Source organism: Dipodomys spectabilis, unplaced genomic scaffold (genome assembly GCF_019054845.1).
Source record: "Dipodomys spectabilis isolate Male_0828 unplaced genomic scaffold, ASM1905484v1 ptg000702l, whole genome shotgun sequence".
NCBI lineage: Eukaryota > Metazoa > Chordata > Mammalia > Rodentia > Heteromyidae > Dipodomys > Dipodomys spectabilis.
Genome location: NW_024871379.1, coordinates 563,522 through 633,272, shown reverse-complemented (window position 1 = coordinate 633,272; position 69,751 = coordinate 563,522). Strand labels below are relative to the sequence as shown.

General features: G+C 53.9%; 1 protein-coding gene across 1 annotated transcript; it reads right to left on the bottom strand.

The window, feature by feature from the left end:
* Positions 1-36,518: 36,518 nt before the first annotated feature.
* LOC122101897 (proline-rich protein 2-like) lies at positions 36,519-37,469 on the bottom strand. Its single transcript, XM_042672374.1, has one exon. It carries the CDS (start codon positions 37,467-37,469, stop codon positions 36,519-36,521), a length of 951 nt encoding a protein of 316 aa, XP_042528308.1.
* Between the last annotated feature and the right edge of the window lie 32,282 nt (positions 37,470-69,751).

The following is a 69,751-nucleotide window of genomic DNA, read 5'->3' as shown; positions in this document are numbered from 1 at the left end:
AGTGCTACGCAGTCACTACTCACCTCCGCACTGATTGCAGACACACTAGGATCAACCACTTTCACCATTTTTTCATATTCAAAATTCAGGAAACAAACTGTTATTACAGGTGGCAAATAACGGATCTCGCTGGGCCTGCGAAGGTGGCGCTGAGGGGCAGTGGCCAGACTCGGGGCTGTGGTGTGAGCCCGGGTCACCCGCCCACATCCCACCTCACCTGGCTGCGTCTCAACGCTCATCACTCAGGACGTTCAAACTGCTGTGTGTGCTCCATGGGATTGACTGTGAGCAGTTACAAGAAGAGAGGGGCCTGTGCACGTCCCACGCTCCGTATGGAGGAAAGGTGGATGTTTCTTAGTTTGGGGCGGTTTCATTTTGTGATGTGAGAATTGCTAACCCTAGGACGGGGGGTTGGCGGAGGCTGCCTGTGTGCTGTGTGCTGTGTGGCTCTCGTTCTATCCTGAGATACCAGCCGCCGTCAGCTGTAGGTGCACTGATGTGGAGATCCATGGAGCCGATTTCTCTCAGTAGAGATCCATCAGGAGACACTCAGCACACACTGGGCAGTTGTCTTCTGGGATTCATTTATTTCTCTAACTGCTACACAGCTGTGTCTGATGCTTCCCATTTATATTCTAATTTTCTTGTATCATTTATTCTCATATTTATTTTTTGGTCAATTGTGGGGCTTGAACTCTGGGCCTGGGCGCTGTCCCTCAGCTCTTCAGCTCAAGGCTAGTGCTCTACCACGTGAGCCACAGCGCCACTTCCAGCCTTTTCTGCTTATGTGGTGCTGAGGAATCAAACCCAGGGTTTCAGGCATGCGAGGCAAGCGCTCTACCACTGAGCCACCTTCCCAGCCCCTATTTATTCTCACTTAGAAAAAAAACACAAAAAGAATTCTCCAATTTAAAAATAACATCTGATTTGATTTCTATTGAATTGTTATTCATTAAATGCACACAATTAAGAATGCTTAAAAATCCATGCCAGTTTATAAGAAGACAAAATTACCACAGAAATTACTCAAGAGAATATTGTTCTGTTATATTTTTTATTGTCTGTTTCATATTGTTCATGGAAAAATAAAGCCAAGGAAAGCCTCCCTGCCGAAGCCTGGAGAACCAGACATGCCTGCGGCACTTGTAACGTCTGCCCGGTGCTTCCAGTAATCCAGTTGGTGTGGGCACAAAATCAAGAGATTCCCCCCAGGGCCTCAATATTCCTGCTGACTCAGGCTGCAGTCAGCGTGGAGCGGAGGGAGGAATCAAACTGCGGAAGGTGAGCTTCTCCAGATGCAAAGACTGCGGTGCCGATTTCCTTCTGTAAGCTCGCTTTGCCTGAGGAGCCCGGGTCTGTATGCACAGCCCGGCCACTGGATCCAGAATGACAGCGGACATTTGCACAGGATACAGTTCCCCCATTTTAATGTTCCCTCTGGGAACCTGGCCCATCACAGGTCAAATCGTGATCTGTGAGATGACATCTCGCGCAAATGGTAAGGTCATGAGGGTTACTGAGAACCTGCAGCTCCTTAGTTGGAAAACCATCCATGGACATCGTTGATCATGCGAGTAACTGGCAGATTCAGACAAGAATGTTGGATGGGACCTCTTGACCCGCAGCAGTGGTTCGCGCAGCTCTGCCCTTTGACCCGCAGCAGTGGTTCGCACAGCTCTGCCCTCTGCCCTTTGACCCGCAGCAGTGGTTCGCGCAGCTCTGCCCTTTGACCCGCAGCAGTGGTTCGCGGAGCTCTGCCCTTTGACCCACAGCAGTGGTTTGCGCAGCTCTGCCCTCTGCCCTTTGACCCACAGCAGTGGTTTGTGCAGCTCTACCCTTTGCCATCTTTGGGACTTCCTTGGGTCTGTGGTTCTACCACAGCACACTCTCGTAGGACGTATGCCATTGCCTGATGCACAATCCCACGATGGCCTGTCATCTACAACACCACCTCCTCTGTGCTGCTCCCAGTCACACACTCCCGGGTCCCCAACCCCGAGCTCACCCATGTCCTCCCTCCCCAGCCCCCCCCCCCCGTGTCCTCCCTCCCCAGCCCCCCCCGTGTCCTCCCTCCCCAGGACCCCATGTCCTCCCTCCCCAGGCCCCCATGTCCTCCCTCCCCACCCTCCGTGTCCTCCCTCCCCACCCCCCGTGTCCTCCCTCCCCAGCCCACCCCCCGTGTCCTCCCTCCCCAGCCCCCTGTGTCCTCCCTCCCCAGCCCCACCGTGTCCTCCCTCCCCAGCCCCCCCGTGTCCTCCCTCCCCAGCCCACCCCCCATGTCCTCCCTCTCCAGCCCCCCCGTGTCCTCCCTCCCCAGCCCACCCCCCATGTCCTCCCTCTCCAGCCCCCCCATGTCCTCCCTCCCCAGGCCCCTGTGTCCTCCCTCCCCACCCCCTGTGTCTTCCCTCTCCAGCCCCCCCGTGTCCTCCCTCCCCAGTCCCCCGTGTCCTCCCTCCCCACCCCCCCGTGTCCTCCCTCCCCAGTCCCCCGTGTCCTCCCTCCCCAGGCCCCCATGTCCTCCCTCCCCACCCTCCGTGTCCTCCCTCCCCACCCCCTGTGTCCTCCCTCCCCAGCCCACCCCCATGTCCTCCCTCCCCAGCCCCCCCCATGTCCTCCCTCCCCAGCCCACCCCCATGTCCTCCCTCCCCAGCACCCGTGTCCTCCCTCCCCAGGCCCCCGTGTCCTCCCTCCCCAGCCCCCCTGTGTCCTCCCTCCCCAGCCCCCCTGTGTCCTCCCTCCCCAGCCCACCCCTCATGTCCTCCCTCTCCAGCCCCCTGTGTCCTCCCTCCCCAGCCCCCCCGTGTCCTCCCTCCCCAGCCCACCCCCGTGTCCTCCCTCCCCAGTCCACCCCCCATGTCCTCCCTCCCCAGCCCACCCCCCGTGTCCTCCCTCCCCAGCCCACCCCCCGTGTCCTCCCTCCCCAGCCCCCCCGTGTCCTCCCTCCCCACCCCCCCGTGTCCTCCCTCCCCACCCCCTGTGTCTTCCCTCCCCAGTCCCCCGTGTCCTCCCTCCCCACCCCCCCGTGTCCTCCCTCCCCAGTCCCCCGTGTCCTCCCTCCCCAGGCCCCCATGTCCTCCCTCCCCACCCTCCGTGTCCTCCCTCCCCACCCCCTGTGTCCTCCCTCCCCAGCCCGCCCCCATGTCCTCCCTCCCCAGCCCCCCCATGTCCTCCCTCCCCAGCCCACCCCCATGTCCTCCCTCCCCAGCACCCGTGTCCTCCCTCCCCAGGCCCCCGTGTCCTCCCTCCCCAGCCCCCCCGTGTCCTCCCTCCCCAGCCCCCCCGTGTCCTCCCTTCCCAGCCCCCCCATGTCCTCCCTCCCCAGCCCACCCCCCCATGTCCTCCCTCCCCAGCCCCCCCGTGTCCTCCCTCCCCAGCCCCCCCGTGTCCTCCCTCTCCAGCCCCCCCGTGTCCTCCCTCCCCATCCCCCCGTGTCCACTCGCTCCTGCTGTCCCCCCGTGTCCACTCGCTCCTGCTGTCCCCCCGTGTCCACTCCCTCCTGCTGTCCCCGTGTCCACTCCCTCCTGCTGTCCACCCACACCCACAGTCGCTCGCTCTCGTCTTCTGTTCTCTCCCACGACTTCCCACCCTTGTGTTCTTTGAACCTTGCTTTCTCCGTTCTCCCCTTTGGGAGAAAGCAGTTGAGTCTTATCTGTTCTGTTGGGTTTTTAGCTGTGCGTCTTCCTATGAGCCATTCACTCAAATCTGTTTTGAAGCCGTGTGCAGCTGTGTGTGATGTAGAATCGCTCGGCAGTGAGCCCCGCTCAGACCTCACCGTCTTTCGGCCACTGGAGGTTATTTTTAACCAATTGACACCACAGGTCCTACAAGAGTTCTTATGTCACTTTAAAGAACCAGTTAATGGTTAGATATTTGGTTTAAAAAGTATTTTATGCTTATCCACATATTCATGATCTCCAGCACTCTTGTTGGCCTAGGTTTCATTCTTCCCTAGTCTGGACATCTTTAACTCTGCTTGGTTATCTCCCAGTCTAAAAACCTTTAGGAAGGGAAGACTCGTTGCCTAGGGGAGGCTGTGGCCCAGGTGTGAGGAGCCGGCAGCCCAGCACAGCCCTGCTTCGGGCATGGAGGACACACCCGTGTCAGCACGGGACACCCACGCTTCGGGCATGGAGGACACACCCGCGTCAGCACTGGACACCCACGCTTCAGACATGGAGGACACACCCGCTCAGCACTGGACACCCACGCTTCAGACATGGAGGACACACCCGTGTCAGCACTGGACACCCACGCTTCGGGCATGGAGGACACACCCACGTCAGCACTGGACATCCACGCTTCAGGCATGGAGGACACACCCGTGTCAGCACTGGACACCCATGCTTCAGGCATGGAGGACACACCTGCTCAGCACTGGACACCCACGCTTCGGGCATGGAGGACACACCCACGTCAGCACTGGACACCCACGCTTCAGACATGGAGGACACACCCGTGTCAGCACTGGACACCCACGCTTCAGACATGGAGGACAGACCCGTGTCAGCACTGGACACCCACGCTTCAGACATGGAGGACACACCTGCTCAGCACTGGACACCCACGCTTCAGACATGGAGGACAGACCCGCTCAGCACTGGACACCCACGCTTCGGGCATGGAGGACACACCCACGTCAGCACTGGACACCCACGCTTCAGACATGGAGGACACACCCACGTCAGCACTGGACACCCACGCTTCAGACATGGAGGACACACCCGTGTCAGCACTGGACACCCACGCTTCAGACATGGAGGACAGACCCGCTCAGCACTGGACACCCACGCTTCGGGCATGGAGGACACACCCACGTCAGCACTGGACACCCACGCTTCGGGCATGGAGGACACACCCACGTCAGCACTGGACACCCACGCTTCAGACATGGAGGACACACCCGTGTCAGCACTGGACACCCACGCTTCAGACATGGAGGACAGACCCGCTCAGCACTGGACACCCACGCTTCGGGCATGGAAGACACACCTGCTCAGCACTGGACACCCACGCTTCAGGCATGGAGGACAGACCTGCTCGGCACTGGACACCCACGCTTCGGGCATGGAGGACACACTCGCATCAGCCAGCACCAGCCTTTCTCTTTGTTCGCACTCTTACCTTGCCTTGATTTTGCACAAAGCTGTCATGTGCAGAGATGAAATCCCAGCAGGAAGCATTGGTTCTCTCAGAAGACATCTTTGCCCATTGGCACGGCTCCATTGCTGATCTGTTCTGTTTTTTTAGTAAATATGATTCTGTTCATAAACTTGGACATGAGTGGAACTCTCTGCTCCTCATAGGGGTGTCCTTGGAAGAGCACCTGCAAAATCCCGTCACCGCCTTCCTGATCCTGTCAGTCTCATGTTTATTATTGCTGTTTTTATTTATATATATTGTTATTGCTTGTTTTCGAGCTCCTCTGTGTTCATAAATACATTTTTGTGGAGTTTTTAGAAGCTCCTAAGCTCACTTCCAGGTTATCTTTCCTATGAGCATACTGTTAACGCTTATTGAGGTGCTTAGTCCTTTTTCTCTTGCTATAGACAAAGACCTGAAGTAAGGCAGCATCTAAACAAAAGTGGTCAATGAAGCTTCAGTTTTGAAGATTGATGCACATAATTAGGAGGTCCTGTTGGTTCAGACTCTGGAAAGCATGCTATAGGTAAGTCACTACACAATGTTGATATAATGGAGGAACCATGTGTAAGACACAGAAATCACACCATGAGAGGAAAAGTAGAAAAGAGAGCTCACACCACGAGATGAACAGTGTGTGAAAGATCACACCACGAGATGAACAGTGTGAGAGATCACACTGGGAGATGTACAAGAGGTGCGAGAGTGTTCACACCGGGGGAGGGGTTCACACTGGGGGAGGGGCTCCGGCCAGGCTGGGTCTCACCGGGTCCTGGGGAAGGGGGTCAGCATTCCTGACTCCGTCTCTCCAGGGATCTCGCCCCGCAGAGTCCCCGCGCCTCCACACAGCAGAGCCAGGAGGCCCGCACCCGCCCCTGCGCCCGCACCCGCACCCACAGGCAGCAGAGGTGAGGCTGCATTTCACTGTCCAGGCAGAAACTTCCATTTTGAATGCCAAGCCAATGGCAGCGTTTGTTTTCCCCACACATTCTCAGAGGGAAGGGGGAGCAAACGCCTTTTGTTGAGTCGGGTGCCAGGGACTCACCCAGCAGCCTGTGACTTGTGGACAGGCTCCTCTCATCAAAGCAGAAGTCCTGCACATTGCCTTTGGTGTCCAGACTCAGTGTCCATCACCGTTGGCCGGGGGTGGGGGAGGGGGGAGTCCCATCCGACAGTTCCAGGGTTGTTACGAACTGCTAGCCGGGCTCTGTCGGTCCCCAGAAAGATGCAATGGGTAGGTGAGAAATAGCTCTCCTAGAGCTTGCTGGCCCTGAGTCCCAGAGGCTCATGTGGCTCCTTCCAAACCCACATGCTCATAGCTCTAAACCTCGAGAACTGGAGGCTTATGCCTCTAAGCTCCTGAGCTCAAGGTGTGTTGCTTTGGTGCTCGGGGACTGAAGTGTCAGCACTCAGGGGCTAATGAAGCCTTGGCAGCTCTCCTGAGCTCTTCTAGGCACCGAGTCCTACAGAATTCAGTCTTGGCCCTCACATTCTGCTCTTCACGGTCTCACCCTCTGAGGCCGCTTCCTCTGCCTTTATAGCTGGCTTCTTGCAGGTTCTGCTTGCCTCTGTTCTCAGGAACTCGACATCCACCACCTGGAATTACAGCCAGGGTTCTGTAACAGAGGACGGAGCTTCCAGCCACTGCCGGAGCTCATCAGCCTCCTCTCCTCACCGTCTGGTCTGCTCATTATGCCACCGTTCCAGCTTGCTTTATGTGTAAGAGAAAAACAGCAAGCAAAGAAATGCTTTTGGAATGCTGGGCCTGGGCTGCAATATGGTAAGGCAGCACATAGAGGAGATCGGGTTAACAGGGAACAGCGGGAAGCAAGCTGACAGAGGGCCGTGTGAGATGCTGTGGCCATCTTGAGATGTCCTAGTTCCCTCAGCTCCTGGTCTCATATGAGGACCAGTCACAGCTTCACTTTGCACCAATCACAAAGTTTCTGCTGGCTCACTGAAGAACGTCTCCCTGGTCTGAGTGAGAATAGCTGTGGGGTGAGCCACACCAGTGAGGTGTCCTGGAGCTTGTGGGTCACGTGGCAGGTGTGGCACTGAGACATTTGTGGCTGTGGCTAGAATGAGCGGCTTGCATGCTTTCTGCAGATGAAGGATGTCTCCTCAGGGATCCGAGATGGGTTCAAAGTATCTGGGCCTGGCAGACAGCCAGCTAAGAGTCACTGGACCTGGACACGAACAGCTCAGCTTATTTGAAAGAAAGTAAACATAGAGGAGCCTATCAAAGTAAACATGGGGCCTATCATTCATATCAACTTTCTTGAATGCATTAAACTGTGCCTAACGCCTAACTGTGCACCTTGAAGGAGAGTTGAGTTGTTCTTTCCATCTCAGGATCACCAAATTTCAGGTCAGACACAGAAGAGACTCCAATCTGTCTAAGCCAACCGATAGAGACAGCTACCACTGCCCTACTCCGTCACAACTGCTCACCCAGCCCAGTACCCACACATCCCCACCCACAGCCTTTCCAGAGAAAGAAGAGAGAAGTCTGAGGCCAGAGATAAGATTTGTACGTTGTGGAAGGCAGCCTAGTCACAACACGGAGTATGTCAAGTCCAAACTCCCGGGAAAGGTGAGGTGCTGCCTAGTTGTTTCTGTGTACCTCTCTTCCTTGGTTTCTTGTTTGTCACATTCTGTGTGGAGAGGTGGTAATGGGAGAATTCTCGTCTTCTGCCTCCATCCTGTAGGCCCCAGAAACCTCTGTGTATTCATCACTTTGGATCCTCCCCCACTGGATGACCACAGCAGTGGGACAGGTGGTAAACAGTGTTTTAAAAGCATGACCATGTTAAACACACACACCTTAAAGCCACCTTGTGAAATACAGTGGTTCTCTCCCATTAGAGTTGTGTTTATTCTTACAGATCAACCAAAATGGCATTAAAATATGTCTTCCGTTGTTTTGTTTCCCAAAGGGAAAATATGTCCTTTCTCCCATTATTTTCATCTTCCCTGAGCTGAACGCTGAGAGGGTCTGCTGAGTCTTCCATTTCAGCAGATGAATTACTGACAGAGCTGACACCGCCACCGCCACAGCCCCGTAGCTCTGCTTACTCAGCCCAGCATGTCACATTGTCTTCCCACCACGACCTCAGACTGGGTAGAACAGATAAGAACAGCACAGCCATGATCCAACACCGCAAAACAGGAAAATGCATAAATGAGGAACAGATCTAAAGATGAATACGGCAGCAACTTTAAGTCCAAGTACCAATCTGGCTGGGATCCCGTCCATGCAGTCAGCAACCTCAGCGTCCCCAGCCGGTGAGCCCTGCCCCTCGGTGCAGCCTTACATAACTGCTCCCCAGGATCCCTGCACCCGCCACCTCCCCAGACCCCACGCCTGGCACACCACACAGGGCGCCATTTGATGGCAAGATGGAACACACACCTTTACTTTCAGCCAGTCTCCCAGGCCCATGCCTCCCTGCAGGCTGATGCACACGTGTCATCTGAGGATCATGACCTCTTGAGTCCTCTGAGATTGGGCTTGTTTGCGTTTGTTCTCTCCCCCCCTCTGCCCCCCTCTCCCTCCCTTCTCTCTCCCTCCCTCCCTTCTCTCTCTCCCTCCCTTCTCTCTCTCTCCCTCCCTTCTCTCTCTCCCCCTCTCCCTCCCTACTCTCCTCCCCTCTCTCTCCCTCTCTCTACCCCCCTCCCTCCCCTCTCTCTCCCCATCTCTCTGCCCCCCTCCCTCCCTTCTCTCTCTCCCTCTCCCTCCCTTCTTTCTCTCCCCCTCTCCCTCACCACTCTCCTCTCTCTCATAAACTCCTCCATGATTATCAGTCCACTCAGGTCACACTACGTGTGGGGGTCCCTGGGCCACACCCCTTGGGAATCCCGCAGCCGGCAAGGCTCCCTCTCCCCAGGCAGAGTTGTAGTCAGGTTTTCCACACCCATCCACTCCTTCCTTCTGCTTCCTCGCAGCCATGGCGATCTTACCATACATGGAAATTATCTGACCCAAACCATTCCTGACAGGATCTCAACTTATTTTCTAGCCACAAAATCTAGCTGCTCCAGTTCAGCCCTTGTTATAACCTTCCTTCAGTTTTCTTTTGGTCCCTGAAAACAAACAATAAACAAGTAGAAAACATTATGTGCCAACTTCTGCACCTATTTACCAACCAGAACACAAACAAGTCAGATGGAAACCTGGCTTCACAAAGCCCTGCTGGATTTTAAGAAGGACAATGCAGGGCATGTCGGTGGATATAAGATGCCAAGGAGTACAGACAGACAATATGGAGGAATCAATGGTGGAAAGATAGGGAGAATTAAACGATTTGCCTGGAGAATTCCATTTGTGTAAGGGCCTAAAGAAAACATGCCAAGTTGAACCCTGAATTTGTGTGGTATGAAAGTTATGCCTTAATAACATGGCTTGCATTTGGTTGTCAGCAAGGAAATAAAGGAAAGAGACTGGTTTGTATACAGGGGCAATATTACATTCATTGGAAAAATGGTTAATTTTGGTTTATAGGAAGAAATAAAGGTACAGGTGTCTTTGAGGTGGTAGTATGTATGGTAGTATGTATGACCAGGATCCAGACACACAGACAGGCACAAACACAAAGGATGAGTGGGAAGAGCTTGGGATGATGAGTCTCCTCTCTCTCAATTTCATTTAACCAGGACACAAACAGGATACAAATTGAAAAGCTCTATCCATCCTTTCAAACCACCAAGTTTAGGTTATTCTATTCATACTTTATAATCTAAAGACTTATCAGAGACAAGTGTGTACTTGTGATTTATGACTAAATTTGAATTTATGACATGTACAGTTACTGACCCACTTAAATAAATATTATTCAGTAAGTTTTAGTGGTAGAGATGGCTATTTTAAAGAAGTACAAATATATGAAAAATATAATACATTCTTCTCTCTATTTATATCTTGTTTATTGAGTTTTAATTTTTTCCAAATATGGAATGTTGATTTGAGAATCAAATTTAAGGCACTGGTTTAAAGTTTCATTTCATTTTAACAAAATGGGAAGATTTGGTTCAAAGAAAAATATTTCCAAGGATTTCTGGTCATTACATATTTCTTTTAAAGAGTTTTTTTCAGTTTAATGGAAACTTAATCAAACACACATGGTTTAACATTTCTCTACAAACCCAGTGACTGAGGGGAAAAACAATTTTGAGCAAAACACATTTGCCAGAGCCTTTCAAAAATAGGTTAAGATGTATTTTGTTGAAAATGAAAGGCCGCTGGTTCCACCCACGCCTCTCTGCAGATAGTGTGTCGCTGCAAATCGGAGCTCCCAAGGCCGGCTCCGATCACACGAGAACCAGATGTGACTTCTCACAGGGCAGTTTCCACAGAGTTCAGAAAACTCACGCTGCAGTTTTGAAACCCACCGGACAGAAGCTGTTGGCCCGCTGTGCCTGTGGGGGACACGGTCTGAGGCTCTGGCAGGCCTCACTCCACTGCCTCCATAGCCCAAATGCCTCTCTCCTGGACAACACCCTTGGGGAAGGCTCCGTCCCCATCCACAGACGTCCAGATGGTTCTGGGGTGTGACTTGCCTTCCTCAGGCACAGAAGGCGCGTGGCAGGGCACAAAGGGAGACCGGGGTGGCTTCGGGTCCGCGAGGCTGGCATGTCAGGTGCAGCATGGCCAGTGACACCGTGGTTTGGACGCAGAGGGCTTACCAAGGGTGGTACCTGTGTATTCACGCCAGGGCCTGGTGTGGCGGCAGTGCCTGGGGCTGTGGACATGGTCTTCATGAGAGCAACCCTCTGTGTCAGCATGCCCACAGCGTGTTTCCAGTGGGAAGTGAGCAGAGCATGGCCCTCCCAGGTGCTGGCACCTGCCCAGGCCGTGGCTGGGGGAGCAGTAGGAGCCTGCCCACACCGTCCAGGGCTCCCGGACCCCAGCATGAGACCTGGCTCCACAAGCCCCTTCTCTGCCTCAGTGAGAGGAGGCAGACCGACCTCTGTACCTTTACAAACAAGAGTCAGAAGACCAGGACTCAGGGCAGAGTGGCAAGGGAGAGGAACAATTCTGCAGCAAATCCACATGGTCGGGCTCTGCTGGCACCTCTGCAGCGCCTTCCCTCCCAAGCCAGTCGCTCTTGGATCCTCCTGTCCCTCTTCTCCTTCCTCCTTCTCTTCCCCAGTCTTGTCCCCTCTCTTTCCATATATTTCCCTTCCTTTCTACCTTCCTTATCCCCTCTTCTTCACTCTTTCTTCTTTTTTCCTCCCCTCTTCATAATGCTATTTTTTTCACTCAGTTAAGTGTAGTTTCGATCAGGTGTGTGGGTATGTCAGTTAGGTTGCTTGTGATGAATACATGTGACAAATCATCTTCAAATTGTAGCACAATTTTTAACTGCCACTTACACCTAAAACGGTTGGGAATTCATTTCGCTAAATATTATTTTATATGATGAGATGCATGCTTTTGTGTTCCTTTCTACAGAATATCCTCTCTTGAATGCCTAGAGCCTTGTATAATTTATCAAGTCCCAGTGTATTTTAGATCTAGCTTCCTCGTGGGAGAGAAAACATGTGCTGCTGGTCTCTTGGAGTTTGGCGCACCTCACTTCACATGATTCGTCTTAGGTCCATCATTTCCCACTGAAATGAATTCCAGAAAATCTTTTTGTCTTATTTGTTCCTTTTTCTGTCTTCAGGAAGGAAGGGGGCACAGACATGGAGGGACTCAGGGTGAACAAATGCAGCAGTATCCTCACTGGACACTCTGCTGAAACCTACTATACAAGTTGTGGGTGGGGACGGGAGGGGAAAACGGGGATACAGCGAGGGAAGGAGCGATACTGTCCAAAAAAGTATGCACTTGCCTGACTTATGCCACGGTAACCCCTCTGTACATAGCCTGCATGATAACAACTGAAAATAATAAAGAAAAACAAAAATTTAAAGGTTACACAGCACACTTACTCATCAAGTCCCAGATGAAGAAATCAGTGATGAGTCATAGTTATCAACAGTTCTGAAAAACACATGCTTCATTCAGAAGGCATTGGCATGTGAGTGCACAGACATGCACACACAAACTTGTATGCACATGGTCTGTGCACATGCACACTTGCAAGCACACACACACCTTGAATCCAGCACCTTCACGGTGGATTTGCAGCAGTTTCACACTGTCAGAGCGTGCTCTGCTCCCACGGGAGTCAGAGCAGCCGGCACCACAGGCACTGCTGGGCCAGGTGGGTCCCTTGTCCGCTCACTAGACCTCCGTGACTGCAGACTCTGCAGAGTATAGTGGCAAGTCCATGTGTGCTGGAGCAAATTGGAGGTGCAGCACTGCGGACCAGGGCCAGCCTGTCCTGCGACTCCTCTCCTTATCACTGAGCACTGAGGGAGGCAGCGAGGACCTGGCAGGGTCCTGCCAGATGCCTGGTTGCTGCTTCGGGCGCAGCCACCTGAAATCCACGCCAATGCAAATACTGTGCTTCTTGACTAGAGAACCGAGGTTCCCGGAGAATCAACAGCCCAGTGCAGGCCACACTGCGCGTGGCTGGGCCCCCGTGGCCCTGGGCCTGGGCTCTGGACAGTCCAGGGCATCCACTGTGAGAAGCAGCCTGGGCTCCGGGTGGCTCCATGTCCAGTGCAGGCCACCAACCTGGATGGCCCTCCTAGACTGCTTCAGCCCCTGGCAGCCCCTGGGGTCTCTGGGGCCCTGGTGGTCCATATTTTCATCTGGGTGGCGGCTGTACAAAGGCCTCTGAGATTTGTGTATACTTTTCTATAATTTTACTGCATCTCAGTTTACAAACAAAATAAAGGCCATTTCTTGCTAGCATTACTGTTGGGGAGCAGAGAAAGTCAGCCTATGTTGCAATGAGCTCCTGACCGCCGCTGAGGTTTGGAACAGAAGGGACATTCACACATCCCAGAAGCTGATTTAGTCCCGAAAGCCCGCGTGACTCCACCCCTGCTCTGGCTGGGACCATGCTCAGGGTGGACTCGACATTTGGATACTTTTGGAGGTGCCATTAAAATAACACTGCAAGTTGATGGAGACAATTTTATACAAAGTTAAATGAGAAACAGGCCTACAGTACTTCCAAAAAGAAACTGGAAACGAGAAGAGAACTGATTCAGAAATGAACAGGTAGGATTTTTGGAAGTCGTTAAAACTTAGAGCACCAAACTTTACTCAAAATGCTTCAAACCATAACCTAACCGAAGACAGTTCCGTGGCAGTTACCTAGCCGGCCCCACGGGGCTGCACTCACCTGCTTGAGACAGGCCCAAGGTGGGTTCTTCATGGGGAAAACACCACCTTCCTGCTGCCAGGGCCTGGCAGAGCGATGTGAGAGGTGATTCCGTTGTCATGAAGGAATCCCAGTGATGGTGGCCGCAGAGGGTTTTTGAGGACAGCTTGCGTTAGTCTCTTCCCTCAGGAGCTCTGGCTGCACCCTCATTCTGCTCACTCTAAAGCTTTGATGGTAGTTCAAGAATACGTGTGCAATCCTGGATGAACTCTCAGGGTGGATAAGGAGGATTTTCTCTGCTCAGATATGAGGAAAAATACAGATGAAATTGCCCCTGAAAGCAAGTCTCTCTCTAGTGCTGTTCACAAGAGTGAGGCCTATTTCTGGGAAAGCGTGGCTCACAGTGAGTTCCACGGTATTTAAGTCTTCATGGCATTCCCTCTGCAGTCTCCTCTTGTTCCTAGGGAAGCAAGAGGCCAGTGGCCTGTCCCTGTGCCTGGAGTTCCACAATCCAACTTAGCGTGTAAGCAAGCAGAAACCTAACTTCGTGATACATCCATTGTAACAGCCACATTTTAGCTACCATAAGCAACCAATCACAGGCAGCCAATGATTAGACCATGTCCAAAAAGGTATTCCACGATGGCCTGTAGCCAATCAGATAATTTCTCTCTTTGCTTCAGCCTATTAAAGCTGCTCTTTCTTCTTGGGAAGGAGCTCTTAGGACCTCCTCTGGTTTTAGGTGCTGTCTGGTTCATGATTCACTCTTGTTCAAGTAAACTGTCAAATTTACTTTGCTTACGAGTTTCTTTTTAAACTTTCTATATCCAGCATTTTCAAAATTTGTGATGAGTTACTGTTTATGTGATATCTTTCTGATGTCTACTCTTTACCACATTTGAGCTATAGAACTGTGTCTGTCTCATTCACGGATCCATTTCCAATATCTAGGACAGTGCTAATAGTGCAGTAGGAAATCACCACATAATAATTAACTGAACAAGGCCACGCTGAGACACCATGGGCCCAGTGGAGTTCTGAAATTCAAGGAATTAGTGACTCTTCTGTTCAAAACGGATCCAGTCATGGAGAGGACATTAATGGGAGAACAACAGTAATACAATAAATATTTATAGTGGCCCCCCAAACACAAACACTGAGGAAGGCAGGACAACGCTAGCAAAGAGGCCACAGAAAGACAAGCAGCAAGAATGAGTCTCTGGGGTACAGCGAGGGCCTAAGTTACACGGGGCTGTGGACAGTTAAGGAAAGAAGGCGGAAGAGAAAAGGACTCAGCAGTGCCGGGCAGGTGAGCGCGCCCGGCACGGTGGGTGTGGATGGAAGCCACTGAAGGTTTAGATCCCAGGATGCTGCCGTGCTTGTGAACACAGGTGGACTAAGGGAGGAGGAGCAGGATCTAGGAAATCAGTGTCAGTACAAGCCAGCAATATGATCAGTTTGGATGATGACAATTATAACTGAGAGAGCAAGGCAGTGAGTGGAGATGCTGAGCGAGGGGCTGGGGGATGTCACCTCTGGCCGCGGATGTACAGTGGTGACATGAAACAAGCTAAACGGCAAAGTAAAAAGAAAGACAGTGTAGCAGAAAATGTCCTGAATCGTTTCTAAAGTGTTGGCTGCCTATGTTTAGGACTCATGAAAAGAGGAGGAAGGGCTGTGTGGCTGCCTGCAAGAACAGAAATTCAAGAAGAGACTTGCCTAGAATTTCCTCATTAATGTTTTGTGAAGGAAAATGCAGATTTAATCATCATTGCAAATAGCAATAGCCTTGTATTTCAGAATATCTGACAATGAAGACACGTTCAGGACCATAGAAACTGAATTTTCATTCATGCAAATAAACATGAACCACTTAAACTTCAAAAGATGTGGTAAAGTTTGAGCTCCAAAACTACCCAACCAAATACATTATTTTGATTTTTATTTTCCAGGCTGTATTTTTTACATGCTATAATTATCTCTGGAGAGGTGCCTGGCATGTCTTAGAAATATGGGGAAATAATCTCAAAACCATAGACACAGCATATAAGCTCATGTGTAGACAGGTGCATATCTTGGCTGTCTGTGTAGGAAAAGAATGAGCAGCAGAATGTTGGCAAATACTACAGCGATTCCAGGAAATAAAAGTCTCAGAGGAGAAAGCCTTGGGAGTGTGAGGCCCCTGACAGACAGACGTGAGGGAGCAGAGTCGTACGGTGAGCCTCACCGCCAGGCGTGTTCAACCAACTTCAGTTGGAAAACGGCATCCAGTGCACTTATAGCATCCTTTTTTGACACTGTTGGCTAAACAACACAGTAGAGAAGCCATATGCCTCATAGTGACATTGTAGTGGGTATCAGAAGCAGCTCAGAGATGATGGAAGCATGCAGGTATGCAAATATTACAGCACATGTGTGGCACCGTGTAGGAGGAGGGAAACACAAAACTTGCTGCACAGGCAGTGAGGAACACGCCACTACCAGCAGTTTAACACATTTTAATATCAGCAATTGAATTTCAAAGCAGTCGGGAGGCAATGAGGGAACAGTGCCCAGTAGTGAGGAGTGCACGAGGAAGGTGGACGCGGGGGAAGTCTGCTCGGTGGATGAAAGGAGCCGCGCGCAGCCAGAAACGGGATGGAAGGAGAGAGCGTGCTCATGGAGAGGCCAGGAGGCTCTCTGGCCACGTTGGCTTGAGCCTCGTGACGCTGGCATTTGCCCCACAAAGCATCACGAGGGTCTGCAGGGTAGCGTACTTTTTAGACGCGTAGCTCAAGTCTCTTCCCAAAGCAGGGAGGCCCCTGGGGTGGCCGCACTGTTCTTAGAATGGCTGACTTACCAACAATACCCATCAAAGTGCACCACACCATGGTAGAGACCAATTTTTCTTGGAATCTAAAACCTTCCAAGGTCTGAATAGTGAGCATTTGTGACTGAGGACTGTGTTTTTCCAGAAGGAAGCAAGTCACCTGACCCCTGAGAGGCCCTCCACATTTAAAGCAGATCCATCCCACCAGATGCCTCCAGGAGACACCGCTGGCCGCGAGCGCCTTTGATCAGGCTATCCACATTCAAGTTCAAGGAATGAAACTGTGAAGACTTCTCTTGCAATTTAACAACAGCAGTTAATAAAAGCTAACAACTTAACCAAAACCTGAGCTATTTGTAACTTTGAGCCTCAAACGCATGAATGAGTTTGGCAGTCCACTTCAGGGTTGGCCTCAAATAAGATGGTGTAACCTAGTTTCTTGCAGCCTTTGACAGGATACACAAATTACCAACACTGCAAGTCAGAGAACCTGAACTTACAGTTCTACCTCCCAGGGTCTTAGTTGTGCATTTATTCTTCAAAACTGTCAAAACATGTAATAGTCCAAACACTGTTGATAACTCATACAAAATTCTAGTCATGTACTACCCATTGATAGTATTAGCTTGTCATGTATCCAAAAAATTTACCTTTTTTCACTTTATCCATTCCAACTTACAAATATATTTAATTTTCAAAGAATCTCATGGAAAATGAGCCCTGCTTAATATTTTAAAAATGCAAACTTTTAGCTTAACCTCCCACTATTTCCATTCCAATGGCGGGAATGGAAGCAGAGTCATGCTCCGTGTCCGGGAAGGCAGGAGGGGAAGAGCCCCACGTATTTTGAATTCTCTATCTACTTAGGTTTTAGGTTAATTTTCTGCCCTCTATCAGACTTGTTAACGCACCAAATCATGTGATGATTCTAAAGTAATGCTCCTCAAATATAGTTAGTGGTCATCTACCCTCTTACTTTCCAGGACATGGGAAAACATAGTTTATCTCACTAAATAATAGGATTTGCCAATTAGGGAAGGTTGCAGATAAAGCTGGCTTCCCCATAGGTCCTCTTCAAAAATGCATTGGAAAGTCGGGATCTGAGGCGTATCCAGCACCACGTCAGCACATTAGAACCTGACTATACCAAAGCTTTACAAAAAATAAAGTTAGATAACATCAAAACTACACTAAAACAAATCCAAACAGATAAAGGCATAAAGGCCCAGGGGAAAAAATTTTAAAGCATAATTCAGTGAGAAAAAGCCAACTGATGATAACGGCCCTCATTATAGAGTCTCATTTTTGGAAGAAATTCCTGGGAGGGGTTTGATGGCCATCTTTGTAGCTAGAGTCATTATTAAGTAGTCTTTCATAATTCATCAGTTTTCAATAAACTGTTGCAAATATTTCATGTTAAAATACACAGTCATTTTGAGAGTTGAATTGGGGAGTTTGTTTTATATGTCTGCACAGAGTATTTGTTTATTATTTTTATGGTAATTCTATAAAAGTAACAGAAAGGGCAGTTTTCATTTCATTTAAAATTCTGACTATGTGTGTATAAGAGAAAGTGTGTGAGAGAAAAATGAGAAAGGAAAAGTAGAAAAGAAATTGGGAGTGAACAACACTGCTTGATCAGTGTTATCCTACTCACAACATATTGAACTGAAACTGCTTCGTACCACTCAAGAAAAGTGAAGTAACTAAATACATAAATGAGGAAAAGGAGAGAAAAAGAGGGAGAGGGAGACAAGCCCAGACTAAAATGGCTAGCAAGGGCTGAAGGTGTGGCTCAAGCAGTAGGGCCCTAGCCTAACAACTACAGAACCCTAAGTTCAAACCCAGTCACCCCCGAACCCGTCCCGGCCAAACACACACAATGACTGGAAAACCTGCACTCAGGTGTGAACTCTGTTAGTGTCTAGCTGTGGACCTGTTTCTTCAAACTAACCTTGAAGAGAGAGAAAACCAAGCCCTGGATTGTTCCTTCTGAAGTGTAAGAGAGCGGATAAGCTTGGACCATCATACCTAACTAAGCACGAGAGCTGAGTAGGCTTGTATCGTAATTAAGCAAGGTTTAAGCAAGGTTTGTGTCTATGAATCTTATACTAACTTACATTATACTAGCTGCACACTGTGGAGATGGTCACTGTGTGACCACTAATGCCGTCCCTGTCACCGTGGTGAGGGTCGCTGCGTGATCACTAATGCCGTCACTGTCACTGTGGTGAGGGTCACTGATCACTAATGCCGTCACTGTCACCGTGGTGAGGGTCGCTGCGTGATCACTAATGCTGTCACTGTCACTGTAGTGAGGGTCACTGTGTGATCACTAATGCCGTCACTGTCACCGTGGTGAGGGTCACTGTGTGATCACTAATGCCATCACTCTCACCGTGGTGAGGGTCACTGATCACTAATGCCGTCACTGTCACTGTGGTGAGGGTCACTGATCACTAATGACGTCCCTGTCACTGTGGTGAGGGTCACTGAGCACTAATGCCTTCACTGTCACTGTGGTGAGGGTCACTGTGTGATCACTAATGCCATCACTGTCACTGTGGTGAGGATCATTGTGTGAGCACTAATGTTATCATTCTTATTTGAGTCAAGTCGCAGCTCCAAAGCCTTCTGAAACAACTCTGTAGATAAGCTGATCTATTCATGATAGGAGTTCATATTAAGGAACATAGCTTCAGTTCAACAAATCTATGATGAACGCAATGTTTTCATAGAGCTCAAAGTACATTTCAATACAAAGGTATTCACAGTGCAAAGAAAGCAGGATGCAATACGCATCCACACCATGGAGTCAGCCTGGCCAGTCTTCAGTTTCTTCTAGTTCTTTCATACAGAATTCAAGTCTTGGAGAGTTAACTGGCACTTCGTGGAAAGCTAAGCATGGGAATGCACAATTCAGAGATAGAGTTGTGCTGACTTATTTGAATTCTGTTACCAAGCATGCCTTTGTAGAAAGTTGGTCAAGATCGTGGGAGAGAGGGACAAGGTCACGAGTGACTTCAGAGGAGAATACATTAAATGGGCCTGATGGGACGGTCCAGAGTCTTAGACGTATCACTGTGGTAAGTTAATAAGCTGGGCCAGCCAGCCATGGCAGCCTCGACACACACACATTCCTTCTCCTCTGTGACCCCGGAGAATCATCTTATAGTAACCACACACTCCCTGCCTTTACCTGCCAACCTAACATGGTGCAGACCAAACCATCCTAATACACCACTCCTCCTTCAGTGATCAGAACGTTACTATGGATACAGATGATAAAACATTGCTTATGCTCACAAGCAGTCCATTCGTTGTGTGTGTAAACCTCAGTGTTTGCATGTACCTTACTTTACTCATTGACACTTAGGACAGCAGATGCGGATATACCTGATTATAGAAATGTCAAAAGGCATCCACACAACGCAGATTTGGGAGACACTGTCTTATCTGTCAGAACAGTCCCGATGACAGAAGACATCATTGAACTGACTTGGAAGAGAGGAGCCACACAGGATGGTCAAAGCGCCAGGACAGCTTCCTGGGACAAAGCCCGGCCCGGGGCCAGGCAGCACAGGAGGGCTTCGCGGGAGGATTACATAATGCAAAGGGAAGGGGAGGTCAGCCAGACTGTTAGCAACTGTGGCCATGGCGGGTGACTGGAGTCTGGAAGACCACCAAATAAAGCAATTGTTTATCTTGAAAATTACCCTTGGCACGACTCGTGTAATAGAAAAAGCTAGTACAGTAGGTCATAAAATGCAGAGTTACAGCCCCCTCCCGTCCTGGTGCCTGGAGTTGAGGGCTGGCTGCAGTGCGGCCTGGTCAGTCAGTGCCACACAGTGACACCAGCGGACGCCGTCGGTGTCACACCGTGACACCAGCGGATCCTGTCAGTGCCACACAGTGACACCAGCGGGCCCTGTCAGTGCCGCACAGTGACACCAGCGGATCCCGTCAGTGCCGCACAGTGACACCAACAGATCCCGTCAGTGCCGCACAGTGACACCAGCGGATCCCGTCAGTGCCGCACAGTGAGTGACACCAGCAGATCCCGTCAGTGCTGCACAGTGACACCAGCGGATCCCGTCAGTGCCACACAGTGACACCAGCGGGCCCTGTCAGTGCCGCACAGTGACACCAGCAGATCCCGTCAGTGCTGCACAGTGACACCAGCGGATCCCGTCAGTGCCACACAGTGAGTGACACCAGCAGATCCCGTCAGTGCTGCACAGTGACACCAGTGGATCCCGTCAGTGCTGCACAGTGAGTGACACCAGCGGATCCCATCAGTGCCGCACAGTGACACCAGCGGATCCCGTCAGTGCTGCACAGTGAGTGACACCAGCGGATCCCGTCAGTGCCGCACAGTGACACCAGCGGATCCCGTCAATGCCGCACAGTGACACCAGCGGACGCCGTCAGTGCTGCACAGTGACACCAGCGGATCCCGTCAGTGCCGCACAGAGACTGACACCAGCGGATCCCGTCAGTGCTGCACAGTGACACCAGCGGATCCCGTCAGTGCCACACAGTGAGTGACACCAGCAGATCCTGTCAGTGCCGCACAGTGACACCAGCGGATCCTGTCAGTGCCGCACAGTGAGTGACACCAGCGGATCCCGTCAGTGCTGCACAGTGACACCAGCGGATCCCGTCAGTGCCACACAGTGAGTGACACCAGCGGATCCCATCAGTGCCGCACAGTGACACCAGCGCATCCTGTCAGTGCCACACAGTGAGTGACACCAGCAGATCCCGTCAGTGCCGCACAGTGACACCAGCGGATCCCATCAGTGCTGCACAGTGACACCAGCGGGTCCCATCAGTGCCGCACAGTGACACCAGCAGATCCCGTCAGTGCCGCACAGTGACACCAGCGGATCCCGTCAGTGCTGCACAGTGACACCAGCGGATCCCGTCAGTGCCACACAGTGAGTGACACCAGCAGATCCCGTCAGTGCCACACAGTGACACCAGTGGATCCTGTCAGTGCCGCACAGTGAGTGACACCAGCGGATCCCGTCAGTGCCGCACAGTGAGTGACACCAGCGGATCCCGTCAGTGCCGCACAGTGAGTGACACCCACGGATCCCGTCAGTGCCGCACAGTGACACCAGCGGATCCCATCAGTGCTGCACAGTGACACCAGCGGGTCCCATCAGTGCCGCACAGTGACACCAGCGGATCCCGTCAGTGCCGCACAGTGAGTGACACCAGCGGGCCCTGTCAGTGCTGCACAGTGACACCAGTGGATCCCGTCAGTGTCACACAGTGACACCAGCGGGCCCTGTCAGTGCTGCACAGTGACACCAGTGGATCCCGTCAGTGCCGCACAGTGAGTGACACCAGCAGATCCCGTCAGTGCTGCATAGTGAGTGACACCAGCGGATCCCGTCAGTGCCGCACAGTGACACCAGCGGATCCTGTCAGTGCCGCACAGTGAGTGACACCAGCGGATCCCGTCAGTGCCGCACAATGAGTGACACCAGCGGAGCCCGTCAGTGCCGCACAGTGACACCAGCGGACCCCGTCAGTGCCGCACAGTGACACCAGCGGACCCCGTCAGTGCCGCACAGTGACACCAGAGGATCCCGTCAGTGCCGCACAGTGACACCAGCGGAGCCCGTCAGTGCCGCACAGTGACACCAGCGGACCCCGTCAGTGCCGCACAGTGACACCAGCGGATCCCGTCAGTGCCGCACAGTGACACCAGCGGGTCCCGTCAGTTCTGCACAGTGACACCAGCGGATCCCGTCAGTGCCGCACAGTGACACCAGCGGATCCCGTCAGTGCCGCACAGTGACACCAGCAGATCCCGTCAGTGCCGCACAGTGACTGACACCAGCGGATCCCGTCAGTGCCGCACAGTGACACCAGCAGAGTAGCGGCCTGGGCACCCGGGCCTGGCCACCCGGCTCACTCTGCCAGCCAACCTTGTAGCACTGCTCACTGCACATGACTTCTGTTGACAGCAGAGTGCGATTTCCTTGTTTCATCCATTAGACACAGAGAAGACTCACACTTGCTAGAAATAAGGAAAAGCAAAGGAACTGCAAGGATCTGCATATCCCTGTATTAAACGCAGTGTTTCAGAATCTCAAAAAATTCTAAGTTCTACAAAAGAAGAAAAGGCTCACAAGCAAGAGAAAGATCAACACCAAGAATAGAATCTTCTGGTTCTAAAAATGAAGCGTGAGGGTTTGGGAGAGTGGCTCACCGGTAGCCACATGTGAAGCCACATCTAGCACATATGAAGCCCTGGGTTTGACTCCTCAGTACCACATAAACAGAAAAAGCCGGAAGTGGCGCTGTGGCTCAAGTGGTAGAGTGCTAGCCTCGGCAAAAGCAGCTCAGGGACAGCGCCCAAGCATTGAGTTCAAGCCCCAGGACTGGCACAAACAAACACAAACCAACAAAAAAACTCTGAAAATATAGTTGATGGTTTTCAGGATTAGGTGGAACTCATGAATGAAGAGATGAGTTACGATTATAGATAGCTGTAATTCAGAAGAAAGCAGTGGAGCTGCTAGAGTACAAAACTGAAACAACTGGAACTTTAAAACACACTGAAGAAGTTAAACAGAACTGATCATGGTGAATAAATATCATTAAATTTAAAGATTTACCTATAGAAGCTGCCAAAATGGAACCTCAGACTAAAAGCAAATGAATAAAAGCTGATCTGAAGTTAATACCAAGAGGTTAAACATAACACAGAACCAGATAATAGGAAGAGAGAGAGCAGAGCAGAAAACAGTTTAAGGAGAGGAACCATGTCCCAAATTTGATGAAAAGTGACCTGTACCTATAGGTTGACACGAGACACTCAAGAATTCCTAGGAAGATCTACAAAGAAATCCACTGTCATGCATTCTACAAACTGAGAAGAAAAGATTAAAGATGATACACTAAACATGAAGACAAAATAACTGACTTAAGAGTACTTGTGTTAAATTTTGGAAGCAAAAGAGAACAGCATCTATTGATTTAGACCCTGTCAGAAGGGAAATCTGTCGAGTGAAAACATATATTGTATTTGTGTAACGCAAGCTCAGCTAATTTGCTCTCAGCAGAGTTGGATCCTAAGAACTGGTTAAGATAATACTTCAAGCTGAAGATCAATTGTAACAGGTAGAAACTGATCCTTAGAAAGAAGTCCAGAAGTGATAATGGATGTATAAATATAAAAGTTACTTGACCTTTAAAAATTTATAAGTAAATTAACTTTAAGACATAAACTACAGCATTATACTGTCAGGTTTACTCCATGTGTAATTGCAGATGTTTGTGGAGCAGATACAAGTGTTACGGCATTATGCCTCACTAGTAAGACTGACGGCTGGAGGCCGGGACCAAGGCCTGCACTGGAGCTGGATATCTAGCTTTCCTTCATAAGATGTTCAGCTTAACTAAATGATCACAACAGCTCATACCCATCAAAGGTGTGCGTGAGAGCTTGCTTCACATAAATGATCGTTTCACAAGGCCCCCTCCAATCACAACTTCCTCTAAAGTTCCTCAAGGTGAAGCAGGTTCATCTCCTTGCCTGTTTCTTCATCTGAAAACAACAAAGTCTGAAATTCTAGGATTTTTGAAGACCCCATACAAAGTTTTGGCCACAAGACACTGTACCTATAATCTTGGCCTTGGTGGGTAGAGGCAAGAGGACCTGGGCCAGCCTATTGAGCGAAATTGCCTCAAGAGAAAAATCGTATTGTTATCCTCATCAGGAGACTGTAGAATGTGAGCTACTCGAGAGAAAGACCCTCGGGGCTGTGTCTGGTGCACATCAGGAGTGAACCCCGTGATTATACACGTTTTGTTTGACAGATGTTTAAGATGTAGGTAGAGGGCATGCCCTAGGTGCCCAGCAAGGCCATCAGAGCCTTCCTTTCAATGAAGTGACCAGTTACAGGCAGTGAGCACTTCCTGAATTCAGCATGATTACTGAAGCACAAACCTTGCTGCTCCTCCTTTCCACTAAACAATTAATAAATTGCAGACTTTCCATCAACTGCCAGGTTGCTTGGCCTTAATATAGACGAGTAGCTAACTTTAGGGACATGTTTACAAATGCAGTTTTCAAGAGAATTCTGATTTAAAGGCATGGAAAAAGCAAATCATTAGCTGAGTAAATTACCAGTGATTTTGATGCCCCCAAGGCAGACAGTGTCCTTACTGTCACAGGTCACACTTAGGGCTCTGGGGCCTGCAATGACAAGTTGGCTCTTCACTCCCAACATCAAAGGGCCATGCGGACACATTTGAAGGCACAAGAACATCGAGCATTTTAAAAAGTGTGTGGCCTTAAACAAGGGTTTGGAAGCCAGCTCTCCCCGTGGTAAACGTGCGTTTCCTGCACCATTCTGTGTCATCTGAGCTCCATGCCTGGCTGACAGCTGAATTTTCTGGAGGTTTGGGACAGCATGTCCTGCTCCAAGGAAGGCCAGAGCCCAATGGCAGCGTGGCCTTCGCATAATCTAAAGTGACGTGTCCAATTCCCTCATTCCCGTCTTGAGCCTTTTCCAGGGAGAAAGATGTAGTTTTGCCCTGCCTTCAGCAACTTAATGTTTTGGGCTTCTGCTCTGCTCGTGCTTCTGAAACCATATGGACACTTCTATTTTTACAAAGTCATTCTGGTCTGTGAGGCCGAAGAGCCAATTTTTCCAGAAACAGTAAAAATCATTTCATGAAAAGCTTCTTTTACCATGTGTCCTTTAGTTTGTGTTAGAACCCAAAGCAACTCTTTTCCTCAGGTGCTCTTATTACAATTTCCCAAACCCTCAGGCATTTCCTCACCCTTATTTCCAACACAGCCACTGAGAGCAGATCTCGACTGCCCGCTCTTCATCCTGGATTGCAGCATCGGCCTTTCCCAGAGATCCCTGCTCGCGGCTCACACAGGGAGGGATCGGGGGCTCCCTGAGGTCTGTGTGACAGAGCCGTGGCTTGGGGCGTGAGCAGCCGGGACAGGCAGTATGAGACCCCAGCCAGATGCCGCTGACTCAGGGGTGGTCTTGAAGAGGAGTGCAGGAGGAGCCAGGCTGGTGCTGGGCCGGATTGGTGGATTTCCCCAATACCCATGTTCTCAGGAGAGAGAAAGGTTCACAAGTAGGCCGAGGTGGTATGCCAAGTCAAAACTCCGCTATCTCTGGACCAAAGCACAGGGGCAGTCCCCTGGTCCCAGCCTGAGACAGATGCCAGCTGGGACCTTTAGACATTTCCTTGGCACTCAGACTCAGAAGGCTCAGAATCAGGATGTGTGTTGTAAGCTACAATCCACTTTCCCAGCACCAATGCAGATATGTAGGTCCACGTGTGTTTTAGAGTAAATCTGATTGTCCTGCTACTGTCCCAGGACTAGGAACATGTCCACGGTTATTCCTGGGTGTGCACAGCTCTCTGAATGGGAAGTGTGATCATCAGGATGCAACTCTCATGTCCAGCTAGTTGCAGACACTGGTGGGGTCATAAGCTCTGACCTTTCCCAGCTGGCTGCCCTTGGAAGGCCCTTGGGCCCTGGCCCTGCCTCTGGGGTTGCCCTTTCTCTGCCCCTGGCACCTTCTGGGCCTCTGCTTTCATGCTCCATTTCCTTCTCAGCCTTGCTTGGGAAAGTCCTATCATAAGACAAAGCCTCTCTAAAGCTGAAGCACAGTAGGCTTACGCCTGGCTGTGGGTCACCGAGGGCCGAGCACTCAGTCAGTCTGTGGCGGAGCAGGGAATACCACTGAGAAGGCTTGGCTTCAGTCACACGCGCACCTGGGAACAGCCAATGGCCCCCTATGCAGAGGCTCTTATTGGCTTGGGTCCTCTGCTTTGCTCAGTCCACCACGGAGGCTAAAGACGTTTCCCCTGTGGAATGAGGAAGTGAGCTCCTCTGGACCAACCTCAAAGGGTGAAGCCAGACCTGGAGGATCAAACCCTCCCTGAGTAGCTGCATACCGGAGTAAGACACAATAATGCTTCAAGGACTACAAAAGTATTTAAACCAAAAATAAGAATTAATTGTGGTTTTACCAGGTATTTCAAGTACAAACATGTGACAACTGTACAGAAGGAAAGAAGAAAATAGGATAAAATGTTCTAAAATTCTTAACTTTGAAGTGGTGCTTGCTCAAGCAAACATAGCTACCATAAGACAGAGACATGAAACACGAATCCAAAGAGCCATAAAATAATGCATCAAAGACCTTGAAAGGAAAAGTGAACTGCCAACAATTCAGAGGAATAACAGTAAGTGACAGTAAATGTGAACACAACCTTCAAAGTAAACATAAAGGGTCAGAAATCAAAACTAGACCATGGCACAAGGGGCCATGAACAGGGTTGACGTTAATAAACACGCACCGTACTCTCATAAACCCCCTGTGCAACAACAGGTGATTAAAGAAAGATTTAAAGTATTTTTAAGGAAAAACAAGGTCATATACATTTTCAAACGCTATGTGCTGCCTACAAGAAGCACATTAAACATACAACAGCAGGACCCATCAGCTGCACTAGACACTGACCAAAATGAACTAAGCAACTCAATGGCAGTGATGGGAGGGAGGGAACGAGTGGGAAAGAGGGAACAGCTGATGCTATGCAAAACAAAAGAAATGTACATACCACCCAATGTGGAAGAAGTAACTGTATCGAAAGCTCATAGAACTCATTAATGTTACAGACCGTGATAGACAATTTGCCCCATGGGAAAAAAAAGAAGCACATTAAAGTAAAATGACAAATACTGTGAGTGCAGTAAGATAAAACCAGTATCAGTTATGGTAACATTAATCAAAAGACTGGAAATCTATATTAATGTTATTCACAGGGACACTTCAGGGCAGGGAATATGACCAATGATGAGTGGCGTAATGCTAACACTTCCAATTCAACTAGGCAACACAAAAGTCCTAAATGTTTAGGAGCTTAATAACGGAGCTTTGAGGCTTATGAAGAGAAACTGATAGAAATAGAAGTAGGCCACAGTCTTGAAAATTGAGCCACAGTTTGTTAAAAATTTCAATGGTTTTCTCTAAATGACAGAACTTACAAAGAGGAAATCAATAAAGATAAAAGAGACCTGAACAACCTATTAATAAACTTGAGCAAGTAGGATTTCTATAGAATATGCCAATCAGCAACAGCTCAATACATGCACACACATGCATACACACAGTTACCAACATGGAGAGTTAGCATTCCTTTAAACAACCTATGCATCAAAGGGTAAGTCACACTACTTCATCAGGAAATACTCTGAATGGAACGAGAGTACCACATATCAGAGTTTGCTGGATTCCTGACAGGCAGTGCCGTTAGATAAAAGCATGTTAGGCCAATAACTTCCTTCTATAACTTTGGCAAAAAGAAATCCCTCAGAGAGCAGGAACACAGACATGCACTTGGGAACACAGAGACAATCTGTGAAGGAAGTGAAATGTGAACTTGGAAACATCCCTGAAAAGAAGATTTCAGGCCCATGTGGCATCACTGTTGAACCCAACCCAGTGTACAGAGGTGAAGTAGCTTTATACAAGCACCCTGAGAGCCTCTGGAACAAATGCCCTTCTCAACCCCATCCTAAAAAATAGGCACCAAAATTGTAACAGAACCAACAGAGCCACAACCACTGGTAAAGTACAAGTGGATCTTAAGAGAGATTCCTCAGAGTTCTTAAAGGATACCAGAGACTAATTATAATAAGACTGAATTTGTTCCAAGAGGCTAAGATTGCTTTACCGGGATCAGTTACTTTACTAATTAAATTTAGAAAATTGATGGCTCACACCTGTAATCCTAACTACTCAAGAGGCTGAGATCTGAGGGTCTCAATGAGAAGCCAGTAATGGCAGAGGGTCCACAGGATTTCTTACCTCCAATACAAAAAGCTGGAAGTGAAAGGTAGCTTGAGTGGTAGAGCACCAGCCTTGAGCAAAAAAAGCTAAGCAAGAACACAAGGCCCTGGTTCAAGCCCTAGTATCAGCACACATTTGCATGCGTGCACGTGCACGCACATACACACACACACACACACCTCAATGCAGAGAAAGTCTATTAAAGTATGTAATATATTCTTAATCCAAATCAGGAATAAAACAGACCTTCTCAACTTGGTAAAGGATATTGTGCACTAGATTCAGATCTGTGTCATGAATCTTCTTTTTTATCCTAGCTAGCCTTAGTGCACAGTGGGTGGGGGAAAGGTGAACATTTACACTAGAAATGAAGGATAGAATTGGTTATATTTTCAAATGGATCAATTATTTATGGAGAAACCCCTATGTAAATCACCGAATTATTGCCATCATGGTAAGTGATTATGAAAGCTGACAAACATATGGAACTTATGCTAACACTGGCAATAACAGTCAGAAGTCACACTTAATGTAGAATGGCTATAGGTCTGTTAACACATGTATCTATAAAGTATTTTGACAGAAATTAAAGTTCTAATAACCAGAAGGTCATGTGCTGTCCACAATGCTGAAGACTGAACACGTTAAGTGTGCCAGCTCCACCCGAAGTATCCCGTGCAGCCAATACCACTGCATCCAGGATCCCGGAGGCTGTGGCGCTGGCAGTGTGAGCAGCGCGGAACTTGAGAAGTGGGTAGGAAACTTCCCTTCGAATTCGGAAGACCTAGATTATGAAAGCTACTCCAAGGAACAACCAAGTCGGGAGAGACACGCCACTTCATTTCAGAGCCCACATAATGGTCCGGTATGGCGGCGGTGTGCAGGTGACACAGAGGGGCACAGGGCTGGTGCCCAACGCACTCCCGCGGCGGCACCCACCTGTGCCGCCATTTTCTCAACAGAGATACAAAGAGATTTCATTTGCTACTCTTATAACAAGTGGCACTGGAACAATTAGATAATGTATGCAACAAATTAATTCTTGTCCATATTTTATAATCTATCTAAATTGTAGAAAAACAACAGGATACTGAGATTTGAACAAGTCTGCAGTATATTACAAACATGCACATGAGGATGGCATAATAAAACCACCAAACACGGTGTGGGACAGAAGGGGCAGGATGCACTGGAGGGAGGAAGTTGCTCAAAACTGCACTCCTGAATGAAATGGTCAGCGAAGCTCTTGTGCCATTAGTGATTCCTGACTTAAAAACAGATTGCAGATATAACAAAATAAAAATAAACAAACCGAAAACTAAAAATGCTGTTAGAAATCATCAGGAAAATTTTTGTGAATGTGAGTTAGGCCAAGATATTTAAACTTGAAGGCAAAAGCACAATTCATACTGAAGATGAAGAACATATGCTAGTTGGAGACACAACTCCTAAAGAACAGAATAAAAAATACTAACCAGGGTCTAGGAGAAAACTTATAAATCATCTATCTGGCAAAAGGCTTACACTTCAACTATAAAAGGGCACTCAAAATCAAATAATAAAACAAATGAAACGAAGACAGCTAAAAAATTGAACAGACACAATGCCACAGAAAATATATAGATGGAAAATCATACACATTAAATGTATTCCACACCATTAGCTATGAAGGAAATGCAAATTAAATTACAAGGAGATGCTTGTCTACTGGGTAGCTTCATCAAGCACAGCACACAGTGGAAGGAAACTCACAGGAACTCAAGCATGTCTGAATTGAGGTCTGTGGGCCTTCAAATAATCAAGATATGACCTAAATACGAGAGTGAGGCATTTCTGGGTCAATATAGAACATCTAGGAGCCCAACGCCATAAAGGTACAGAGAGGGCCCTCTCTCCTGACCCCGTGTCCCTTTGGGAGCAAGGGATGGGAGCAAAGTATGGAAATCTCCAGTCCTGCGCCCTGCCCCAGTGGCTCAGCCCTGGCAGAGTTGGCAGGCAGCATGAACGCAGGGATGGGGCCCTAGCACTTGGTCGGGGTCCAGACACAAAGACCACTTTTCCATTGAAAGCCAACGAGAAGGTTGGAGTTGCTTCGCTTCTCTCTGCAACAGGAGAGAACCGACCGAGATTTATGGCTCATCGGAACACTAGCTGCGGACAGAAGCCAGAAGTGCTTAAGAGTTCTCACACAGGCTGCAGGTAAATTACTTTAAATCTCCTTTCTTAAACTGTCATTATCTCAAAGAGAGAAAAAACAAAGTTCTGTGGAAGTACTTCAAGTGCTACTGACAGAATTCCCAGAAAGCCAAGACTCCAGACGGAGCATTTGGCCACATCAACTAACCATTCTAACAAGATGGAACGTTTTGAATTGCTGCCCATGTTTCCATAAGGAGAGGTCTGAAGGTCAGTCCACTGACGGGCTCGTCTCTGATTCCAGAGTGATCCAAGATGCTGCACAAACTCTGACGGGGCCTGGGCATCACTCCTAGGTATTCAGGCTCCATGCACAGACATATACAGCGGCCGAGGACCAGCTCCTAATCCCACTGGCGTTGGCAGGGACGGGTATAAGGAAAATGCGGGAAGAGAAGAGGCTTGAGGGTAAGATGTCCATGTTTGTCCTCCCTCCCTCCAAACCGTCATGTGCCACATGTGGGTCTGAGTAGTATTTTCAATTCGTCTCCTAAAAAGATAACTTCAACTTCTCAGACACACTTGGTAACAGTAGCACATGTCTCCTTCGGAGAGCTTGTGAACAAAATGTACACCCTTTTCTGCATGTTCAGGAACTGGTTTCACTAATCAATCACTTGCCTTTTTCCATTGTAAATTAGTGTTGCTTCATTCTAATTTTAGTTTTCCTTTTAGACAGGGCACTTTTACTTCCAACAGCTGAGAGTTTTTAAACAAGGGATTTGATTATGGGCTAATTTTTTCCAGTTGTATATTCATATTATCTTTTTCTTAATAAGAAATACAAAACTTTTCTTTAAAATATTTAAAATGTTCCATAAATCCAGTTTAGCTACATGCTTATGGCAAAGGCAGAGTTTTGGAAGACTTGAAGGACCACAGATGGTGTTATTCTTTTCATGCGAAATGTGCTGAATCTGCAAAGCCGGCAGAGCAAAGGCCATGATGGCCATGGGGCTGAGGGCCCATGAGGTCTGCTAATGGCCACGACGTTTCTCTCAATGGCCTAAAGCTCTGCACAGTTGCATAACAGATTACAGTGGAAAGACTCACATCCATGGTATACGAAGTGTATATCAATATAAACTTCAAATATTTTTTTCCAAAATAGATTGACACGTGTAATCTCAACCTTTTTAGGTATGTGGGAATTTCTTTAAATGAATTCCAGTAAGTAAAGTCTGGTGCAAATCAAAACAACTCTGAAATTCCATCTCATCCCAGTTAGATTGGCCAACCTTGTAACTTAAAACAACAAATACTGGGAGAGGATGTGGGAAAGGGAGCCCTACTGCACTGCTGGTGGGAACATAAACTAGCACAACCATGCTGGACAGCAGTGTGGAGGTTCCCCAAAAATCTAAACATAGACCTTCCTTATGACTCAGCCACGCCACTGCTGGGCATCTACCCTGAACATCATGAGCCAGGATATGATAAAGACACCGGCACATCCATGTTCATTGCTGCACTGTTCACAACAGCTAAGATATGGAAATAGCCCAGATGCCACACAACAGATGGGTAGATCCAGAAAATATGGTACCTATGCACAGTGGAATTTTACACAGCAATCAGAAAGAATGAAGTAATGTCATTTGCTAGGCAATGGATGGAACTAGAACAAATTATGTTAAATGAGACAAGCCAAGCTCAGAGAGACAAACGGTGCGTGTTCTTTCTGATATGTGGATATTAGATGTAAAATACGCTAGGCTGTGATAAACTATACAGGATTCTAGTGACACACACAGTGAGAACCCAAGAGGGTTCTCTTAGGAGAGAGACACACAGCAACAATGCCTTGGTGCCTCTTCATCTGTCTATAAATAGCATGCACACTGAAGCAAACTCCAAGATAAGGAAACGAGAGGCTTACCTTTTAATTTAATTTATTTAATTTTTTTGGGTCCGGTCGTGGGGCCTGAACTCTGGGCCTGGGCGCTGTCCCTCAGCTCTTCAGCTCAAGGCTAGCGCTCTACCACTTGAGCCACAGCGCCACTTCCGGCTTTTTTCTTTTTGCTTATGTGGTGCTGAGGAATCGAACCCAGGGCCTGAGGCATGCAAGGCAAGCGCTCTACCACTGAGCCACCTTCCCAGCCCTTACCTTTTAATTTTAATTTTTGAATTTTTTCTTTTTTTCCTAGTGTTTGGTTTTCAACGATTCTGTCTTCTTTTCTTTATGCATGGTATATTCAAGTGTGTATTTTCTGGAGGGTGAGTGGAGGGGACAGAACTCAAGGGAAAGGGGTGAAAAGTGCAGCAGTGGAGATCACTGGACGCTGATGAGAGTGAAATAAACAACTTGTGGGTGGAGACAGGAGGGACTGGGAGAGATGGGGAACAGAAGACACTGTACGAACAGAAACCAACTCATCACCTGACTCCTGTCATTGTAATCCCTCAGTGCATCACCGCTATAATAACAATAAAGTAAATTAACCTGGTGTGGTTGGTTGTGCATACTCACAATCTCAGCTGAGTCAAGAGGACTTGAGTTTGAGGACGGCTTAGACCACATAGGAAGCTCAAGGCCAGCCGGGAGACCTTGTCTCAGTTTAAAAAAAAGTCTTGTGCAAGAAAGCACACAGCACTATATGCATACACCGGTAAATATTCAGTTTCTCTGGGTCCATGGCTTACATTTACACTATGCCTATAGTGTCTTTTGCAAAAGATAAACTCAAATATAGCAAATATTTATTTTAAGGATTAGGTCTTTGGGACTATATCTAGAAACATTTCTAAAACTAAGGCAATGTGGTGTTTAGTTTTATGCTTTATTCTAGAAGTATTATAGATTTTGATTTTACATTTCATCTGTAATCCATTATAGATTAATGCTTGGAGATGGTAAAAAGTGTGAATTTGTTGTCATTTCTTGCGGCTTATGAAAACCTAATTCTCAGAAAGTTGAAAAGACACTACTACTGAAATGACCTTGCAGCTTTGCCAAAGGTCACTTGCGAACAGATGTAGCAATCTATTCTGGATTCTCCACACTCCTTATCAACCAGCTGACCCGGCTCTCCTGCTCTTCTCAGACAGAAACCAGGCCGGTCGGGAGCTCTTCTAGCCGGCAGTGCTGGGACCTACAGTTCCCAAGCTTTGAGTGGAGAGCCAGGCAGGCCCCAAAGCCCGCTCTAGTCCCTCAAGTCAGGTAGCTTCCTGGCAACTGGCATACAGCACCGTGAGCTTGAGGCTGGTCCAGCTCAAGATTAGCCTTCACCTGTCAAGGCCATCGGCCCCTAGAGTGACTGGCTTCACAGCGCTTAGCCCCTACAGTGACTGGCTTCACAGTGCTTGGTGTCTCTGGTTCTAGGACTGTCTTCCTCCACCGTCCTGCAGGGTCCCTGTCGCCTCTCAATAGCTGTCTGGCCTGGCCGCTCTCTGGGGCTCACCAGTGTCCCCCTCTTTGCTGCCGCTCCATGGCTGCTTCTGCAGATCTGTGTTCTCAGATCATCTGCTCGCTGATGGTGAAGCTCAGACCCAGGCTGCACTCCAGAGGAGGCGGGCGGTGGGCGGTGGGCTGGGAGTCAGCCGCATCACCTCGCCCTCTCCCTGCAAGCTGGGCCCTGGGCAGGTCTCTGCAGCGGCGCATCCTCAGCGAGCAGGCGTGATCTGCTGGTCCTGTGTCTGTTTTCAAGGCACGGACACTACTGTTCATCCTCCTTACCCCACACCCCAGCACCGGGACAGGACGGTCGATGGTGATGAACAAGGGCTCTGAAGGGGCTGGCCTGAAGAGGTCCCAGCCACCAGACAACAGCCGTGGCCGAGAGCAAGGACTCAGGACACAGTGGTCCTGCCCCGTTTCCATGGTCCTGTTCACGGCCTGAGCAGGTGAGGAGGCTCTGGCTGGAGAATACTGACAGTGCTGGAAAGTACTGCTGCACTAGGACAGCAGAGGTCACACTCAGGGCCGTGGGCGGGTGACGCTGCGTCACACTCAGGGCCGTGGGCGGGTGACGCTGTGTCACACTCAGGGCCGTGGGCGGGTGATGCTGTGTCACAGGGCCGTGGGCGGGTGACGCCGCGTCACACTCAGGGCCGTGGGCGGGTGACGCTGTGTCACAGGGCCGTGGGCGGGTGACGCTGTGTCACACTCAGGGCTGTGGACAGAGGATGGCTGTGTCACAGTCAGGGCTGTGGGTGGATAATGCTCTGTAACAGGCCTAAGAGACTGCACCTTGGCTCAGTCCATACATCTGGCTTCCTGAGACCTTCAGATAAACGGTATCACCTTTGCCTTATAGAAAGTTTCTAACAGGGGAAAATGCTCAGGCTCAGAGTCACACCCAGTGGCTGAGCTATTGAACACAGCTTGCTCAAATATGTACCCAGTCCCTGGCCTGATAGAGACTTGCCTAAGAGAAGCCAGGCCGCTTGAGTCTGTGGAGATGGGGGCTTCACAGAAGGAACGCAGTGTGAGTCAACAGGAGGTGCAGGCCTGCGGGTCTGCGGCAGCGTGTGTAGCTGACCTGGGCAATTCTTCTTTGCAACCTGGTCACCCGTGTCAGCAGGTTAAGGTCCATCTTGCTTCCACGCAGCATTGATCCTCTGTCATTCCTGACTTGTGACCAGACTGAAAACGGCCTGGGACCCAGGATGCGTCACCCACAGCCTGGCCTGGGATCCAGGCTGAGTCACCTGCAGCCTTCCACTATTGCGAAACACAAACCCTAAACTTAAAAATATTTTTCAACATAAAGTCATGGGAATGGTAGCTCAGGCAGCAAAACAAAGTTACGCAACAGGAGTAATAAATTAAAGCTGTCAAGTAGCAGATGCCGGTGCCAGGCGAGCACAGATGCGGACGATGAGCCTGCTGTGCTCACGCTGGCCTCTGCCACCCGCCTGTGTTCAGAATTTATGAGGCTGCACAGCCCCAGGGCCTCACGAATCACTGCCTAGGCATTCTGACAGGAGTTTAGATACACAGAAAAAATAAACCGCTGTCATTTTCTCTTTTTTTCACAGTTGGCTCATCAGATAAAAGGACAGCACTGGAGGTCCTGGGCCGCAGAAGCCTCGGGAGTGGGTGGTCTCAGAAGGCCCCATCAGCCTCTGCGCCTCAGAAAAGCAGAACCATGATACCCAGGGACCAGGCACTGCCCGCAAGCTGGAGAGCCCCGCCTCTGCTCTCTGGAGCATGTGGACTGAGGTCTCACACCTGCGCATGGGCAGGCCACATTCCCTCACAGAGAGTGTCACCTCATTTCTAAAATGAAACAACAAAGACACATTAATAAACCTATTTGTTGGATGGCAAATCCTTTGTACAACCACTTAAAAACTATAAAAACGAAACAGAATAAACTGTCCATGTCCTGGACTGCTGTGTCTATGGGAATGGTGTGCAGCGCCCCTGGTTAGACCGTCTGGGTGTGGCGCCCCCTGGGTTGGACCATCTGGGAGTGGTGCCCCCTGGGTTAGACCGTCTGGGTGAAGCGCCCCCTGGGTTAGACCGTCTGGGTGCGGCGCCCCCTGGGTTAGACCGTCTGGGTGCGGCGCCCCCTGGTTGGACCGCCTGGGTGCGGTGCCCCCTGGTTGGACCGTCTGGGTGCGGCACTCCCTGGTTGGACCGTCTGGGTGCGGCGTCCCCTGGTTGGACCGCTTGGGTACAGCGCCCCCTGGTTGGACCGTCTGGGTACAGCGCACCCTGGTTGGACCATCTGGGTGCGGCGCCCCCTGGTTGGACCGTCTGGGTGCGGCGTCCCCTGGTTGGACCGCTTGGGTACAGCGCCCCCTGGTTGGACCCTCTGGGTACAGCGCCCCCTGGTTGGACCGTCTGGGTACAGCGCCCCCTGGTTGGACCATCTGGGTGCGGCGCCCCCTGGTTGGACCGTCTGGGTGCGGCGCCCCCTGGTTGGACCCTCTGGGTACAGCACCCCCTGGTTGGACCGTCTGGGTACAGCGCCCCCTGGTTGGACCATCTGGGTGCAGCGCCCCCTGGTTGGACCGTCTGGGTGCGGCGTCCCCTGGTTGGACCGCTTGGGTACAGCGCCCCCTGGTTGGACCGTCTGGGTACAGCGCCCCCTGGTTGGACCGTCTGGGTGCGGCGCCCCCTGGTTGGACCGTCTGGGTGCGGCGCCCCCTGGTTGGACCGCTTGGGTACAGCGCCCCCTGGTTGGACCCTCTGGGTGCGGCGCCCCCTGGTTGGGCTGTCTGGGTGCGGCGCCCCCTGGTTGGACTGTCTGGGTGCAGTGCCCCCTGGTTGGACCATCTGGGTACAGCGCTCCCTGGTTGGACCCTCTGGGTGCGGCGCCCCTGGTTGGACTGTCTGGATGCGGCGCCCCTGGGTTAGACCATCTGGGTACAGTGCTCCCTGGTTGGACCGTCTGGGTACAGCACCCCCTGGTTGGACCGTCTGGGTGCGGTGCCCCCTGGTTGGACCGTCTGGGTGAGGCGCCCCCTGGTTGGACCGTCTGGGTGCGGCGCCCCCTGGTTGGACTGTCTGGGTATGGCGCCCCCTGGTTGGACCCTCTGGGTATGGCGCCCCCTGGTTGGACCCTCTGGGTGCGGCGCCCCCTGGTTGGACTGTCTGGGTGCAGCGCACCCTGGTTGGACTGTCTGGGTACAGCGCTCCCTGGTTGGACTGTCTGGGTGCAGCGCCCCCTGGTTGGACTGTCTGGGTGCGGCGCCCCCTGGGTTAGACCATCTGGGTGCGGCGCCCCCTGGTTGGACCGCCTGGGTGCAGCGCCCCCTGGTTGGACCACCGGGGTGCGGCACCCCCTGGGTTAGACCATCTGCGTGCAGCGCCCCCTGGTTGGACCGTCTGGGTGCAGCGCCCCCTGGTTGGACCCTCTGGGTGCGGCGGCCCCTGGTTGGACCCTCTGGGTACAGCGCCCCCTGGTTGGACTGTCTGGGTACAGCGCCCCCTGGTTGGACCGTCTGGGTGCGGCGCCCCCTGGTTGGACCGCTTGGGTACAGCGCCCCCTGGTTGGACCCTCTGGGTACAGCGCCCCCTGGTTGGGCTGTCTGGGTGCGGCGCCCCCTGGTTGGACTGTCTGGGTGCAGCGCCCCCTGGTTGGACCGCTTGGGTACAGCGCCCCCTGGTTGGACCGTCTGGGTACAGCGCCCCCTGGTTGGACCCTCAGGGTGCGGCGCCCCCTGGTTGGACTGTCTGGGTGCGGCGCCCCCTGGTTGGACTGTCTGGGTGCGGCGCCCCCTGGTTAGACTGTCTGGGTGCGGCGCCCGCTGGTTAGCTCTGGACTCAGTGACCTCCCTGCAGTCTACCATAACAGCACTCATGCTCTACTTCCCTCTTCAATCACTCATTTGGTTAAAAAGAAAAGTGAGGATAAGTGTGAAGTGGGAAGTGTCCCTTGCAGCTTTAAATATACAAATGAAGACAGAGGCAAGAAGGTGAGGGGTTGAGTGTGGGCTTGGGGAGCCTCGGTCTTGGCCTCACAACCACTGGGAGCCTTTCCTAGTGGAGCTGGCATGCCAGCATCGTGGTGGGAGGAAGGGCTGTCCCCGCAGGAAGCAGGTGGGGCGTGGGCAGGTGGTGTGGCTCACTCTAGCGCTGCCTCTGCATGGAAGGTCAGCGGCTTCTGGCCAGCTGGACCATGGTTGGCCAGCCCACAGAAGGGACCTGTGTCCCATGGTGGAACAGCCCTGGCTGACTGGTCCAGGGAGGAAGGGAGAGAGCTATGCTCACCTCCACTCTGTCCATCCCCCAGGGAGGAAGGGGAGAGCTACGCTCACCTCCACTCTGTCCATCCCCCACCTTCCCACCATTTCCCTCCATTTCCATCCTGAGCAGCACCCAGAACCAGGGAGCCCACCTGGCCTTTGCCAAGGTCACAGAGGTGGAGGAGCAAGGTCTCAGGAGGATGAGGGGAGGGGCACCGAAGGTGGGGAGGATAGATATCCAGAAGGCCAATACACGTGTAAGAAGATGCAACATTTTAACATATACAGAGAAATGCCAAGTGAATCAACCGGGAGAAATTATTTCATAGCAGTGAGAATAGCTAGAGTTGAAGGCAGATGATGACAAGAAGCTGGAAGCTGCAAGGTCGCTGCTGGGGGTGTGGGCTGGGATAGCCACTTTGGAAATGGATGGACAGTGGCCACTAATGGCCAGGCTATCCCTGTGTCTCTTGGAAGTTCCATTCCCAAGTAGAAAGCTGTGCTCCTGAGGACCCAACACAAGCATATTCCAAGCAGAGTAATTAGTGTTAACCAAACTACACAAACTTCTTTTGCTCAGCAGCTCAGTGAATAAAGTGTGGTGTGCCAACACAACGCAATACAATTTGTTAGTAATAAAAACTAAACTGTGTGTGGCAATGCTACACACGCCAGACAGAATGAATGGAGGCCTGCACCGCACAATCCAGGTGCTCAGCACTCAGAATGAGTGATATCACCAACATGTAAGAAGAGCCGTGGTATCAGCAGCTGGAGGGGGCTGGGAGGTCAGAACCTCAGTATCCTGGCCATTGGCCTGATATTGGCCTCAGCTGGACACATAGGTGGCAAACAACTAAGGAATATATTTTTGATCATTGTGCATTTATGCATAGTTTACAGAATGTAAAGGTTTTAAAAAATAGAATGAGATATTATTGATCTCATTGCTAAATTCAATGATACTTCATGAACTTTGGACAAAGAGAATCCCAGAGCAGGGGCTGAGAGAGATTTTCTATGCTCCTGGGCTCACGGGTTCCCAAGGAGACCGCAGGTTGTAACAGCAGACAGCAGAGGATACACGCCTCACTGGTTCCAGGAAGGTGGCCACCTTCACCTGGATGCCGGGGAAGGCATCATGGCTCCTTCCTGGTCAGGGTTTCCCACAGGGCAGAGGGAGACTCTGGTGTCTTGTTTCACTTTCATAAGCTCACTAATTCAATCCTGAGAACTATGTTCACACGAGCTCATCGGACTGCTCACTGCGCCAGAGGACCAAATATGCTGACCTCATCCGACCTCATAACTACCTGAGGACCAAATCCTCATGACCTCATCCGACCTCATAACCACCTGAGGACCAAATCCTCATGACCTCAACACCTCATCCTGAGGACCAAATCCTCATGACCTCATCCGACCTCATAACCACCTGAGGACCAAATCCTCATGACCTCATCCGACCTCATCCCCTCATCCTGAGGACCAAATCCTCATGATCTCATCCAATCTCACAACCACCTGAGGACCAAATCCTCATGATCTCATCTGACCTCATCTCCTCATCCTGAGGACCAAATCCTCACGACCTCATCCAACCTCATAACCACCTGAGGACCAAATCCTCATGACCTCATCCAACCTCATAACCACTGAGGACCAAATCCTCATGACCTCATCCGACCTCATAACCACCTGAGGACCAAATCCTCATGATCTCATCCAACCTCATAACCACCTGAGGACCAAATCCTCATGACCTCATCCGACCTCATAACCACCTGAGGACCAAATCCTCATGACCTCATCCAACCTCATAACCACCTGAGGACCAAATCCTCATGACCTCATCCGACCTCATAACCACCTGAGGACCAAATCCTCATGATCTCATCCAACCTCATAACCACCTGAGGACCAAATCCTCATGACCTCATCCGACCTCATAACCACCTGAGGACCAAATCCTCATGACCTCATCCGACCTCATCCCCTCATCCTGAGGGCCAAATCCTCATGATCTCAACACCTCATCCTGAGGACCAATTCTCTGCCCTCATAACCTCTACCTGAGGACCAAATCCTCTGCCCTCAACACCTCATCCTAAGGGCCAAATCCTCTGCCTTCAACACCTCATCCTGAGGACCAAATCCTCATGACCTCATCCAACCTCATAACCTCTACCTGAGGGCCAAATCCTCATGACCTCATCCGACCTCATAACCTCTACCTGAGGACCTCATCCTGAGGGCCAAATCCTCTGCCCTCAACACATCATCCTGAGGACCAAATCCTCATGACCTCATCCAACCTCATAACCACCTGAGGACCAAATCCTCTGCCCTCATCCGACCTCATCTCCTCATCCTGAGGACCAATTCTCTGCCCTCACTTCTTCATCCTGAGGACCAATCCTCTGCCCTCATCCGACCGCTTTAGCACCTGCAGACCCAGGACCAGCAACTTCAGGGCAAGAGCTTCCGCACGTGAGTCTGGCATCCGTCTTGGTCTTCAGCCACAGAATTCTGACTGCTGACCCTCCTCTCCACTCCCCCCGCCTGAGGCTCTGTGGCCTAAGAGACACCTGGGTGGAGCCAGAGGCAGCCACAGCCCAGCTCGTGGGAAAGATTGCCTAATTGGGAAGATTACCTCAGCCTCTTGAAGAAAAGCTAAACGAATATACACACCAGAGTAATGTGACAGTGCTTTCTTATAACATTCCCTAGAGCATACCAACAGAGAGTTACATAATAACCTTATGAATTAAGTTTTTATCAACTAGAAAACTGAATGAGCTGAGCCAGGAATACAATCCCAATGGGTCGTGTTAGCCAGATAGGGTGAGCGGCAAGCAGCTGGAGGGAGTAGTGAGTGGAGGGTGTGTGTGGAGGGAGTAGTGAGTGGAGGGTGTGTGTGGAGGGAGTAGTGAGTGGAGGGTGTGTGTGGAAGGAGTAGTGAGTGGAGGGTGTGTGTGGAGGGAGTAGTGAGTGGAGGGTGTGTGTGGAGGGAGCGTGAGTGGAGGGTGTGTGTGGAGGGAGTGGTGAGTGGAGGGTGTGTGGAGGGAGTAGTGAGTGGAGGGTGTGTGTGGAGGGAGTAGTGAGTGGAGGGTGTGTGTGGAAGGAGTAGTGAGTGGAGGGTGTGTGTGGAGGGAGTAGTGAGTGGAGGGTGTGTGTGGAGGGAGTAGTGAGTGGAGGGTGTGTGTGGAGGGAGTAGTGAGTGGAGGGTGTGTGTGGAGGGATTGGTGAGTGGAGGGTGTGTGTGGAGGGAGTAGTGAGTGGAGGGTGTGTGTGGAGTGAGCGTGAGTGGAGGGTGTGTGTGGAGGGAGTAGTGAGTGGAGGGTGTGTGTGGAAGGAGTAGTGAGTGGAGGGTGTGTGTGGAGGGAGTAGTGAGTGGAGGGTGTGTGTGGAGGGAGTAGTGAGTGGAGGGTGTGTGTGGAGGGAGTAGTGAGTGGAGGGTGTGTGTGGAAGGAGTAGTGAGTGGAGGGTGTGTGTGGAGGGAGCGTGAGTGGAGGGTGTGTGTGGAGGGAGTAGTGAGTGGAGGGTGTGTGTGGAGGGAGCGTGAGTGGAGGGTGTGTGTGGAGGGAGTAGTGAGTGGAGGGTGTGTGTGGAGGGATTGGTGAGTGGAGGGTGTGTGTGGAGGGAGTATTGAGTGGAGGGTGTGTGTGGAGGGAGTAGTGAGTGGAGGGTGAGTGTGGAAGGAGTAGTGAGTGGAGGGTGTGTGTGGAGGGAGTAGTGAGTGGAGGGTGTGTGTGGAGGGATTGGTGAGTGGAGGGTGTGTGTGGAGGGAGTGGTGAGTGGAGGGTGTGTGTGGAGGGATTGGTGAGTGGAGGGTGTGTGTGGAGGGAGTAGTGAGTGGAGGGTGTGTGTGGAGGGAGTAGTGAGTGGAGGGTGTGTGTGGAGGGAGTGGTGAGTGGAGGGTGTGTGTGGAAGGAGTAGTGAGTGGAGGGTGTGTGTGGAGGGAGTGGTGAGTGGAGGGTGTGTGTGGAGGGAGTGGTGAGTGGAGGGTGTGTGTGGAGGGAGTCGTGAGTGGAGGGTGTGTGTGGAAGGAGTAGTGAGTGGAGGGTGTGTGTGGAGGGAGTGGTGAGTGGAGGGTGTGTGTGGAGGGAGTAGTGAGTGGAGGGTGTGTGTGGAGGGAGTAGTGAGTGGAGGGTGTGTGTGGAGGGAGCGTGAGTGGAGGGTGTGTGTGGAGGGAGTAGTGAGTGGAGGGTGTGTGTGGAGGGAGTAGTGAGTGGAGGGTGTGTGTGGAGGGAGCGTGAGTGGAGGGTGTGTGTGGAGGGAGTAGTGAGTGGAGGGTGTGTGTGGAGGGATTGGTGAGTGGAGGGTGTGTGTGGAGGGAGTATTGAGTGGAGGGTGTGTGTGGAGGGAGTAGTGAGTGGAGGGTGTGTGTGGAGGGAGTAGTGAGTGGAGGGTGTGTGTGGAGGGAGTTGTGAGTGGAGGGTGTGTGTGGAGGGAGTAGTGAGTGGAGGGTGTGTGTGGAGGGAGTAGTGAGTGGAGGGTGTGTGTGGAGGGAGCGTGAGTGGAGGGTGTGTGTGGAGGGAGTAGTGAGTGGAGGGTGTGTGTGGAGGGAGTAGTGAGTGGAGGGTGTGTGTGGAGGGAGTAGTGAGTGGAGGGTGTGTGTGGAGGGAGTAGTGAGTGGAGGGTGTGTGTGGAAGGAGTAGTGAGTGGAGGGTGTGTGTGGAGGGAGTAGTGAGTGGAGGGTGTGTGTGGAGGGATTGGTGAGTGGAGGGTGTGTGTGGAGGGAGTGGTGAGTGGAGGGTGTGTGTGGAGGGATTGGTGAGTGGAGGATGTGTGTGGAGGGAGTAGTGAGTGGAGGGTGTGTGTGGAGGGAGTAGTGAGTGGAGGGTGTGTGTGGAGGGAGCGTGAGTGGAGGGTGTGTGTGGAGGGAGTAGTGAGTGGAGGGTGTGTGTGGAGGGAGTAGTGAGTGGAGGGTGTGTGTGGAGGGATTGGTGAGTGGAGGGTGTGTGTGGAGGGATTGGTGAGTGGAGGGTGTGTGTGGAGGGAGTAGTGAGTGGAGGGTGTGTGTGGAGGGAGTAGTGAGTGGAGGGTGTGTGTGGAGGGAGTAGTGAGTGGAGGGTGTGTGTGGAGGGAGTAGTGAGTGGAGGGTGTGTCTGGAGGGAGTCGTGAGTGGAGGGTGTGTGTGGAGGGATTGGTGAGTGGAGGGTGTGTGTGGAGGGAGTAGTGAGTGGAGGGTGTGTGGAGGGAGTAGTGAGTGGAGGGTGTGTGTGGAGGGAGTAGTGAGTGGAGGGTGTGTGTGTGGAGGGAGTAGTGAGTGGAGGGTGTGTGTGGAGGGATTGGTGAGTGGAGGGTGTGTGGAGGGAGTAGTGAGTGGAGGGTGTGTGTGGAGGGAGTGGTGAGTGGAGGGTGTGTGTGGAGGGAGTAGTGAGTGGAGGGTGTGTGTGCAGGGAGTAGTGAGTGGAGGGTGTGTGTGGAGGGAGCGTGAGTGGAGGGTGTGTGTGGACGGAGCGTGAGTGGAGGGTGTGTGTGGAGGGAGTAGTGAGTGGAGGGTGTGTGTGGAGGGAGTAGTGAGTGGAGGGTGTGTGTGGAGGGAGTAGTGAGTGGAGGGTGTGTGTGGAGGGAGTAGTGAGTGGAGGGTGTGTGTGGAGGGAGCGTGAGTGGAGGGTGTGTGTGTGGAGGGAGTAGTGAGTGGAGGGTGTGTGTGGAGGGAGTAGTGAGTGGAGGGTGTGTGTGGAGGGATTGGTGAGTGGAGGGTGTGTGTGGAGGGAATAGTGAGTGGAGGGTGTATGTGTGGAGGGATTGGTGAGTGGAGGGTGTGTGTGGAGGGAGTAGTGAGTGGAGGGTGTGTGTGTGGAGGGAGTAGTGAGTGGAGGGTGTGTGGAGGGAGTAGTGAGTGGAGGGTGTGTGTGGAGGGAGTAGTGAGTGGAGGGTGTGTGTGGAGGGAGTAGTGAGTGGAGGGTGTGTGTGGAGGGAGCGTGAGTGGAGGGTGTGTGTGGAGGGAGTAGTGAGTGGAGGGTGTGTGTGGAGGGAGTAGTGAGTGGAGGGTGTGTGTGGAGGGAGTAGTGAGTGGAGGGTGTGTGTGGAGGGATTGGTGAGTGGAGGGTGTGTGTGGAGGGAGTAGTGAGTGGAGGGTGTGTGGAGGGAGTAGTGAGTGGAGGGTGTGTGTGGAGGGAGTAGTGAGTGGAGGGTGTGTGTGTGGAGGGAGTAGTGAGTGGAGGGTGTGTGTGGAGGGATTGGTGAGTGGAGGGTGTGTGGAGGGAGTAGTGAGTGGAGGGTGTGTGTGGAGGGAGTGGTGAGTGGAGGGTGTGTGTGGAGGGAGTAGTGAGTGGAGGGTGTGTGTGGAGGGAGTAGTGAGTGGAGGGTGTGTGTGGAGGGAGCGTGAGTGGAGGGTGTGTGTGGACGGAGCGTGAGTGGAGGGTGTGTGTGGAGGGAGTAGTGAGTGGAGGGTGTGTGTGGAGGGAGTAGTGAGTGGAGGGTGTGTGTGGAGGGAGTAGTGAGTGGAGGGTGTGTGTGGAGGGAGTAGTGAGTGGAGGGTGTGTGTGGAGGGAGCGTGAGTGGAGGGTGTGTGTGTGGAGGGAGTAGTGAGTGGAGGGTGTGTGTGGAGGGAGTAGTGAGTGGAGGGTGTGTGTGGAGGGATTGGTGAGTGGAGGGTGTGTGTGGAGGGAATAGTGAGTGGAGGGTGTATGTGTGGAGGGATTGGTGAGTGGAGGGTGTGTGTGGAGGGAGTAGTGAGTGGAGGGTGTGTGTGTGGAGGGAGTAGTGAGTGGAGGGTGTGTGGAGGGAGTAGTGAGTGGAGGGTGTGTGTGGAGGGAGTAGTGAGTGGAGGGTGTGTGTGGAGGGAGTAGTGAGTGGAGGGTGTGTGTGGAGGGAGCGTGAGTGGAGGGTGTGTGTGGAGGGAGTAGTGAGTGGAGGGTGTGTGTGGAGGGAGTAGTGAGTGGAGGGTGTGTGTGGAGGGAGTAGTGAGTGGAGGGTGTGTGTGGAGGGATTGGTGAGTGGAGGGTGTGTGTGGAGGGAGTAGTGAGTGGAGGGTGTGTGTGGAGGGAGTAGTGAGTGGAGGGTGTGTGTGGAGGGAGTAGTGAGTGGAGGGTGTGTCTGGAGGGAGTCGTGAGTGGAGGGTGTGTGTGGAGGGATTGGTGAGTGGAGGGTGTGTGTGGAGGGAGTAGTGAGTGGAGGGTGTGTGTGGAGGGAGTAGTGAGTGGAGGGTGTGTGTGGAGGGATTGGTGAGTGGAGGTTGTGTGTGGAGGGATTGGTGAGTGGAGGGTGTGTGTGGAGGGAGTAGTGAGTGGAGGGTGTGTGTGGAGGGAGTAGTGAGTGGAGGGTGTGTGTGGAGGGATTGGTGAGTGGAGGGTGTGTGTGGAGGGAGTAGTGAGTGGAGGGTGTGTGTGGAGGGAGTAGTGAGTGGAGGGTGTGTGTGGAGGGAGTAGTGAGTGGAGGGTGTGTGTGGAGGGATTGGTGAGTGGAGGGTGTGTGTGGAGGGAGTAGTGAGTGGAGGGTGTGTGTGTGGAGGGAGTAGTGAGTGGAGGGTGTGTGTGGAGGGAGTAGTGAGTGGAGGGTGTGTGTGGAGGGAGTAGTGAGTGGAGGGTGTGTGTGGAGGGAGTAGTGAGTGGAGGGTGTGTGTGGAGGGATTGGTGAGTGGAGGGTGTGTGTGGAGGGAGCGTGAGTGGAGGGTGTGTGTGGAGGGAGTAGTGAGTGGAGGGTGTGTGTGGAGGGAGTAGTGAGTGGAGGGTGTGTGTGGAGGGAGCGTGAGTGGAGGGTGTGTGTGGAGGGAGTAGTGAGTGGAGGGTGTGTGTGGAGGGAGTGGTGAGTGGAGGGTGTGTGTGGAGGGAGTAGTGAGTGGAGGGTGTGTGTGGAGGGAGCGTGAGTGGAGGGTGTGTGTGGAGGGAGCGTGAGTGGAGGGTGTGTGTGGAGGGAGTAGTGAGTGGAGGGTGTGTGTGGAGGGAGTATTGAGTGGAGGGTGTGTGTGGAGGGAGTAGTGAGTGGAGGGTGTGTGTGGAGGGAGTAGTGAGTGGAGGGTGTGTGTGGAGGGATTGGTGAGTGGAGGGTGTGTGTGGAGGGAGCGTGAGTGGAGGGTGTGCGTGGAGGGAGTAGTGAGTGGAGGGTGTGTGTGGAGGGAGTAGTGAGTGGAGGGTGTGTGTGGAGGGAGTAGTGAGTGGAGGGTGTGTGTGGAGGGAGTAGTGAGTGGAGGGTGTGTGTGGAGGGATTGGTGAGTGGAGGGTGTGTGTGGAGGGAGTATTGAGTGGAGGGTGTGTGTGGAGGGAGTAGTGAGTGGAGGGTGTGTGTGGAAGGAGTAGTGAGTGGAGGGTGTGTGTGGAGGGAGTAGTGAGTGGAGGGTGTGTGTGGAGGGATTGGTGAGTGGAGGGTGTGTGTGGAGGGAGTGGTGAGTGGAGGGTGTGTGTGGAGGGATTGGTGAGTGGAGGGTGTGTGTGGAGGGAGTAGTGAGTGGAGGGTGTTTGTGGAGGGAGTAGTGAGTGGAGGGTGTGTGTGGAGGGAGCGTGAGTGGAGGGTGTGTGTGGAGGGAGTAGTGAGTGGAGGGTGTGTGTGGAGGGAGTAGTGAGTGGAGGGTGTGTGTGGAGGGAGTAGTGAGTGGAGGGTGTGTGTGGAGGGATTGGTGAGTGGAGGGTGTGGGTGGAGGGAGTAGTGAGTGGAGGGTGTGTGTGGAGGGAGTAGTGAGTGGAGGGTGTGTGTGGAGGGAGTAGTGAGTGGAGGGTGTGTCTGGAGGGAGTCGTGAGTTGAGGGTGTGTGTGGAGGGATTGGTGAGTGGAGGGTGTGTGTGGAGGGAGTAGTGAGTGGAGGGTGTGTGGAGGGAGTAGTGAGTGGAGGGTGTGTGTGGAGGGAGTAGTGAGTGGAGGGTGTGTGTGTGGAGGGAGTAGTGAGTGGAGGGTGTGTGTGGAGGGATTGGTGAGTGGAGGGTGTGTGTGGAGGGACTGGTGAGTGGAGGGTGTGTGTGGAGGGAGTAGTGAGTGGAGGGTGTGTGTGGAGGGAGTAGTGAGTGGAGGGTGTGTGTGGAGGGAGTAGTGAGTGGAGGGTGTGTGTGGAGGGAGTAGTGAGTGGAGGGTGTGTGTGGAGGGAGTAGTGAGTGGAGGGTGTGTGTGGAGGGAGTAGTGAGTGGAGGGTGTGTGTGGAGGGAGTAGTGAGTGGAGGGTGTGTGTGGAGGGAGTAGTGAGTGGAGGGTGTGTGTGGAGGGAGTAGTGAGTGGAGGGTGTGTGTGGAGGGATTGGTGAGTGGAGGGTGTGTGTGGAGGGAGTAGTGAGTGGAGGGTGTGTGTGGAGGGAGTAGTGAGTGGAGGGTGTGTGTGGAGGGATTGGTGAGTGGAGGGTGTGTGTGGAGGGAGTAGTGAGTGGAGGGTGTGTGTGGAGGGATTGGTGAGTGGAGGGTGTGTGTGGAGGGAGTAGTGAGTGGAGGGTGTGTGTGGAGGGAGTAGTGAGTGGAGGGTGTGTGTGGAGGGAGTAGTGAGTGGAGGGTGTGTGTGGAGGGAGCGTGAGTGGAGGGTGTGTGTGGAGGGAGTAGTGAGTGGAGGGTGTGTGTGGAGGGAGTAGTGAGTGGAGGGTGTGTGTGGAGGGAGTAGTGAGTGGAGGGTGTGTGTGGAGGGAGTAGTGAGTGGAGGGTGTGTGTGGAGGGATTGGTGAGTGGAGGGTGTGTGTGGAGGGAGTAGTGAGTGGAGGGTGTGTGTGGAGGGAGTAGTGAGTGGAGGGTGTGTGTGGAGGGAGCGTGAGTGGAGGGTGTGTGTGGAGGGAGTAGTGAGTGGAGGGTGTGTGTGGAGGGAGCGTGAGTGGAGGGTGTGTGTGGAGGGAGCGTGAGTGGAGGGTGTGTGTGGAGGGAGTAGTGAGTGGAGGGTGTGTGTGGAGGGATTGGTGAGTGGAGGGTGTGTGTGGAGGGAGTATTGAGTGGAGGGTGTGTGTGGAGGGAGTAGTGAGTGGAGGGTGTGTGTGGAAGGAGTAGTGAGTGGAGGGTGTGTGTGGAGGGAGTAGTGAGTGGAGGGTGTGTGTGGAGGGATTGGTGAGTGGAGGGTGTGTGTGGAGGGAGTGGTGAGTGGAGGGTGTGTGTGGAGGGATTGGTGAGTGGAGGGTGTGTGTGGAGGGAGTAGTGAGTGGAGGGTGTGTGTGGAGGGAGTAGTGAGTGGAGGGTGTGTATGGAGGGAGCGTGAGTGGAGGGTGTGTGTGGAGGGAGTAGTGAGTGGAGGGTGTGTGTGGAGGGAGTAGTGAGTGGAGGGTGTGTGTGGAGGGAGTAGTGAGTGGAGGGTGTGTGTGGAGGGATTGGTGAGTGGAGGGTGTGTGTGGAGGGAGCGTGAGTGGAGGGTGTGTGTGGAGGGAGTAGTGAGTGGAGGGTGTGTGTGGAGGGAGTAGTGAGTGGAGGGTGTGTGTGGAAGGAGTAGTGAGTGGAGGGTGTGTGTGGAGGGAGTAGTGAGTGGAGGGTGTGTGTGGAGGGATTGGTGAGTGGAGGGTGTGTGTGGAGGGAGTGGTGAGTGGAGGGTGTGTGTGGAGGGATTGGTGAGTGGAGGGTGTGTGTGGAGGGAGTAGTGAGTGGAGGGTGTTTGTGGAGGGAGTAGTGAGTGGAGGGTGTGTGTGGAGGGAGCGTGAGTGGAGGGTGTGTGTGGAGGGAGTAGTGAGTGGAGGGTGTGTGTGGAGGGAGTAGTGAGTGGAGGGTGTGTGTGGAGGGAGTAGTGAGTGGAGGGTGTGTGTGGAGGGATTGGTGAGTGGAGGGTGTGGGTGGAGGGAGTAGTGAGTGGAGGGTGTGTGTGGAGGGAGTAGTGAGTGGAGGGTGTGTGTGGAGGGAGTAGTGAGTGGAGGGTGTGTCTGGAGGGAGTCGTGAGTTGAGGGTGTGTGTGGAGGGATTGGTGAGTGGAGGGTGTGTGTGGAGGGAGTAGTGAGTGGAGGGTGTGTGGAGGGAGTAGTGAGTGGAGGGTGTGTGTGGAGGGAGTAGTGAGTGGAGGGTGTGTGTGTGGAGGGAGTAGTGAGTGGAGGGTGTGTGTGGAGGGATTGGTGAGTGGAGGGTGTGTGTGGAGGGACTGGTGAGTGGAGGGTGTGTGTGGAGGGAGTAGTGAGTGGAGGGTGTGTGTGGAGGGAGTAGTGAGTGGAGGGTGTGTGTGGAGGGAGTAGTGAGTGGAGGGTGTGTGTGGAGGGAGTAGTGAGTGGAGGGTGTGTGTGGAGGGAGTAGTGAGTGGAGGGTGTGTGTGGAGGGAGTAGTGAGTGGAGGGTGTGTGTGGAGGGAGTAGTGAGTGGAGGGTGTGTGTGGAGGGAGTAGTGAGTGGAGGGTGTGTGTGGAGGGAGTAGTGAGTGGAGGGTGTGTGTGGAGGGATTGGTGAGTGGAGGGTGTGTGTGGAGGGAGTAGTGAGTGGAGGGTGTGTGTGGAGGGAGTAGTGAGTGGAGGGTGTGTGTGGAGGGATTGGTGAGTGGAGGGTGTGTGTGGAGGGAGTAGTGAGTGGAGGGTGTGTGTGGAGGGATTGGTGAGTGGAGGGTGTGTGTGGAGGGAGTAGTGAGTGGAGGGTGTGTGTGGAGGGAGTAGTGAGTGGAGGGTGTGTGTGGAGGGAGTAGTGAGTGGAGGGTGTGTGTGGAGGGAGCGTGAGTGGAGGGTGTGTGTGGAGGGAGTAGTGAGTGGAGGGTGTGTGTGGAGGGAGTAGTGAGTGGAGGGTGTGTGTGGAGGGAGTAGTGAGTGGAGGGTGTGTGTGGAGGGAGTAGTGAGTGGAGGGTGTGTGTGGAGGGATTGGTGAGTGGAGGGTGTGTGTGGAGGGAGTAGTGAGTGGAGGGTGTGTGTGGAGGGAGTAGTGAGTGGAGGGTGTGTGTGGAGGGAGCGTGAGTGGAGGGTGTGTGTGGAGGGAGTAGTGAGTGGAGGGTGTGTGTGGAGGGAGCGTGAGTGGAGGGTGTGTGTGGAGGGAGCGTGAGTGGAGGGTGTGTGTGGAGGGAGTAGTGAGTGGAGGGTGTGTGTGGAGGGATTGGTGAGTGGAGGGTGTGTGTGGAGGGAGTATTGAGTGGAGGGTGTGTGTGGAGGGAGTAGTGAGTGGAGGGTGTGTGTGGAAGGAGTAGTGAGTGGAGGGTGTGTGTGGAGGGAGTAGTGAGTGGAGGGTGTGTGTGGAGGGATTGGTGAGTGGAGGGTGTGTGTGGAGGGAGTGGTGAGTGGAGGGTGTGTGTGGAGGGATTGGTGAGTGGAGGGTGTGTGTGGAGGGAGTAGTGAGTGGAGGGTGTGTGTGGAGGGAGTAGTGAGTGGAGGGTGTGTGTGGAGGGAGCGTGAGTGGAGGGTGTGTGTGGAGGGAGTAGTGAGTGGAGGGTGTGTGTGGAGGGAGTAGTGAGTGGAGGGTGTGTGTGGAGGGAGTAGTGAGTGGAGGGTGTGTGTGGAGGGATTGGTGAGTGGAGGGTGTGTGTGGAGGGAGTAGTGAGTGGAGGGTGTGTGTGGAGGGAGTAGTGAGTGGAGGGTGTGTGTGGAGGGAGTAGTGAGTGGAGGGTGTGTCTGGAGGGAGTCGTGAGTGGAGGGTGTGTGTGGAGGGATTGGTGAGTGGAGGGTGTGTGTGGAGGGAGTAGTGAGTGGAGGGTGTGTGGAGGGAGTAGTGAGTGGAGGGTGTGTGTGGAGGGAGTAGTGAGTGGAGGGTGTGTGTGTGGAGGGAGTAGTGAGTGGAGGGTGTGTGTGAAGGGATTGGTGAGTGGAGGGTGTGTGTGGAGGGACTGGTGAGTGGAGGGTGTGTGTGGAGGGAGTAGTGAGTGGAGCCTGTGTCTGGAGGGAGTCGTGAATGGAGGGTGTGTGTGGAGGGATTGGTGAGTGGAGGGTGTGTGTGGAGGGAGTAGTGAGTGGAGGGTGTGTGTGGAGGGATTGGTGAGTGGAGGGTGTGTGTGGAGGGAGTAGTGAGTGGAGGGTGTGTGTGGAGGGAGTAGTGAGTGGAGGGTGTGTGTGTGGAGGGAGTAGTGAGTGGAGGGGGTGTGTGTGGAGGGAGTAGTGAGTGGAGGGTGTGTGTGGAGGGAGTAGTGAGTGGAGGGTGTGTGTGGAGGGAGTAGTGAGTGGAGGGTGTGTGTGGAGGGAGTAGTGAGTGGAGGGTGTGTGTGGAGGGAGTAGTGAGTGGAGGGTGTGTGTGGAGGGAGTAGTGAGTGGAGGGTGTGTGTGGAGGGAGTAGTGAGTGGAGGGTGTGTGTGTGGAGGGAGTAGTGAGTGGAGGGTGTGTGTGGAGGGAGTAGTGAGTGGAGGGTGTGTGTGGAGGGAGTAGTGAGTGGAGGGTGTGTGTGGAGGGAGTAGTGAGTGGAGGGTGTGTGTGGAGGGAGTAGTGAGTGGAGGGTGTGTGTGGAGGGAGTAGTGAGTGGAGGGTGTGTGTGGAGGGATTGGTGAGTGGAGGGTGTGTGTGGAGGGAGTAGTGAGTGGAGGGTGTGTTTGTGGAGGGATTGGTGAGTGGAGGGTGTGTGTGGAGGGAGTAGTGAGTGGAGGGTGTGTGTGTGGAGGGAGTAGTGAGTGGAGGGTGTGTGTGGAGGGAGTAGTGAGTGGAGGGTGTGTGTGGAGGGAGTAGTGACTGGACGGTGTGTGTGGAGGAAGTAGTGAGTGGAGGGTGTGTGTGGAGGGAGCGTGAGTGGACGGTGTGTGTGGAGGGAGTAGTGAGTGGAGGGTGTGTGTGGAGGGATTGGTGAGTGGAGGGTGTGTGTGGAGGGAGTAGTGAGTGGAGGGTGTGTGTGGAGGGAGTAGTGAGTGGAGGGTGTGTGTGGAGGGAGTAGTGAGTGGAGGGTGTGTGTGGAGGGAGTAGTGAGTGGAGGGTGTGTGTGGAGGGAGTAGTGAGTGGAGGGTGTGTGTGGAGGGAGTAGTGAGTGGAGGGTGTGTGTGGAGGGATTGGTGAGTGGAGGGTGTGTGTGGAGGGAGTAGTGAGTGGAGGGTGTGTGTGTGGAGGGATTGGAGAGTGGAGGGTGTGTGTGGAGGGAGTAGTGAGTGGAGGGTGTGTGTGTGGAGGGAGTAGTGAGTGGAGGGTGTGTGTGGAGGGAGTAGTGAGTGGAGGGTGTGTGTGGAGGGAGTAGTGAGTGGTGGGTGTGTGTGGAGGGAGTAGTGAGTGGAGGGTGTGTGTGGAGGGAGCGTGAGTGGAGGGTGTGTGTGGAGGGAGCGTGAGTGGAGGGTGTGTGTGGAGGGAGTAGTGAGTGGAGGGTGTGTGTGGAGGGAGTAGTGAGTGGAGGGTGTGTGTGGAGGGAGCGTGAGTGGAGGGTGTGTGTGGAGGGAGTAGTGAGTGGAGGGTGTGTGCGGAGGGAGTGGTGAGTGGAGGGTTTGTGTGGAGGGAGTAGTGAGTGGAGGGTGTGTGTGGAGGGAGCGTGAGTGGAGGGTGTGTGTGGAGGGAGCGTGAGTGGAGGGTGTGTGTGGAGGGAGTAGTGAGTGGAGGGTGTGTGTGGAGGGAGTATTGAGTGGAGGGTGTGTGTGGAGGGAGTAGTGAGTGGAGGGTGTGTGTGGAGGGAGTAGTGAGTGGAGGGTGTGTGTGGAGGGATTGGTGAGTGGAGGGTGTGTGTGGAGGGAGCGTGAGTGGAGGGTGTGTGTGGAGGGAGTAGTGAGTGGAGGGTGTGTGTGGAGGGAGTAGTGAGTGGAGGGTGTGTGTGGAGGGAGTAGTGAGTGGAGGGTGTGTGTGGAGGGAGTAGTGAGTGGAGGGTGTGTGTGGAGGGATTGGTGAGTGGAGGGTGTGTGTGGAGGGAGTATTGAGTGGAGGGTGTGTGTGGAGGGAGTAGTGAGTGGAGGGTGTGTGTGGAAGGAGTAGTGAGTGGAGGGTGTGTGTGGAGGGAGTAGTGAGTGGAGGGTGTGTGTGGAGGGATTGGTGAGTGGAGGGTGTGTGTGGAGGGAGTGGTGAGTGGAGGGTGTGTGTGGAGGGATTGGTGAGTGGAGGGTGTGTGTGGAGGGAGTAGTGAGTGGAGGGTGTGTGTGGAGGGAGTAGTGAGTGGAGGGTGTGTGTGGAGGGAGCGTGAGTGGAGGGTGTGTGTGGAGGGAGTAGTGAGTGGAGGGTGTGTGTGGAGGGAGTAGTGAGTGGAGGGTGTGTGTGGAGGGAGTAGTGAGTGGAGGGTGTGTGTGGAGGGATTGGTGAGTGGAGGGTGTGTGTGGAGGGAGTAGTGAGTGGAGGGTGTGTGTGGAGGGAGTAGTGAGTGGAGGGTGTGTGTGGAGGGAGTAGTGAGTGGAGGGTGTGTCTGGAGGGAGTCGTGAGTGGAGGGTGTGTGTGGAGGGATTGGTGAGTGGAGGGTGTGTGTGGAGGGACTGGTGAGTGGAGGGTGTGTGTGGAGGGAGTAGTGAGTGGAGGGTGTGTCTGGAGGGAGTCGTGAGTTGAGGGTGTGTGTGGAGGGATTGGTGAGTGGAGGGTGTGTGTGGAGGGAGTAGTGAGTGGAGGGTGTGTGGAGGGAGTAGTGAGTGGAGGGTGTGTGTGGAGGGAGTAGTGAGTGGAGGGTGTGTGTGTGGAGGGAGTAGTGAGTGGAGGGTGTGTGTGGAGGGATTGGTGAGTGGAGGGTGTGTGTGGAGGGACTGGTGAGTGGAGGGTGTGTGTGGAGGGAGTAGTGAGTGGAGGGTGTGTGTGGAGGGAGTAGTGAGTGGAGGGTGTGTGTGGAGGGAGTAGTGAGTGGAGGGTGTGTGTGGAGGGAGTAGTGAGTGGAGGGTGTGTGTGGAGGGAGTAGTGAGTGGAGGGTGTGTGTGGAGGGAGTAGTGAGTGGAGGGTGTGTGTGGAGGGAGTAGTGAGTGGAGGGTGTGTGTGGAGGGAGTAGTGAGTGGAGGGTGTGTGTGGAGGGAGTACTGAGTGGAGGGTGTGTGTGGAGGGATTGGTGAGTGGAGGGTGTGTGTGGAGGGAGTAGTGAGTGGAGGGTGTGTGTGGAGGGATTGGTGAGTGGAGGGTGTGTGTGGAGGGAGTAGTGAGTGGAGGGTGTGTGTGGAGGGAGTAGTGAGTGGAGGGTGTGTGTGGAGGGAGTAGTGAGTGGAGGGTGTGTGTGGAGGGAGCGTGAGTGGAGGGTGTGTGTGGAGGGAGTAGTGAGTGGAGGGTGTGTGTGGAGGGAGTAGTGAGTGGAGGGTGTGTGTGGAGGGAGTAGTGAGTGGAGGGTGTGTGTGGAGGGAGTAGTGAGTGGAGGGTGTGTGTGGAGGGATTGGTGAGTGGAGGGTGTGTGTGGAGGGAGTAGTGAGTGGAGGGTGTGTGTGGAGGGAGTAGTGAGTGGAGGGTGTGTGTGGAGGGATTGGTGAGTGGAGGGTGTGTGTGGAGGGAGTAGTGAGTGGAGGGTGTGTGTGGAGGGATTGGTGAGTGGAGGGTGTGTGTGGAGGGAGTAGTGAGTGGAGGGTGTGTGTGGAGGGAGTAGTGAGTGGAGGGTGTGTGTGGAGGGAGTAGTGAGTGGAGGGTGTGTGTGGAGGGAGCGTGAGTGGAGGGTGTGTGTGGAGGGAGTAGTGAGTGGAGGGTGTGTGTGGAGGGAGTAGTGAGTGGAGGGTGTGTGTGGAGGGAGTAGTGAGTGGAGGGTGTGTGTGGAGGGAGTAGTGAGTGGAGGGTGTGTGTGGAGGGATTGGTGAGTGGAGGGTGTGTGTGGAGAGAGTAGTGAGTGGAGGGTGTGTGTGGAGGGAGTAGTGAGTGGAGGGTGTGTGTGGAGGGAGCGTGAGTGGAGGGTGTGTGTGGAGGGAGTAGTGAGTGGAGGGTGTGTGTGGAGGGAGCGTGAGTGGAGGGTGTGTGTGGAGGGAGCGTGAGTGGAGGGTGTGTGTGGAGGGAGTAGTGAGTGGAGGGTGTGTGTGGAGGGATTGGTGAGTGGAGGGTGTGTGTGGAGGGAGTATTGAGTGGAGGGTGTGTGTGGAGGGAGTAGTGAGTGGAGGGTGTGTGTGGAAGGAGTAGTGAGTGGAGGGTGTGTGTGGAGGGAGTAGTGAGTGGAGGGTGTGTGTGGAGGGATTGGTGAGTGGAGGGTTTGTGTGGAGGGAGTGGTGAGTGGAGGGTGTGTGTGGAGGGATTGGTGAGTGGAGGGTGTGTGTGGAGGGAGTAGTGAGTGGAGGGTGTGTGTGGAGGGAGTAGTGAGTGGAGGGTGTGTGTGGAGGGAGCGTGAGTGGAGGGTGTGTGTGGAGGGAGTAGTGAGTGGAGGGTGTGTGTGGAGGGAGTAGTGAGTGGAGGGTGTGTGTGGAGGGAGTAGTGAGTGGAGGGTGTGTGTGGAGGGATTGGTGAGTGGAGGGTGTGTGTGGAGGGAGTAGTGAGTGGAGGGTGTGTGTGGAGGGAGTAGTGAGTGGAGGGTGTGTGTGGAGGGAGTAGTGAGTGGAGGGTGTGTCTGGAGGGAGTCGTGAGTGGAGGGTGTGTGTGGAGGGATTGGTGAGTGGAGGGTGTGTGTGGAGGGAGTAGTGAGTGGAGGGTGTGTGGAGGGAGTAGTGAGTGGAGGGTGTGTGTGGAGGGAGTAGTGAGTGGAGGGTGTGTGTGTGGAGGGAGTAGTGAGTGGAGGGTGTGTGTGAAGGGATTGGTGAGTGGAGGTTGTGTGTGGAGGGACTGGTGAGTGGAGGGTGTGTGTGGAGGGAGTAGTGAGTGGAGCCTGTGTCTGGAGGGAGTCGTGAGTGGAGGGTGTGTGTGGAGGGATTGGTGAGTGGAGGGTGTGTGTGGAGGGAGTAGTGAGTGGATGGTGTGTGGAGGGAGTAGTGAGTGGAGGGTGTGTGTGGAGGGAGTAGTGAGTGGAGGGTGTGTGTGTGGAGGGAGTAGTGAGTGGAGGGTGTGTGTGGAGGGATTGGTGAGTGGACGGTGTGTGTGGAGGGACTGGTGAGTGGAGGGTGTGTGTGGAGGGAGTAGTGAGTGGAGGGTGTGTGTGGAGGGAGTAGTGAGTGGAGGGTGTGTGTGGAGGGAGTAGTGAGTGGAGGGTGTGTGTGGAGGGAGTAGTGAGTGGAGGGTGTGTGTGGTGGGAGTAGTGAATGGAGGGTGTGTGTGGAGGGATTGGTGAGTGGACGGTGTGTGTGGAGGGAGTAGTGAGTGGAGGGTGTGTGTGGAGGGATTGGTGAGTGGAGGGTGTGTGTGGAGGGAGTAGTGAGTGGAGGGTGTGTGTGGAGGGAGTAGTGAGTGGAGGGTGTGTGTGTGGAGGGAGTAGTGAGTGGAGGGTGTGTGTGTGGAGGGAGTAGTGAGTGGAGGGTGTGTGTGGAGGGAGTAGTGAGTGGAGGGTGTGTGTGGAGGGAGTAGTGAGTGGAGGGTGTGTGTGGAGGGAGTAGTGAGTGGAGGGTGTGTGTGGAGGGAGTAGTGAGTGGAGGGTGTGTGTGGAGGGAGTAATGAGTGGAGGGTGTGTGTGGAGGGAGTAGTGAGTGGAGGGTGTGTGTGTGGAGGGAGTAGTGAGTGGAGGGTGTGTGTGGAGGGAGTAGTGAGTGGAGGGTGTGTGTGGAGGGAGTAGTGAGTGGAGGGTGTGTGTGGAGGGAGTGTTGAGTGGAGGGTGTGTGTGGAGGGATTAGTGAGTGGAGGGTGTGTGTGGAGGGAGTAGTGAGTGGAGGGTGTGTGTGGAGGGATTGGTGAGTGGAGGGTGTGTGTGGAGGGAGTAGTGAGTGGAGGGTGTGTGTGTGGAGGGATTGGTGAGTGGAGGGTGTGTGTGGAGGGAGTAGTGAGTGGAGGGTGTGTGTGTGGAGGGAGTAGTGAGTGGAGGGTGTGTGTGTGGAGGGAGTAGTGAGTGGAGGGTGTGTGTGGAGGGAGTAGTGAGTGGAGGGTGTGTGTGGAGGAAGTAGTGAGTGGAGGGTGTGTGTGGAGGGAGCGTGAGTGGAGGGTGTGTGTGGAGGGAGTAGTGAGTGGAGGGTGTGTGTGGAGGGATTGGTGAGTGGAGGGTGTGTGTGGAGGGAGTAGTGAGTGGAGGGTGTGTGTGGAGGGAGTAGTGAGTGGAGGGTGTGTGTGGAGGGAGTAGTGAGTGGAGGGTGTGTGTGGAGGGAGTAGTGAGTGGAGGGTGTGTGTGGAGGGAGTAGTGAGTGGAGGGTGTGTGTGGAGGGAGTAGTGAGTGGAGGGTGTGTGTGGAGGGATTGGTGAGTGGAGGGTGTGTGTGGAGGGAGTAGTGAGTGGAGGGTGTGTGTGTGGAGGGATTGGTGAGTGGAGGGTGTGTGTGGAGGGAGTAGTGAGTGGAGGGTGTGTGTGTGGAGGGAGTAGTGAGTGGAGGGTGTGTGTGGAGGGGAGTAGTGAGTGGAGGGTGTGTGTGGAGGGAGTAGTGAGTGGTGGGTGTGTGTGGAGGGAGTAGTGAGTGGAGGGTGTGTGTGGAGGGAGCGTGAGTGGAGGGTGTGTGTGGAGGGAGCGTGAGTGGAGGGTGTGTGTGGAGGGAGTAGTGAGTGGAGGGTGTGTGTGGAGGGATTGGTGAGTGGAGGGTGTGTGTGGAGGGAGTAGTGAGTGGAGGGTGTGTGTGGAGGGAGTAGTGAGTGGAGGGTGTGTGTGGAGGGAGTAGTGAGTGGAGGGTGTGTGTGGAGGGAGCGTGAGTGGAGGGTGTGTGTGGAGGGAGTAGTGAGTGGAGGGTGTGTGTGGAGGGAGTAGTGAGTGGAGGGTGTGTGTGGAGGGAGTAGTGAGTGGAGGGTGTGTGTGGAGGGAGTAGTGAGTGGAGGGTGTGTGTGGAGGGAGTAGTGAGTGGAGGGTGTGTGTGGAGGGATTGGTGAGTGGAGGGTGTGTGTGGAGGGATTGGTGAGTGGAGGGTGTGTGGAGGGAGTAGTGAGTGGAGGGTGTGTGTGGAGGGAGTAGTGAGTGGAGGGTGTGTGTGGAGGGAGTAGTGAGTGGAGGGTGTGTGTGGAGGGAGTAGTGAGTGGAGGGTGTGTGTGGAGGGAGTAGTGAGTGGAGGGTGTGTGTGGAGGGAGTAGTGAGTGGAGGGTGTGTGTGGAGGGATTGGTGAGTGGAGGGTGTGTGTGGAGGGAGTAGTGAGTGGAGGGTGTGTGTGGAGGGAGTAGTGAGTGGAGGGTGTGTGTGGAGGGATTGGTGAGTGGAGGGTGTGTGTGGAGGGAGTAGTGAGTGGAGGGTGTGTGTGGAGGGAGTAGTGAGTGGAGGGTGTGTGTGGAGGGATTGGTGAGTGGAGGGTGTGTGTGGAGGGAGTAGTGAGTGGAGGGTGTGTGTGGAGGGAGTAGTGAGTGGAGGGTGTGTGTGGAGGGAGTAGTGAGTGGAGGGTGTGTGTGGAGGGATTGGTGAGTGGAGGGTGTGTGTGGAGGGATTGGTGAGTGGAGGGTGTGTGTGGAGGGAGTGGTGAGTGGAGGAGGGTGTGTGTGGAGGGATTGGTGAGTGGAGGGTGTGTGTGGAGGGAGTAGTGAGTGGAGGGTGTGTGTGGAGGGAGTAGTGAGTGGAGGGTGTGTGTGTGGAGGATTGGTGAGTGGAGGGTGTGTGTGGAGGGAGAAGTGAGTGGAGGGTGTGTGTGGAGGGATTGGTGAGTGGAGGGTGTGTGTGTGGAGGGATTGGTGAGTGGAGGGTGTGTGTGGAGGGAGTAGTGAGTGGAGGGTGTGTGTGGAGGGAGTAGTGAGTGGAGGGTGTGTGTGAGGAGGGAGTAGTGAGTGGAGGGTGTGTGTGGAGGGGAGTAGTGAGTGGAGGGTGTGTGTGTGGAGGGAGTAGTGAGTGGAGGGTGTGTGTGGAGGGAGTAGTGAGTGGAGGATGTGTGTGTGGAGGGAGTAGTGAGTGGAGGGTGTGTGTGGAGGGATTGGTGAGTGGAGGGTGTGTGTGTGGAGGGAGTAGTGAGTGGAGGGTGTGTGTGGAGGGAGTAGTGAGTGGAGGGTGTGTGTGGAGGGAGTAGTGAGTGGAGGGTGTGTGTGGAGGGAGTAGTGAGTGGAGGGTGTGTGTGTGGAGGGATTGGTGAGTGGAGGGTGTGTGTGGAGGGAGTGGTGAGTGGAGGGTGTGTGTGGAAGGAGTAGTGAGTGGAGGGTGTGTGTGGAGGGAGTGGTGAGTGGAGGGTGTGTGTGGAGGGAGTGGTGAGTGGAGGGTGTGTGTGGAGGGAGTAGTGAGTGGAGGGTGTGTGTGGAGGGAGTAGTGAGTGGAGGGTGTGTGTGGAGGGAGTAGTGAGTGGAGGGTGTGTGTGTGGAGGGAGTAGTGAGTGGAGGGTGTGTGTGGAGGGATTGGTGAGTGGAGGGTGTGTGTGTGGAGGGATTGGTGAGTGGAGGGTGTGTGTGGGGGGAGTAGTGAGTGGAGGGTGTGTGTGGAGGGAGTAGTGAGTGGAGGGTGTGTGTGGAGGGAGTAGTGAGTGGAGGGTGTGTGTGGAGGGAGTAGTGAGTGGAGGGTGTGTGTGTGGAGGGATTGGTGAGTGGAGGGTGTGTGTGTGGAGGGAGTAGTGAGTGGAGGGTGTGTGTGGAGGGAGTGGTGAGTGGAGGGTGTGTGTGTGGAGGGATTGGTGAGTGGAGGGTGTGTGTGGAGGGAGTAGTGAGTGGAGGGTGTGTGTGTGGAGGGAGTAGTGAGTGGAGGGTGTGTGTGGAGGGAGTAGTGAGTGGAGGGTGTGTGTGGAGGGAGTAGTGAGTGGAGGGTGTGTGTGGAGGGAGTAGTGAGTGGAGGGTGTGTGTGGAGGGATTGGTGAGTGGAGGGTGTGTGTGGAGGGAGTAGTGAGTGGAGGGTGTGTGTGGAGGGATTGGTGAGTGGAGGGTGTGTGTGTGGAGGGAGTAGTGAGTGGAGGGTGTGTGTGTGGAGGGATTGGTGAGTGGAGGGTGTGTGTGTGGAGGGAGTAGTGAGTGGAGGGTGTGTGTGGAGGGTTTGGTGAGTGGAGGGTGTGTGTGTGGAGGGATTGGTGAGTGGAGGGTGTGTGTGGAGGGAGTAGTGAGTGGAGGGTGTGTGTGTGGAGGGAGTAGTGAGTGGAGGGTGTGTGTGGAGGGAGTAGTGAGTGGAGGGTGTGTGTGGAGGGAGTAGTGAGTGGAGGGTGTGTGTGGAGGGAGTAGTGAGTGGAGGGTGTGTGTGGAGGGATTGGTGAGTGGAGGGTGTGTGTGGAGGGAGTAGTGAGTGGAGGGTGTGTGTGGAGGGATTGGTGAGTGGAGGGTGTGTGTGTGGAGGGAGTAGTGAGTGGAGGGTGTGTGTGGAGGGATTGGTGAGTGGAGGGTGTGTGTGTGGAGGGAGTAGTGAGTGGAGGGTGTGTGTGGAGGGAGTAGTGAGTGGAGGGTGTGTGTGGAGGGAGTAGTGAGTGGAGGGTGTGTGTGGAGGGAGTAGTGAGTGGAGGGTGTGTGTGTGGAGGGATTGGTGAGTGGAGGGTGTGTGTGTGGAGGGAGTAGTGAGTGGAGGGTGTGTGTGGAGGGAGTGGTGAGTGGAGGGTGTGTGTGTGGAGGGATTGGTGAGTGGAGGGTGTGTGTGGAGGGAGTAGTGAGTGGAGGGTGTGTGTGTGGAGGGAGTAGTGAGTGGAGGGTGTGTGTGGAGGGAGTAGTGAGTGGAGGGTGTGTGTGGAGGGAGTAGTGAGTGGAGGGTGTGTGTGGAGGGATTGGTGAGTGGAGGGTGTGTGTGGAGGGAGTAGTGAGTGGAGGGTGTGTGTGGAGGGAGTAGTGAGTGGAGGGTGTGTGTGGAGGGAGTAGTGAGTGGAGGGTGTGTGTGGAGGGAGTAGTGAGTGGAGGGTGTGTGTGGAGGGAGTGGTGAGTGGAGGGTGTGTGTGGAGGGATTGGTGAGTGGAGGGTGTGTGTGTGGAGGGAGTAGTGAGTGGAGGGTGTGTGTGGAGGGATTGGTGAGTGGAGGGTGTGTGTGGAGGGAGTAGTGAGTGGAGGGTGTGTGTGGAGGGAGTGGTGAGTGGAGGGTGTGTGTGGAGGGAGTAGTGAGTGGAGGGTGTGTGTGGAGGGATTGGTGAGTGGAGGGTGTGTGTGGAGGGAGTAGTGAGTGGAGGGTGTGTGTGGAGGGAGTGGTGAGTGGAGGGTGTGTGTGGAGGGAGTAGTGAGTGGAGGGTGTGTGTGGAGGGAGTGGTGAGTGGAGGGTGTGTGTGGAGGGAGTAGTGAGTGGAGGGTGTGTGTGGAGGGAGTGGTGAGTGGAGGGTGTGTGTGTGGAGGGAGTAGTGAGTGGAGGGTGTGTGTGGAGGGAGTGGTGAGTGGAGGGTGTGTGTGTGGAGGGATTGGTGAGTGGAGGGTGTGTGTGGAGGGAGTAGTGAGTGGAGGGTGTGTGTGTGGAGGGAGTAGTGAGTGGAGGGTGTGTGTGGAGGGAGTAGTGAGTGGAGGGTGTGTGTGGAGGGATTGGTGAGTGGAGGGTGTGTGTGGAGGGAGTAGTGAGTGGAGGGTGTGTGTGGAGGGAGTAGTGAGTGGAGGGTGTGTGTGGAGGGAGTAGTGAGTGGAGGGTGTGTGTGGAGGGAGTAGTGAGTGGAGGGTGTGTGTGGAGGGAGTAGTGAGTGGAGGGTGTGTGTGGAGGGAGTAGTGAGTGGAGGGTGTGTGTGGAGGGAGTAGTGAGTGGAGGGTGTGTGTGGAGGGATTGGTGAGTGGAGGGTGTGTGTGGAGGGATTGGTGAGTGGAGGGTGTGTGTGGAGGGAGTAGTGAGTGGAGGGTGTGTGTGGAGAGAGTAGTGAGTGGAGGGTGTGTGTGGAGGGAGTAGTGAGTGGAGGGTGTGTGTGGAGGGATTGGTGAGTGGAGGGTGTGTGTGGAGGGAGTAGTGAGTGGAGGGTGTGTGTGGAGGGATTGGTGAGTGGCGGGTGTGTGTGGAGGGAGTAGTGAGTGGAGGGTGTGTGTGGAGGGATTGGTGAGTGGAGGGTGTGTGTGGAGGGAGTAGTGAGTGGAGGGTGTGTGTGGAGGGAGTGGTGAGTGGAGGGTGTGTGTGGAGGGATTGGTGAGTGGAGGGTGTGTGTGTGGAGGGAGTAGTGAGTGGAGGGTGTGTGTGGAGGGAGTAGTGAGTGGAGGGTGTGTGTGGAGGGATTGGTGAGTGGAGGGTGTGTGTGGAGGGAGTAGTGAGTGGAGGGTGTGTGTGGAGGGATTGGTGAGTGGAGGGTGTGTGTGTGGAGGGAGTAGTGAGTGGAGGGTGTGTGTGGAGGGAGCGTGAGTGGAGGGTGTGTGTGGAGGGAGTAGTGAGTGGAGGGTGTGTGTGGAGGGATTGGTGAGTGGAGGGTGTGTGTGTGGAGGGAGTAGTGAGTGGAGGGTGTGTGTGGAGGGATTGGTGAGTGGAGGGTGTGTGTGGAGGGAGTAGTGAGTGGAGGGTGTGTGTGGAGGGAGTAGTGAGTGGAGGGTGTGTGTGGAAGGAGTGGTGAGTGGAGGGTGTGTGTGGAGGGAGTGGTGAGTGGAGGGTGTGTGTGGAGGGATTGGTGAGTGGAGGGTGTGTGTGGAGGGAGTAGTGAGTGGAGGGTGTGTGTGTGGAGGGAGTAGTGAGTGGAGGGTGTGTGTGGAGGGATTGGTGAGTGGAGGGTGTGTGTGTAGGGAGTAGTGAGTGGAGGGTGTGTGTGGAGGGAGTAGTGAGTGGAGGGTGTGTGTGGAGGGATTGGTGAGTGGAGGGTGTGTGTGTGGAGGGATTGGTGAGTGGAGGGTGTGGCTCTCGGGCGGTGGTATGGAATGCTGTGGAAGGTTCTTCCTGGGCTGCAGGGGGCAACTGTGGCTAAGGATTGGGTGCTGTGTCTGCAGACCGCGGCGTTCCTGCTTCCGGCCGTGTGTCTCTTCATTGGGAGCTTTTTGCCCCCGCTGGTGTTGGCAGTGTCGGGTAGTGTGCTGGGTGAAGTCTCTGGCGTTGCAGGGATTCTGTACGCGCATGGGTGGTCACTGGACCATCGGACTGTCCTGCACTGACTGAAGAAACACGATTCTCGAGAAAGGGGGCTGCGTGTGCCGTCAGCTGCTAACCTGGGCCCTGGAAGGCTTGCCAAGTGAAGAAGAAGACAAAGTTAGGTTTAATTGGAGATAATAATTTCTACTCCCGTAACAACTGCAGCCGGTGGGCTGGGCTGGGGTTGCACTAAATGGCTGCACCTGGCTGATGCTTCCTCTAGATGCCCTTCTTGTTCCCGCATGCCTACATCACGCATCTGCGGGGAAAACCCGGCAGGCTCCTCCCGGGTCGCCAGCCAGAGCCCGAGGGGTAGAGCACCACTCCCCCGCCCTAAGAGCACTAAGAGCAGCACGCAGGCACTCTCACTTCAGACTAGCCCAGAGCTGATCTTCCCACTCTCCTTCTCTGGTAACAGAACTGCTCTGAGCGCCTCAGGAAGAATGATCAGGACTGGAGATTTGGGGAGCAGCTGCAGCTCACCCCGGCACTGGAAGCCCACCCAGGAAGCACCCCGGTGCCCAGCACGCTCCACTCAAGTGCTCACGTCCAGCTCTGTGTAGCCAGAAGTCCAGCGAGAACAGCTGTGTCCTTAGGTTCCCTGATGAGGGCCAATGGGGTCCAGAAAATTCCAGAAGCCCAGTAACTTCGGGCTCTGGGGCCAGATAGCAAACTCACTCTATCCAAGCCAACACCACAGTTCTTTCCCAGCAGGATACTGCTCTTTAAACACGCAAATTATAAACATTTCCTCATTCCAGTTTCTACAATCAAATGTGTTTTTCACGTCATTGTTACAAGCGTCCGTGTTGTAATGAACTCAGCCACTGCTCCCTGAGGCTACATACATCTCTGTAAGAACGAGATGGAGGCTGTATTGCTAAATTAGCCACAGAAGACAGGGCCGAGCCCAGAGTTCTCCAAAGCCTGCTTCATCCTGGAATGGATCACGTATGTGCACAAGAGGCCCACTCAACTCTTCACTTTTAAAATAGCCTGAAGGGAGGACAAACCAGCCCATGGCTCTTTGGTTATTGAAAGCAAGACCTTGGCAGAGAACAGCTGTGGGACAGAGCGCGGAGAAAAACAGCCACTGGAGCACAGTTCCGGGCAGCTGCAGCTCAAAGGCTGCAGGGCCCGGAGGGAGAGACTCCCAGTGGACGGCGAGCTGGCAATCCCCTCTGCTGGGGCAAAACCCAACCCGGAGGACGTGGATGAGTTACTGGACCCTGAATGACAATGTCAAAGGAAGTCTGTCTGGGCAGAAAAGTATTCAAGTGGTTAAGGAAACATGGGAGAGCAAATGAGCACCAAGGGACACATGCATCAATGACCTCTGTGCCCACACAGTGGCTGTGGGGACAGTGCACAATTGCAGTGTCTGCAGCGTGCATCACGAGAAGTAAACATTCCCTGTAGTTCTGTGCTCTGTGCAACAGCAGGGCTCGGGAAATACTGCACTGGAGCACTAACCTAGCATGCACTAGGCTCTCGGGTCCACCCCCGACCGCCGCTCACCACCCTGCAGCCTGAGACCCGACCACCGCTCACCACGCTGCAGCCTGAGACCCGACCGCCACTCACCACCCTGCAGCCTGAGACCCGACCGCCGCTCACCACCCTGCAGCCTGAGACCCGACCGCTGCTCACCACACTGCAGCCAGAGACCCTAACGCCGCTCACCACCCTGCAGCCTGAGACCCGACCACCGCTCACCACGCTGCAGCCTGAGACCCGACCGCTGCTCACCACGCTGCAGCCAGAGACCCTAACGCCGCTCACCACCCTGCAGCCTGAGACCCGACCGCCGCTCACCACCCTGCAGCCTGAGACCCGACCGCTGCTCACCACGCTGCAGCCAGAGACCCTAACGCCGCTCACCACCCTGCAGCCTGAGACCCGACCGCCGCTCACCACGCTGCAGCCTGAGACCCGACCGCCGCTCACCACCCTGCAGCCTGAGACCCGACCGCCGCTCACCACCCTGCAGCCCTCAGACCTGACCGCCGCTCACCACCCTGCAGCCTGAGACCCGACCGCCGCTCACCACCCTGCAGCCTGAGACCCGACCGCCGCTCACCACTCTGCAGCCTGAGACCCGAACGCCGCTCACCACCCTGCAGCCCTCAGACCCGTCTGCTGCTCACCACCCTGCAGCCTGAGACCCGTCTGCTGCTCACCACCCTGCAGCCTGAGACCCGTCTGCTGCTCACCACCCTGCAGACTGAGACCCTAACGCCGCTCACCACCCTGCAGCCAGAGACATGACCGCCGCTGACCACCCTGCAGCCCTCAGACCTGTCTGCTGCTCACCACCCTGCAGCCTGAGACCCGTCTGCTCCTTGCCAGTCACAGGCCCCAGTCAGTACAGCCTCAGAAGAACACGGATGGTGCCAGAGGTTCTTCATCTATGTCAGCGAAGGCAGCAAGATGAACACAATTTCTGGAAGGAGGGCTGGGCTGCGCACAGTGGAATAGCACTTGCCTAGTGTATACGGTGCCTGCAGTCTCTCCACAGCACCACCAACACGAACGAATTCCAGAAAGGCCTGCATCTGACCCAGGAGGCAGGCTGACCCAGAGGTGTGTGCTTCGGGTGTGGCACCTGCAGCTGGCCCAGATAGCCTGTGATGCTCGAGTGACAGTGGGATTGGACAGACTGGTGCTGCTTACTGCTACTTCTGGGGGGTTAAATGACTCAAAAATTGGTATTGTTTACACGCATGAACTTGATGGAGAGAGCCACACCACCTAGGTTTGCGGAAGGCTTCTATGACCTATGTGATGTTACATTCCTCTGGCTTAACATCACGTGACCGGGTAAGAAACCATCTGGAACCCCTTCTGACCAGGGAGACTTCTTGGAAAATTGCTGAAAAGTTACTGATGGATTCGTGGGAAGAAATGCACGGAAGGAATGCTTCCTTCCTGAACCTAAACGTTCATAGGAGACCATGCGTCGGCTCCAGCGTGCACACGCATGTGCTACATGGGCCTCTGGCAACGCTCCACACTTAGCTTTTTAACGAAGGGCGTGTCTGATTTGAGAGAGCCGAGTACGGAAGCCGGGCCTCGAGTGCCACCTAGTGGCCATTCCTGAGTACTGCACACAGAAGGAAGGCGGCACGCAGGATTTTATGGACTGAGGGCCTGGCTGGCTGTTGTGAACGTTCTTCAGACTAAAGAATTGGTGTGCGGATTATAAATACCTATTTCTTTGGTAAATGCCAGGAATGGTTGCAATGTGACCTGTTCAATCTGGGGATGAAAGGACCATTCAGCACCCCAGGCTTTGCTGATGCTCACTTGCCTGGCATGGGGGAGGGGGTGGGGGGAAGGCCACGCAGAGCCTCCACACAATGCTCCTCACGCAGAGCCTCCACAGGGCGATCCTCACACAGAGCCTCCGCAGGGCGATCCTCACCCAGAGCCTCCGCAGGGCGATCCTCACCCAGAGCCTCCACGCGATGCTCCTCACACAGAGCCTCCACGCGATGCTCCTCACACAGAGCCTCCACAGGGCGATCCTCACACAGAGCCTCCGCAGGATGATCCTCACACAGAGCCTCCGCAGGACGATCCTCACGCAGAGCCTCCGCAGGATGATCCTCACACAGAGCCTCCACGCGATGCTCCTCACACAGAGCCTCCACAGGACGATCCTCACCCAGAGCCTCCGCAGGATGATCCTCACACAGAGCCTCCGCAGGGCGATCCTCACCCAGAGCCTCCACGCGATGCTCCTCACGCAGAGCCTCCACAGGGCGATCCTCACCCAGAGCCTCCGCAGGATGATCCTCACACAGAGCCTCCGCAGGGCGATCCTCACACAGAGCCTCCACGCGATGCTCCTCACACAGAGCCTCCACAGGGCGATCCTCACACAGAGCCTCCACAGGGCGATCCTCACACAGAGCCTCCACAGGACGATCCTCACGCAGAGCCTCCGCAGGATGATCCTCACGCAGAGCCTCCACGCGATGCTCCTCACACAGAGCCTCCACAGGGCGATCCTCACACAGAGCCTCCACAGGACGATCCTCACACAGAGCCTCCACGCGATGCTCCTCACGCAGAGCCTCCACGCGATGCTCCTCACGCAGAGCCTCCACGCGATGCTCCTCACACAGAGCCTCCACAGGACGATCCTCACGCAGAGCCTCCGCAGGATGATCCTCACACAGAGCCTCCGCAGGATGATCCTCACACAGAGCCTCCACACAATGCTCCTCACGCAGAGCCTCCACAGGGCGATCCTCACACAGAGCCTCCACGCGATGCTCCTCACGCAGAGCCTCCACAGGATGATCCTCACGCAGAGCCTCCACAGGACGATCCTCACGCAGAGCCTCCGCAGGACGATCCTCATGCAGAGCCTCCACACGGTGATCCTCACACAGAGCCTCCGCAGGATGATCCTCACGCAGAGCCTCCGCAGGACGATCCTCATGCAGAGCCTCCGCAGGACGATCCTCATGCAGAGCCTCCGCAGGACGATCCTCACGCAGAGCCTCCACAGGACGATCCTCATGCAGAGCCTCCGCAGGACGATCCTCACGCAGAGCCTCCACAGGACGATCCTCATGCAGAGCCTCCGCAGGACGATCCTCACGCAGAGCCTCCATAGGGCGATCCTCACCCAGAGCCTCCACGCGATGCTCCTCACGCAGAGCCTCCGCAGGACGATCCTCACGCAGAGCCTCCACAGGACGATCCTCACGCAGAGCCTCCGCAGGACGATCCTCACGCAGAGCCTCCGCAGGACGATCCTCACGCAGAGCCTCCGCAGGACGATCCTCACGCAGAGCCTCCGCAGGACGCTCCTCATGCAGAGCCTCCACAGGGTGATCCTCACGCAGAGCCTCCGCAGGGTGATCCTCACGCAGAGCCTCCGCAGGACGATCCTCACGCAGAGCCTCCGCAGGACGATCCTCACGCAGAGCCTCCGCAGGACGATCCTCACGCAGAGCCTCCGCAGGACGCTCCTCATGCAGAGCCTCCACAGGGTGATCCTCACGCAGAGCCTCCGCAGGGTGATCCTCACGCAGAGCCTCCGCAGGACGATCCTCATGCAGAGCCTCCACAGGACAATCCTCACGCAGAGCCTCCGCAGGACGATCCTCACGCAGAGCCTCTGCAGGACGCTCCTCACCCACTGCCTCACAGGCTGCGGGCCAGCAGGCCTTCCTGACGGGACGTCTCCTCTGGCCCTGCACGGGGCTCAAGCACAGACGCTGAGAACTCTGTGTGGCTGCAGCACTGCTGGGAAAAGAGACAGCAGTGCCCAGGGCCAGGAAGGAGCCGCGGGAGCCACCTTCACACGCAGGTGAGGAGGCTTCATGACCAGTCTGAAAGGCCGTTAAAGTGGTAAAGGTGTAGTCATAAAGCATAGAAAGATGATGCTAAACTAAACACCGACAACGCCACAGCAGCTGGAAAAGCTAAAGACAGATAAGCATGGCTTTACCAAATCCTCAAATGTCAGAATTAAAGTTGCTTTTTGTTTTTCACAGCGTGAAAATAAACCAGAAGAAGTTGACTTGCCCTGACTGTGGTGAGCTGGCCTGTGGGTGCGCTGAGCAGGAGGCTTTGAAATTGGGGTCTGAGCTGAGCTGAGCTGCTGGATAGCACAGGTACCAGAAGCTGGGCACCTGCGGTCACGCCTGCCATCCTAGCTACTCAGGAGGCTGAGATCTGAGGATCACAGGTCAAAGCCAACCCAGGCAGGAAACTCTGTGAGACTCTTATCCCCAATGAATCTAATCCCCAGAAAACAGGAAGTGGCGCTGTGGCTCAAGTGGTAGAGCGCTCGCCTGGAGCAGAAGAGCTGAGGGACAGCGCCCAGGCCCAGAGTTCAGGCCCTACAACTGACAACAACAACAAAATAAAAGAAAGAAAAAGAATACACAATAGACAGAGGCCTGGTCCAGAGGTGTGGCCATGTGGTAGAACACAGCCAGCACAGGGTCCCGAGCGCTGCCACCTCAAGTTTAACTGTATGTGACTGTGTATGAGCTAAAGCAGTAACCGTGTGCTATTAACTAAACCTTTTTAAAGTTAACGTCACCTTCTTCTCACTTTTTCAACATATCCAAGACAGAAGTAAGTCTCTGACCTCCAGTCGTCGGTGCTACCGCCTTGAGCCTTGTCCTCAGCCCTCAGGAACAGAGAAGTTCAGAGACAAAACGAGAGTGGTCACCTGACAGCGGTCACTGCCCCCCGCCCGCCCGCCCACAGGACGGTGCGGCCGCCGCCACGGTTCCTGGGATCCTGAGGATATGGATGTCTCCAGGGATGGAGCTCCGACTTGGTGGAGCCCAGCGCGGCTGTGGCAGGCACCGCGGCTGAGCCTTCCCAGCGGTCAGTAACTGGGCCAGGCAGAGCGGCAACGAGGCTGGCTCCCAATGCAGAGAGGCTGCTGAGATTGTTTACACCAGAAAAAAATCACATCATTCACCCTTGAGTGAGAGATGCGAGGCGATCTCGTTTTTTCTCGTCTTGGGGCTTGAACTCAGTGCCCGGGCATTCTCCTTGAGCCTCTTTGTGCTCAAGGCTAGTGCTCTACCGCTCGAGCCCCAGCGCCACTCCCAGCTTTTTTAGTAGTTTATTGGAAATAAGAGTAGCCTGGGGAATTTCCTGCCCTGGCTGGCTTTGAACTCTGATCCTCAGATCTCAGCCTCCTGAGTAGCTAGGATTAGAGGTGCAAGCACCGGTTCCTGGCTCTTTTAAATCATTTTTAGAACTACAATTTCCAGAGGAAAAGAAGCAAACCAGTACAACAGAGGGAGGGGCTCAGAGGCCAGGACAGCCGTGTGAGTTGCTGGAGGCAGAACTTCCGGGAGTAAGATTGTTAGGACGCACGCTGCCCTGGCGCTGCCCAGAGCTGGAACCACTGTGGGCGAGCCCACAGGGCAGCGACGGTGTCTGGGCCACCTGCGGTTCTGCAAAAGCATCGTCTGCGCTGGTGCCCACGCTGGCCGGCGTGCTGGGCCCAGCAGGGGCCCCTGCACTCAGAAGGCCGAGGGCCTGAGAGGCTGTCTGTGAGCCAAACAGTGGTCATGCGCTCAGCACGGGGACTTCTCCTTTCTGAAGAAATTCAAGTGCACAGCTAAGATGTGGGACAGACAGACAGACTCCCCACTGTGCCGAGCACATTCAGCTCTGGTCTGTGAAGGGAGAACCCCAGAGGGAGCCCTGCCTGCTAGGGGGCGCTGCGCCCAAGCCGGTCCTCCGAGGCCAGTCCTCCGAGGCCAGCCTCCTGGGGGACCAGGCTGGGCCTGGAGGTGAAGCCCTCCAAGCACGAGCCCACACGGCTCATCCCTCTCTACCTGTCTGGCAGGGAGACCTTGAAAAAAGCCACCAATAGAGAGGCGAAAGGAACTTCTAACAGTGGCTGGCAGATGGCTTCTCACCTTTTA

Coding starts and splice junctions, on each gene's coding strand:
- LOC122101897 (XM_042672374.1), bottom strand. CDS start 37,469: ATGAGTGCTGTTATGGTAGACTGCAGGGAGGTCACTGAGTCCAGAGCT.